Source organism: Hemiscyllium ocellatum, chromosome 1 (assembly GCF_020745735.1).
Source record: "Hemiscyllium ocellatum isolate sHemOce1 chromosome 1, sHemOce1.pat.X.cur, whole genome shotgun sequence".
NCBI lineage: Eukaryota > Metazoa > Chordata > Chondrichthyes > Orectolobiformes > Hemiscylliidae > Hemiscyllium > Hemiscyllium ocellatum.
Genome location: NC_083401.1, coordinates 135,001,525 through 135,073,613, shown reverse-complemented (window position 1 = coordinate 135,073,613; position 72,089 = coordinate 135,001,525). Strand labels below are relative to the sequence as shown.

Below are 72,089 nucleotides of genomic sequence, written 5' to 3'. Positions count from 1 at the left end.
GTTCTTGCATGCAGTTTATTTGTGGTTCTGCCACAATGTACAGATGCACTGGGGTTAAACTGACAGGATTTAGGAGCCTAAACTCAGCCTATCAGTTCTAACCTGACTCCTTTAGTATGTTGTAATTCATACAGTGTTTGGATTGCCTGTCAGCGATCCCTTCAGAATATCAAGGGCTGTAAAGAGGTGGATTCACATTTTGTTCTACATTTTGTCTCCTCATTCTCAGGTTGCTTGGAACATCACTCCAAAGTTTCAGAACTTTCAATGTTACGAGTAAATCAAGAAAAGTTGGTTGTTTGTCTCCCTGGTTTGCCTGACTGTAATTGGGACACTTTGGTGCATTTGCACACATTACTAGTTGCATGTCTACTGTTCTACTTCCCTTTGAGAAGAGGAGCAAATACAATTGGCGGTGGTTTTAACCTAACACTAGGCAGGAAACCCAGCGGAACAGATGAAACACTGGTTTAAGACAGCGCTGGATCTATTGCCCATTGGCTTCAATGGAGAGTTAAATCCTGAGGAAGGCGAAAACAGGATTGCATCTGATCTGGTGAGTTATCTGACAGCTGGGTTAAGTTAAAATCGTCTCTTAAAATCGAAGATGTTGTTTTGTTTGCCTAGATACATGAGGCGTAATACACAGCTCAAAGCAACTCATAAACTTGACTTCTTTCCATCCTCCTGCAGTTCAAACATCTGATTTGCACTGAGAAACCCATCGAAACCAGTGTTGGGTTTTGGGCAAAGTTATTTCTTTTTGGCACAAAGACTAATGACTAAGTGATGTATGTTTACAATACAACAAAAAATATGGTCAAAAATGACTGAAATGCCAGTTTAATATATCAATACCCTTTCATTCAGTTAATGCCTCATCTGCTGCTGTTTAAATACCAGTGGGATGGGGTGAGCAATTAAATGGGCACTTAGAAACCTCAATTGGCCCCCAGGCAGGAAGGTCATTTGTGAACCCTCCTGTGCTAGACTAGGGAGGCAGGAAGGCAGCAAGACCTCTACCCTGTAATTTCTCACCTAAGTGTATAGCTCCTGTTGGCTTCAAAACTGCTCCAGGATGAGCATGTAATTCCAACCATTGTCATGGATTCAGGATGTTATCTGGCAGGATGGAATACCAGCCTTTTTTCCTTGCTCTTAATTGCTTACTTTCGTATCAGTGTGGTGCTGGAAAAGCACAGCCAGTCAGGCAGCATCCAAAGAGCAGGAGAATTGATGTTTTGGGCATAAGCCCTGATGAAGGCTGTGCTTTTCCAGCACCACACTCCTCGATTGATCTCCAGCATCTACAGTCCTCACTTTCTCCTTACTTTTGTATCAGTGCAATACACAACTGGAAGTGCCAGGTCCTGGTTTTGGGGTTTGCTATTAAGATAATAGTAAAGTCGAATTTGATTGCAAGTTGGCCACAGTAACTTCAACATCTCTGTCTATATCTGAAAAGAAAGAGTGCAAGAATCAATTCCTTAGTTTTAAAGTCATTCGAAAATGAGGAAGCAATTTCGTTGGCATCAGAGAACACTGAGTGAGCTCATCTCCATTCTGCAAGTGACTGGTGCGTCGTTCTGGAAGTCTATTTGGTTTAGCGATTTTGCCAGGAATACTGAGAAACAGCTGGGCAGTTCTCAAAAAATGTTTCAGAGGTAAAGACAGGAAATGTTGGGAATACTCCCCACGTCTGGCAGCATCGGTGAAGAGAAAAACAGTTAACTTTTTTAATCTTTTCATCAGAAATGAAGGCCAGAATTTTGTCAACAGCACACAGCTAATCTGAGCTGTGCATTACTTCCATTATTCATCTTCTTGCCTTTTCCCATGCATTTATAATTAAAGCCTAAATGTGAGCAGCCCGTTTGCAAAACACATTCAATTTAATACTAGAGAGGTTTTACATTGATGACAGTACTGTTGGTCTCTCCAGGCAGCCTATTTAAGAGATCAAACAGCAAGGTTCTCTGCATCTTGGCCATAACTTTTCTACCCAATTATATTGCCATTAGCATAAGACTTGAGATCACAAAAATGGTATGGGTGTATTTCAGTATTAAATTTCACTTGTAAATATTTCACATAGCATTTATTTCACTTTGATCCTTGTTATTTGTTGAGACAATTTTAGTCAGAGAGCTCAATGGACAGGTATTGTTCCTGGTTGACATTGTTGATTTTAGTGACATCTCCTTTATTGTGGAAGAAACAATGGTGCTTTTTTTTGTTTTGCCTCTTTATTGAATGTTCTTGTTAGTATCCAGTTTTATACACAACTTTCTGTGGGAATTTCTGCTGAAAGTGCATGCTTACCTGGCTCTCCCGCCTATGCATTGTAAAGAGCATTGTCACGGAGCAATCTCAGCAGGTGTATTTGGGATGTCAAGGGTGAACTTGAAACTTGAGAAGGAAATCATGAGGGGTATAGATAGGGTTAATGGTAGGTGTCTTTTCCATAGGATGGATGACTTCAAGACTAGGGGACAGATTTTAAAGGTGAAAAGAGAGAGATTTAAAAAGGACTTGATGGGCAAGTCTTTTACACAGAGGATGATTTGCATGTGGAGTGAACTTCCTGAGGATAGGCACGGTCACAATATTTAAAAGGCACTTAGATAAGGACATGAATAGGAAGGGTTTGGAAGGATATGTGCCCAGACCAGGCAAGGGGGATTAGTTTAGTTTGGGATTATGGTCAGCCTGGACTGGCTAGACCAATTTGTTTCCATGCTGTATCACAATGACTCAATAACCAACATTTGGACAATTCTGACACAGCCCTATTGGCTCTTCCTCTACTGGCTGTCACTGCTCACCACCTCAACTCCAACCTCTACAGTCCCTGGATTCATCTTGCAATCCTATGTGTCCCCAAACCTACTTCCCCCCACGCCCCCATCCCCCGACTCACTCTTGTTGTTCCCAGGCTTCCATGCAACCTTCCATCCGCCTGCTCCATTCCCTTCTGCCTCAGAGTTAAACAAGGAAAGCCGCTGACCTCATATGCAACTGCTCAAAGCTAACATGATTATGAGCTCACATTTTCATATGCCAATTACTTTGTCTCGAAGGACGGACTTTATTGAAAACTGTTGCACATTAATGGGTACTCATAGCACGCAAACGTATTTCAAAAATAAATCCATCACTGACTGGCTTAACTTTTGACATACTACAATCATGGCACAGAATTTATTGCTGCATCTCAACCCACCATTAGGAAATCAAAATTTTGCAGCCCTGATACTTAAGTAAGTTCAAGGTTTCCTGATCTTGTGCACCATAGAACTCCCTCTGAGATTTTTGATTACCTTAAGATCTTTGGAGAGATAGATATAGGACAAAATGTGTGAAATTAGTCAATTTTTTCAGCCACGATCTCATTGAATGATGGAGCAAGGCTTGGGGGAAGGAGGGGGTGCAGATGACCTACTCTTGCTTCTATTTCATATGGTCTTATGGTTATAACTTAATGGATTGAAATTATGCCTGCACCTCAATCTGCTGAAGGGATTGAGTTTAAATGCAGGGAGGTTATGTTGCAGCTGTATTGGGTGCTGGTGAGGCCACATCTGGAGTACTGCGTGCAATATTGGTCTCCTTACTTGAGAAAGGAGGTACTGGCATGAGAGGGGATGCAGAGGAGGGTCACCAGGTTGATTCTGGAGTTGAGGAGGTTGGCTTATGAGGAGAAACTGAGTAGACTGAGATTATATTCAATGGAATTTAGAAGAATGAGGGGGATCTTGTTGAAACATATAAAATTAAGAAGGGAATAGATAGGATAGAGGTGGAGAGGATGTTTCCACTGGCAGGTGAAAATAGGACAAAGGACATAGCCCCAAAATTAGATGGAGCAGAGATAGGATTGAATTGAGAAAGAACTTCTTCACCCAGAGGGTTGTGAATCTGTGGAATTCCCTGCCCAAGGAAGTATTTGAGGCTCCCTCAGTAAATGTTTTAAAAGCTAAGATAGATAATGTTTTTGAACAGTAAAGGACTTAAGGGTTATGGAGAAAGCATGGGTAAGTGGAGCTGAGGCCAGGATCATATTGAATGGTGGAGCAGGATGTTCTTTAGCTAGATTCCCAAGTGAGGTGTCCTGGGGATTACCACATTCTTGGCTAACAATATGAAATGGGCTTGACTTTGCAGACCGAATAGCAGCGAACACCGGGAAATTCTCCATTGTTAAAGGTTGCATTCTCACTGCAACTTTTGACCTGCATATTTGTATTTATGCTGAAAACTGGGTCTGTAGGTCTTGTACGCAAGACTGTGCTCTGGCAAAACCTCCACTGATGACTGCACAATTCTCTCTTTCAAAATAGCATGAACCAGCAGATCTTCAGTTTGGGTGAATTACCTACAATGAATACAAGCTTTTATTTCGGCTTTGTTTAGAGCTGCTAGTAATAAGTACAGAGCCTCCATGGGAAGGTTAATTCTGTTGAAGGAGGCAGTACATGGGAACTTTCAGACATAAGTGCAGACATTCTAAATGTTGAATTTTATTTGTTAATATAACTTTATAGCAACGCTTAACTGACTCTTAAATGGATTTTAGCTGCCTGACATTTTTAGCAAGATGAAGTGACTTTTGAAAGATCTCTAAATGTATAAAACCTCTTATCAATATTTATCTAACTTCTTGGTGTTTCATTGTAAGAAGCTCCTCAGTGAGACAAAAAGTGAAATCAAAAAATTATCTTTGCAATCCTGGGTATGACATTTATTGTAAGATGAGATCAAGTTATTGGAGACAACGGGCTGCATTCTTTTCCGGAGCCTTCCCCAACAGTTGGGAGAACCGACAGGAATTCTGCATCACTTCAGAGAGGGGGCCTTGACACAGTGATGGCTCATGGGTCAGCATCAGGCCTCCTTTGTGCTTAATACTCCCTGGAAGGGAGGAAATCCTGCCCCAGAAAGCTGCTTCCCAATTCAAGGCAGAGTGCCAGGACACAGATGAGTGAGGCTGTGATGGGAGTCATGGGGAGAAGCTGTGTTCTGTCTCATGGTTGGTGTACTTTAAGAGATGTATTATCACGTCATCATAACATGTGACCTGAGTGTATAAAGATCTCAGACTCCATTTCACTCTGGAGATCAATTGAAGGATAGCATTTTACTTAAAGAATGCTGTCCTGTCATAGTCTACCAACTTAAGACTAGCCCAGTTTTGCATATTGTGGGGGATAACCTAAGAATTTCTACTTCAGGTAAAGAAACATTCTTGGGGGAAAGTGTCACATCCTGGTTAGCAAGACTGGCCATCTGTAAAGGACTCTGTGGCAGGTTAGAGAAAAAAGCAGTGTGATGGCTATCGACAACCACACTTTTCTGATGCTAGGTCCCTTGATCAGGCACCAAGTACCAGCACTGCCACCCCACAGCAAGGCCACAGGGAAACCCCGCAGGAATGGCTGGGTAGCAGACAAATGTTGCTTGAATCCTGATTAATCTTCGAGCCACCACTAAATTCTGGTGATCTCACATATAATTGACTTTAAATTGTCTAATTGTCTTCCCATGGCGGTCCGCAGAATTTCTGCAACATGCCAAACCCATCTCCAAGTTACTTGGGGATAGCTTTTCTAAAGTGTGGAATCTGATGTGATACCCCTGTCAGATTCTTTACTGCTTATCACTCTCACCCTCCCAACCCCTTCACCAGAAATCCACTTCTGGCATCTCTAGTAAATCCAGCCTCATCTTTCTCTAGCAGCTGCAGTATTTTAAAGATTAAGGCCAAGAGTGAGAAACAGGCCTCTTTCACTCTGTGCACCAGTTTGAGATCATTTATCTTACATGACAGCACAATACAAAGATCAACATGTACAATGCCCATCTGTTGTTCAGAAAACACTACTGCCTACTCTGCCTGTGAAAGAGGTCATGTTAATGATAATTGTCTAATAATGAATCTATCATTAGGATTAGTTTATTTATTACCTGCATGGATTATTTTATTTAAAACAACAAAACATATTAAAAGGTGTGAAGCAGATATTACAGCAACCAGTTGATTTCTGTACCAAAGTATGCAAATCCATAGCCGATTGATGGGCAGTTAGAGTCACAACATTGCATACCTTCATGTAGTAACCTACATTTGCTGGGTCAGCTGAAATGAGGAAAAAAAATGAAGTTTGCCCTGTTGAAAGGTGTGGGATGTGAATTAAGTGTTTTTTGTGTTTTCTAAAGGATATATGTGTTCAGAATAAGTGTTCTAACCCCAGAGAGTGACACAATATATTTGGTCACCTCCTGGTAAGCCCGGAAGCAAGGTACCAGACATGATAATTAATTATTTGTCAGTAAACCCAAGTGTGGTTGACCACTGGGTCATGCTGTGTAAATATTATATGGTTGATTCGATGACACAAAAGCTGCAACAAATTAACTTCTACGAGCAACCTGAGCAAGCTGGTCTGGGAGCAAGATTTAATAAAATCAAAAGATAAGCCTCCTTTCATAAATAACAAGCAGATATTCTAATGAATGAAAAGTGAACAGACTGGGGTGAATATGACACATTAGTGATGTTTGTCAATGGTCAACTAATCAATTGGCAAAGACTAGACAGTGTCAAGGATTGATCACGCAGGCTGCCTAAGTGGAAATGGGTATAAGAGAATGTGCCTCAGAGTGATAGCTTGCTAGCTAAGGAACAGGAGTTATTTGATCAATGTCCAGAGGTTGGGACAGAGCAGGCTGACCATCTATTTCCGTCTTATCTTTGGACACGTCCAAACAAATGAGTCACTTGCAATTGTAAGCATTGTGGGTAAGCTTGTGATGTGTTAGTATTATTGCAGTATTTTGGAGTATATCTCATTGTTGGGACTGCCTTCGGTTATTGATATCCAGAATAATCCTGACAGATCAGTGAAGGTAGCAATAAAAGCCTACACAACCAAGTGAGCCTATGAGTGTCAATATCTTATGGGTCATTTGCTGACACATCCAGATCTTATGTTGGTGACTGATTGCCACTGTCATTGATCTTATAATTTCTGTTGAGTTGTCAGCATTTTCTTTCCTGCACTACAGTTGCTGTTTTGAACTTTCCCATCTTGATACGCATCAGCTAGGGTTTTCTCCGGAATAGCCATTGACCTACTTTGTTTAAAGCTATTTCAAGTGGTTCAAATCTCATGGCATTTTTTTTTAGTTTGTAAGAGCTTTGAGCTCATTTTGGAGTTTCTGGTTTTGCATTCTGTTTTGTTCTAATCCAATCAGAATTTCAACGTTCTGTTACTCCACTATATTTCCTGCATCATAACCTGTTCTAACTGTCCAAGCTCATTAACTTTACTTCTGTTTTTCCTTTTTGTTTTCTTTGAAATGTGAATCTCTTTCATATGTTGCTTCCAATGTTGATTGGTTTCCTCTTTGTCCAGCTTGTATGCTTTCACTAGAATATCATTGCTAGCATTTATTTCTGTCATGAGTCACTTGCACCTCAAAACTGTGTGAGTTACACTTCTATACCTATTATGCAGAGCTGTTTTTTTTCCAACATTGCTTTGAATGCAGACCAATATTTCTGTGGCTTATCCTGCTCACCCTAATCTGTATTTAATATGTACATAAAATACAGATCTTCCTGTAAACTCTCTCTCTTTTCACTGGATTGATGATTGAGAGCTTTCAGTTCATCCTGCTTCTGCTCATTCCCTTCCAGCTCTTTCATTCATCTTCATGAGCTGAATAGAGTATCCCCTAAAGACTTAACCATCACAATGGTGTTATTCTCAAACCTGGGTTTATTATGAGCTAGTTATCAATGCTTTTCCTCTATGAGTCTTACAGTTATACAGCACGGAAACAGACCCCTTAGTCCAGCTTGTCCATACTGACCAAGTTTCCCAAACCAAAGTCATCCCACTAAGCTGTGTTTGGCCCAAACCCTTCTAAACCTTTCCTATTCATGCAACTGTCTTTTAAATGTTACCACCCTCTTTGTCCAAAGGTTGCCAGTCTTGCCGTTTTTGAATCTTTCTCCCCTCACCTTAAAAAATGGTTTTGAACTCCCCCACTCTATGGAAAATACCTTTTGCTATTCACCTTATCTGTACCCCTCCTGATTTTATAAACCTACATAACGTCACCCCTCAACTTCTCACACTCAGTGTAAAGAGTCCCAATCTATCCACCTTTTCTTTATGACTCAAACCCTCCAGCTCCAGCAACATCCCTGACCATCTTTTCTGAACCCTCTCCAATTTAATAGTATCCTTCTGTAGCAGGGCGACCAGACCTGTACACAGTACTCCAGAAGTGGCCTCACCAATGTCCTGTACAACCTCAACATGACCTCCCAACTCCTATGTTGAAAATGTGTTGCTGGAAAAGCGCAGCAGGTCAGGCAACATCCAAGGAGCAGGAGAATCGACGTTTTGGGCATGAGCCCTTCTTCAGGAATGAGGAAGATGTGCCAAGCAGGCTAAGATAAAAGGTAGGGAGGAGGGACTTGGGGGAGGGGCATTGGGAATGAGGAAGAGTGCCTCATCTTCCACCTAGGAACCCTCCAACCACAAGGGATGAATGCAGATTTCTTGGTCAGTATGGACAAGCTGGACCAAGGGGTCTGTTTCCATGCTGTATAACTGTAAGACTCATAGAGGAAAAGCGTTGATAACTAGCTCATAATAAACCCAGGATTGAGAATAACACCATTGCAATGGTTAAGTCTTTAGGGGATACTCTATTCAGCTCATGAAGATGAATGAAAGAGCTGGAAGGGAATGAGCAGAAGCGGGATGAACTGAAAGCTCTCAATCATCAATCCAGTGAAAAGAGAGAGAGTTTACAGGAAGATCTGTATTTTATGTACATATTAAATGTTGCCATGGTCTGGCGATGGAGGAGGCCAAGGACCTTAACCTTCTTCCACCTATCGCATTCCCAACGGCCATGCAGATTTCTCCAGCTTCCTCATTTCCCCTCCTCCCACCTTATCTCAGTCCCAACCCTTGGACTCAGCACCGCCTTCTTGACCTGCAATCTTCTTCCCGATCTCTCCGCCCCCACCCCCTCTCCAGCCTATCACCCTCACCTTAACCTCCTTCCACCTATCGCATTCCCAACGGCCCTCCCCTAAGTCCCTCCTCCCTACCTTTTATCTTAGCCTGCTTGGCACACCTTCCTCATTCCTGAAGAAGGGCTCATGCCTGAAATGTCGATTCTCCTGGTCCTTGGATGCTGCCTGACTTGCTGCGCTTTTCCAGCAACGCATTTTCAGCTCTGATCTCCAGCATCTGCAGTCTTCACTTTCTCCCAACACCTATACCTTCCACAGTACACAGCTGAGTCATGAGATGTGCCAGCTCAGAAGATAGGGAAATGTTGGTTCTTCTTCTATATTCAGTTATGTAAGCATATCTTGAATATTTTCCTGCAGTTTCCGTTGTATGTGTGATATCATGGAATGCCTGTGCACCTGCTATTGCTGGTCTAGCAGTGTCTACGATATAGAACATCAGCAATATCTGAGAGGAATTATTGATCCTATTAACCTTATATGTTGCATTACTGAAATGTGATAATTTTACATTTGTATATTTTGGCATTACATCCCATATCGGTGGGTACTTGTTCTTCATATCTGTAGCTGGAGATCAAATGTTCTTTATTGTAACTTGGAAGTGTTTCTTTGGTGCAGTGTGTTTGGTTGAGTGCACGGCCCTTTTTACCTGCATAGGCCTCTGCTGGGGTCTGCCAGTAGCATTTTCTGTCACAAGCCTTGCAAATTTGACGGATAATTGGGCATTTCCTTTGAGCATACCTTTCACATGTCTTGCTATGTTTGGCTGTTCCGATGGTTGTGTGAAATGTCAACTCTGAACAGGACATGTAAACTTCATGACTTGTGAGGATTACATCAAACTGAAATTGAGCTATGAAGATTGCTTCATAATATGTCCATCCTTCATTAACTCTCCAACACAATAAGCCTTTGTTTTGATATGAGATGAATACTAGTCAATGAACATGAGTTTTATCTGACTGTGAATTGATTTTTTTATTCTATTTTCTGTATTTTCTTTGGCTATTAATCCTGATAGGTTAAGTTTGAGTACATCTTCATTCTTAATTGCTAAACAAATCTTAATTGGTTCCTTTTCTGCATCAGATACACCTGAATCTACAAAACACAGCTCGCAATGCTGTTAGACAAGCTAATTTCTGTTTCGAGGTTTGCACTGTCCTAATTTACAAATATTCTGACAATGTGGCTTTGAACTTTCCTTGCTGGTTATTGATTCAATTCGCTTGCTGACTTGCCCTTCGCAAGTGAACCAAATCAATAAAGATTTGCTTGCTTTACCAAAATGCTGTGTTTTCAATGCACTCTAATGAGTAACAAAGAAAGGCACGAGAGTTGTCTCGCTCATTTTAGCACAATTTATGTCTATCAGCCATTATTTCACCTACTGATTAACTTTCTTGCTGACTGTTCAAACACAAGAGCTCTCATCAGTGTGATGTTTTCAACAACTGTTTACCATGTCATGTAATGATCATGGTTTAGTAATCCATTTATTTTGGGGACTAACTAACTCCATGGGTTAGTTTTGTTTTAAAACAGTGAAAATTATTATCAGTAATAGAGCAGGCATTACAGCAACTATCTGCTTTCTGTCTGTGCAGCTTGCAAACCCTCTGCAGATTGACTAGAATGCAGAATCACAACATTGATTTAAGGCCACAGTATATGATGGCCTTGAAGGTGAACTTTCGTGAAGGCAAGGTACACATACAGCAGAAAGGGATTGATCTTCCAATCTGCAGCCTCTATTGTGCCAGCAATGTCTGAAACAAAGGATTCCAATATGGATTTTGTTGGAGCCATGCCTCATGGACCACCTAAGGAATGTCCAGCTGCAGTCAACAGAGCGGCGAGATCACAGCTGGTGGCTGATGCATTTGAGCATTAAGGTTCCTCTCCACTCACAGGAATTCAGATAACACTAGGTAGAAAATAAAATGATTCACATTTCATTTTATCAGCAAAGATTCATTGAAAGTCTTATGTGGTAGCTATTGACAAACAAAATATAAACTTCAGCTATTAGTGCAAGATTTTTAATAGTGCTAAATATTACTTTTTAACAGTTATAATGTTAAAATGAGTAATTTTAACTAACATACTTTGTTTTAGAATAACTACAAGCTAATGTGTAAGTACAACAAGACAGAGTCATGGAGAAGTTAAAGTAACTTATAAGTTGTTTATGTTAACAGCTTTCAACGATTGACACAAAACTGGCTCTCTGTTCATATCAATTCAGATTATTCAAAAAAGATGTATCACTCCTGGGAGCATATTGAACATTTAACAGACAGGCAAATAAATATCACTTTAAATTTCTTTATTCATTTGTTGGATGGCTTGAAGACAATTTTACTTAATGGGGTGCCAATAGGAAGAGCACTTTGTGAATCCTTTCTCCAAAGGCATCTGAATTTGATGAACTCTTGTTGTCATCTAATGCTGAATTATCCATTTCTAGACAAGACCTCTGTTTCATAATCTTTTAAATTCTAAGTACAAATTTATAGTTTTAAAACATCAAAAATCCTGGCAGATCATGTTTAATCATTCCAATTGTCGCAACATTCCTCATGGGGCTTTGGAAAACTTCTTCTAACCTTTCTGGCCTCCTTCCACAGCAAGATATTAACCATTATTGGGACCCCATATTGTCATTACCATGAAACTAATGATGCTTGGCTTTGGCCTTATTGAAGTCTTCTGCATATAAACCTCCTGTTCTTTCCATTTGTCTTTTGCATAGTCATTTTGATTCCTGTAGGCAAATAAATAATTGGTTTTCAGAAACTGTTTTACCTAATTTGACTTTTTAAAGACTCCCCATAATGTTATGTCTTATGGTCAGTATGTCAGTATACCTTTAAGATGGTCCAGTCATCTTCAGATCATCATCATAAATGTGACTTGAGAGTATAAAGATCCCACACTCCATCTTACGTTGAATCACTTGAAGCATGACTCTCTACCATAAGACCATAAGACATAGGAGTGAAGTAAGGCCATTTGGCCCATCGAGTCCACTCCGCCATTCAATCATGGCTGATGGACATTTCAACTCCACTTACCCACATTCTCCCCCTAGCCCTTAATTCCTCGAGACATCAAAAATCTATCAATCTCTGAGTTGAAAACATTTAGCATCCCAGCCTCCACTGCACTCTGCGGCAATGAAGTCCACAGGCCCACCACTCTCTGGCTGAAGAAATGTCTCCACATTTCTGTTCTGAATTGACCTCCTCTAATTTTAAGGCTGTGTCCACGGGTCCTAGTCTCCTCGCCTAACAGAAACAATTTCCTAGCATCCACCCTTTCCAAGCCATGTATTATCTTGTAAGTTTCTATTAAGTCTCCCCTTAATCTTCTAAACTCCAATGAATATAATCCCAGGATCCTCAGCCGTTCCTCGTATGTTATATCAACCATTCCAGGGATCATCCGTGTGAATCTCCGCTGGACACGTTCCAGTGCCAGTATGTCCTTCCTGAGGTGTGGGGACCAAAACTGGACATAGTACGTAAATGGGGCCTAACCAGAGCTTTATAAAGTCTCAGTAGCACAACAGTGACAACATTGTCACAAGTGACAACATTGCATTAGCTTTCTTAATCACGGGACTCAATCTGCATGTTTACCTTTAGAGAATCCTTGACTAGCACTCCCAGATCCCTTTGTACTTTGGCTTTACGAATTTTCTCACTGTTTAGAAGGTAGTCTATGCTTTTATTCTTTTTGCCAAAGTGCAAGATCTCGCATTTGCTCATGTTGAATTATATCAGCCATTTCCTGGACCTCTCTCCCAAACTTTCTAGATCCTTCTGCAGCCTCCCCACTTCCTCAGTACCACCTGCCTGTCCACCTAACTTCATATCACCGGCAAACTTCGCTAAAATGCCCCCTTCATCCAGATCATTAATATATAATGTGAACAGCTGTGGCCCCCAACACTGAACCCTGTGGGACACCTCTTGTCACCGGCTGCCATTCCAAAAAAGAACCTTTTATCCCAACTCTCTGCCTTCTGTCAGGCAGCCAATCCTCAAGCTATACCAGTAGCTCACCTCGAACACCATGGGCCCTCACCTTGCTCAGCAGCCTCCTGTGTGGCACCTTATCAAAGGCCTTTTTGAAGTCTAGATAGACCGCATCCACTGGGGTTCCCTGGTCTAACCAGAAGCATGTTCTTCTGTCGTAATTTCATAACACGATATTAGCCCAGTCGTTTATGTGCTGGGGAATGCAATATTTGTGCATAATAATTATTTATAATAAATGTCTGTTGGATTCTTCAATGCCATGGCACCCCCATTGTTTTCAATATTATGGGAAACAGTGTACATGTTACCATGTCAGGTGAAATACCCTGTTGGAAGTGAACTCACAACACTATCAATGCACTTCCTGATTTATTTTACCATTTTCAAAAGCTTTCAAAGAACCAACAAATTACGTCAAAAGTTTTTCTCCAGAAGAACTTTTAAGTATTTATAAAATAATTTAAATGTTTAGAAAAACTTTGGAAATGGTTGAATGGTTTCAAAATCACCATACAACTGCCACTCATTGCAAAATCCCAGCTGACACCTTTTCCCCTGAAAGGCTGTTTCTCCTTGCATTTTAGCTGGAAGACTGACTGCTGCAAGGCTCGATATTCTAGAACAGTATTGTTTATTGAGGCTTTAAATAATCCCACACTACAACGAAATGTACACTGGTACAACAAGTAAAGGAGATATATGCAGTGCATGATTAAGACAATTTTGGTTTCTAAAACAAATATCCATTGTCCACAATATGTGGAGACTGTATAGTATGAACTATAGAATGTGATGAGATTTGTTACGATGTAGCATTTTAGTTTAGAATACTTGAGATAGGGAAAATTACCACATTCAATGTCTGGATTAAATTGGGAGATCAACAGTTGTAGACTTTGCCTGATTTGCATTATTTTGAGCTATTAGAAATCTAACTTGTATCTCTATTTCACAGCCAAGATTAAAATTGTGCTGGAAAATCCCTTCATCAGGAAAGGCTTTTGCCCAAAACGTCAATTTTCCTGCTCCTTAGATGCTGCCTGACCTGCTGTGCTTTTGCAGCACCACTCCAATCTTGACACTAATCTCCAGCATCTGCAGTACCCACTTCTGCCTTTCTCTATTTCACAATCTATTCCCACGTGTATCAACCTGTTGTTCCTTTCTGCATAACTTATCCCAGATTTTAAATTATTCACATGTACCATCACTACTAAACAACTCAAAGTTATTGTGATACTGAAGATAGATTTTTGATCATTTTAACTTATTTCTTGACTGAAAAAGTTCTGGCAATGCAAATCCAAATTTGCCATCTACTTTATTAACAAGTGAGGCTCCATATTGGTAACACGCAGTTGACAAATGACCCTTTTAAGGCTGACTTCGGTTACATTAGTGGCAACATGATCTCTGAACCAGAGTTGGAATATAGGGCTCAAAACTTTCTTAGATATTCTGCTGTCGTGTGGGTGGAATTTCTTTGGAAATGCAGAGGTGGGTAGTATTCCTGCCACACTTCAGAGCAGAAAGAAAATATGATGGATGAATATCTGTAAAACCAAGGAACATCAGAGCCAAAATCTGGGCCAAGTCTCCCAGCAGTATTAAAGCTGAACAGTAATGAAGATACTGGAAACAAACATACACAGCAAATCTTTTATTAACAAGCACCTATGGGATGGTTGATCAAATATATTGGATAATCAAGATATCCACGTAATCAATGTAAAAACACAAACTAAGTAATAGAAATGTAATGCAGGGGGTACATACATCACTGTTATATTTTGTTTACAGCATAAATCACTTAAATAATAATGCAGCTTTGCCTTAAATAAAACTTAGTGGCAGACAGCCTTCTCACTCACACTCTCAACTGATTATTCGGATACTGCAGAGATTGTGATATTTGAGGTGAAATTGACTCAAAATTGAATTCAGCTGTTGATATTTTCTGTGGCCATTCAATCGAACAACAAGTATATTTACATTGATGTGAAAATAAATTAAAAGCTATAATAAATGGACAGAATAATACAATAAACTTTGTGATATTTGAGGTAATAAATGTTTGCTGGTGTATCGAGAGTTATAGTTCATAAGGTGCTAGTTAAAACAAAGTGTGCTGCATATGAAGTTAGGACATTGATTAATCATGATACCAATGCATGCTGGAACAGGCCTGAAGGGCTGACTATCCTACTCTGTTCCTAAGTTCTGAAAGTGACTGTGTGCTGTTCTTTAGAGGAAGTACAATTGGTTCTGCTCTAACGTAGTAATCCTGTTCTCATGTGTTATAAGAAAATTGCATAATCACAGCCATATTTAAACTAATAGAACTGGAATTGCATTATAACCAATACATGTTTTAAAAGTTCACTTTTTAGAAATAGTGTCCCAGATTTGTCGGTTGTGTTTTAGGGAATTTGCATAAACGAAACGTGTGTTATAGCAGAACGATCTGTATAACTGGGTGTCCCGGATAGACTTGAATTTAACTGTGTGAGCGTGCACGTCATTTTGGTGGCATGCAGAGAGGAAAATTAGCTGGAAAGGATTCTACAGAGACCGCACTAATATTACAGAAGAGAGCAATGATGTCAGTGGAGCTCTGAGAAATGTTGTGTGTGATCCTCCTCCTTGTCCGATTTTGCTCGGTCTGCTATGCCCTGGTGATGCTTCATGTGCAGGGAGTGAGGAGGGAAATTCTATTCTGGCTAATGTTCCCATCTCAAATACCACCAGAAACAGAATGTTTACTGTGCAACAAAATGGCCACAGTGCTTCCCTGCATAAAATTTATCAGTGTGAAGAGCTTTGTGGAGGTTTTTGAGATGTAATGCAAGCTTAATTTAAATGTCGCAAAGTAGTGGACTCTATGTGAATTAATTTGAAATGATTCTAAGGAAAATGGTGAGAAATTTTCCCATTACACTCTGGGGGGTAACTAAATACCATAAAGCAAAAAGAATGACTTCTCTAATCCAGATTGGGATCAGACAGATTAATAGCTTTCTAGAGAATGGTTGCTCACACTATCTTCCTTTCAATTAGATGTTACCAAAGATTGCTGACAGAACCAGCAAAGTCACTGGTAATTGGACTCAACTCTTCCCCCTCATGACTAATCATGCTGTTTGTAGCACATTCTGTTCAATCCACTTGGAAGTTCCTCAATTTGCACTTGAAACAGTGAGGGGTTAATTCATAGAATAGGATCATAGAAGTCCTACAATGTGGAAGCAGGCCATTCAGCCCATAAAGTCCATACCAACCCTCTGAAGACCATCCCACCCAGACCTCCTCCCTCCACCACCATCCCCCCACCCCCCCACCCCACCCACTCCCCCCCCGATCCCTGTAACCCTGCATTTTTCACGGGTTACCCACCTGGCCTGCTCATCCCTGGACACTGTGGACAATTCAGCATGGCCCATCTACTTAACCTGCACACCTTTGGTCTTTGAGAGGAAACTAGAGCGCTCAACGGAAACCCACACAGACACGGAGAATACGCAAACTCCACTCAGACAGACGACCGAGGGTAGGATTGAACCACTGAGCCACCCACTGGTTGAACCTGTACAGTTGGAACATGCTCTTTACATCAACAAAAATGTTGTTTGACTAGGCCTGCCTCTGAAGGTACTTCAAGGCTGTAACATACCATATTCCATCTTCATTGGGCAAGTCTTGAATGAAATAGGGATTATTGCTGAGAGTTCATCCTGAATCCGCTTAGGGAGAGAGTAGAGAAACGTTAGCACAATGAGCACATATGGTCCTGCCTGACTTCTGGTGAAGACTGTGCCACAAGGAGGAAAATCAGACAGGTACTTTCATCTAAGTTTGGCAGGTCGTTATCCACTGCCTGAAGCAGTGGTGCGGCTATGCATTGGGAAGCTGGCGTCCTGTATCTTGGGCACACCAGACTCTGAAGGTGATGTGGTGGGTCTTCCACTTGACTCCGGATCCTGGGATATTATATCCCGTCCTTCTAGAGCTGCAATCAGAGTCCAGCAGCTCGAACACCCAGCAGTGCCATGGAGGGGCCTGTGCAGATTGGGTTCATGGGGAGAGACAAGTCCTGGCATTCAGAAGCGATGGGCAATCTCAGTGACCACTCCTTGTCACTGGCCTCAATCATGCAGAAATTAGTATGGATCAAGAAAACCCTGCCCGTTCAGCTGGCATACACCAAGATATTTATTTAGGTTGGGTTGGCAGGCTCACCTGAGACTGCTAGGATCGTGAGATGACGCCCTTTGGTGGTTGGTAATTGACCACTTAAGGATCTCGAGAGGAGGAAGGTAGGAAGGTCACCTACATAGACCTTGCCACCCAGAACCTACTAGCAGCAGAGGCAGGCAGGTTTCTGATATTGGTGCAATTGGAACCCACTTGATTTTGAAACCCTCCCTCTCTATCCTCAACTCCTAGAAGGTTCAGCCCAATTCAAATTGTGTCAATGTTAGAACATTCACTAATTAACTTCAGTCAGTTCCGTGTGAATTACATTGGGTTCAGAATTTGTGTGGATACTTATTTATTTCATTGTTTCATTTATTTAACACTATATCTTCATTGTGAAAGATTAGCCTCCCTTTTCATTTCGCGAGTGTGCAGCCGTGTTAAATTGCACACTTGTGTTCTCAAGATGCATCTGTTATCTGAAGGAATTTGAAGGAAGAAATATATTGTCTGTTGTATTATGTTAATACTAAGACTTAGCAAAATGTGCTGGGGGGATGAAGTGCCTCATGCTGTGCTGTTTACAATACACTCCATAATTAATGTAGTGAATGTAATTAGTTATTTAAATAACACTCAGCAGTACTGTTTACAGGCACTGGTTACACTGAGGAAAATCTGCTGCAGTGCGAAGTGTCACACAGCTCGAATTTGCTCAACATTCTTCTGCTTATTAATCTTAGTGTAAAGTCTTTAATAAAGAACCGTGAGCAGAAATTTGTCACAGGCACAAAAACGATGGCATCAAATCAGTCGCCCATTCTCTGCAGCTTCTGATGTTTAATCCTGTTGGCTGCAGTGGACCTGACCCTCAGGTGCTGTGTATAATAGGTGGCCAGTTCAATTCCATCCATTTTGCACCACAGTTGGAGACAAAACGTCTATCCTTATGTGTTTTGAATCATCTCTCCGCAAGCAATGTGTTTAAAAATTGAGTAATACGTGAGGAAATGTGATTTTTACTTTTGGTCAGGTGGATACTCATTTACCTTCAGATTCAGTCTCGGCTGTTTGCAATGAGGAAATGATGACCATTTGGACAGGATGTTGCTTTCAGGGGCTTCACTTACTGTTTCTTGTACAGGTCTGATTTTGCAGAAGTGTTGCTGAAACTGGCTGTTTTGTTTTACTTCACACAGCACTCAAGATGGCAGTGGAGCAAGCTCACCCACTCATCAACTCTGCTTCTTCCTTTTCCTTTCTCTTCTGTTCTTGTTTATATATTTTTTTCTTTTTAAAGTTTAGGTGTTCAGTGCGAGGCAGTGGCTGGAATCCTGACCTGGGACCCTTTGGTGAGTTTCCGATGCCCAGCACGCAGGATGAAGACTACACTGTGGACTGAAGGTGAGGCCAAGGCCCAGGGCATAGACAAGAGGTGAGACTTAGGCCCAGCATATACAGTGCTTGGAGGGGGGGCTTTGGTGACCCGGTGCATGGCAGCGGTTGACGGCCTGGATTGGGACTTTGGCGATCTGAGATCCCAGGACCAAGCCCAGTGCAGTGAAAGAGATTCCTCAGACATCTGCAGCAATGACAAGAGCAGGGGAGATCGAGCCAGCATGGGATAAGTGTGCTAAAGCAGAGGAGATCAAGCCCTTGTAGGAAGTGTGGTCCCAGCATAACTAAACACTTAAGAAAAACTGCAATGTTTGAACTTTTAGCTTTACTTCTTCATTATTTTGACCTAATACTAAAAGTGACTGTAATATTTAATTTTTAACTTGATTTTTTCGTTTTGCACTTTAGTAAGAGTGACTGTAATGTTAAACTTCTAAGTTTGCTCCTTATTTCTTTCTACCTTGTTCTTAAGTTTTTGTTCTGAGGTACGTGTACCTAAATGGTGCCGTGTGTGATGGCATTGAGCTTTTCACTGTAATCCAGCACTTTCGTACTTGAGTACACATGACAATAAAGTATAAATCTAAATCTAAAACTTGACATTTCTGGGATATCATTTCACTGTGATCAGTTTTGTTTTATTATCAGTTTTATTTCTATTGAAATGAATAAAACGAACAGGAGAGATGAAAAGTTGGTGCCAGTTTGGCTATCAGCTGCATTTCCAATGTCATACAAAACACATATCTATCCCTCTGGGATTTTACTCTTTCTAGAGAGATGGCAATGGAGCTGGATTTGGGATGTGCAGAGACTGTAAAATCACATGGGTGGAATCCGAATGGACCATTGTCATTTCACAACAGGACTGTATTTTTTCAGTGTTGTTTGGAACCTGTGAGGGGAATGTTGCTCTTTTTTTAAATAGGCAATGTCCATCTAGTTAAGAGAAAACCATGCAATAGGAGCAGGAGTAGATCATTCGGTCTCCATTCAACTCATCGTAGCTGATTTTCTACCTTAAGGCTACTTTCCCCCATTAACCCAATATTCCTGATACCTCTATCTCAAAATCCATTAATCTCTGTCTTAAGTAGATGAGCTTCCACAATCAGGAAATTCCATGGGTTCACCACCTTCTGATTGAAGAGACCCCTCTCATCTCAGTCTCACAATAGCCTGCCCGTTAACCTGCATCTTAATCAATGTCCCTTGATTATAGTACCCACTGCCAGGCGAAATATCATTTCCTACATTTTCCCTGTCAATCTCAGTGAAGATTTTGGATACATTGATGAAATCAGATCTTGTTTCTCTAAACTTGAGTGAAAATAATCTTCTATTTTTGATCTGTCCTCACAGGACAAAACCGCCAGTCTAGGAATCAGTATCATGAACCCTTGTTGCGATCCCTCCCTGGCATGTATACCTTTCCTTAGGTAAAAAGATCAAAACTGTGTACAATATTCCGGGTGCAGTCTGACTGTGGATCAGTATAATTGCAGCAAGGCCTCTTGTGAGAGAGTCTAGGACCAGAGAGCACTATCTCAGAATAATGGATCACACACTAAAACAGAGATGATGAGGGATTTCTTCTCACCGAGGCTAGCGAATCTGTGGAATTCTGTACGGCAGAAGGCTACCAAGGCTTGGTTGCTAAATATATTCAGAACAGGGATAACAGATTTTTATTCAGTCAAGGAATTAAGGGTTATGGGGAAAAGACAGGAAAATGGAGTTGAGGATTATCAAATCGACCATGATCTCATTGCATGGTGGAGTAGGCTTGATGGTCTGAGTGGCCTATTTCTGTTCCTATGTATGGTCTTATGGTCCTTGAATCCTGTTCTTGAGTCCTCATCATTAAGGATCCAATAAAAAACTATGCCTACCTGGACTGGTCTAGAATTAATGATGAGTCCATCAAGCATGGGGACTTGGTAGTTAGTAAAGGACAGCAGTTGAAATTTCATGTAGAGTCAGTACTTTTTCTCCTTTGGTCAAAGTGTCCAGTGCAGGCACTATGTTTATCCTGCAGATGAGATGGCCTTGAGCACTTTTATCTGGCTTGAGCACTTCTTGATGCTGTTGTGGTCCTAACAGGGATTTACTGGTGAGGAAGCTGAGAAGGAGGTTCAGTGGCAGCTTTGTAATAGGTACTGGCAGAGCTGTCCTTTAGCGCAGCATGTTCCATGGACCTTGTCCACCCAGGAGGCAGATACCTTCAGTAAGGAGGGAGCATTGGCAAGTTCAGGTACATGGGTCAGTGCAGTAGCAACCTCGTGGTCACTGGCAGGGGCAGCCTCAGGATGTTCTCTGGAATGAACTTGCTGCTGTGCCCAGGTAGTCTGGAAGAGAATACACAGGGTGTCATCCCTGAGCTGTGTAATCACTAACAACCTTCTGCCATATCAGCAAATGCGTCTTTGCTCAGGATTTCTTCTCAAACTGATGGGCTAGATGCTCACAGTCTGATGGAGGGATAAACATTCACGATCTGGTACAGACATCAATGGTCAGATGGAGGAATGATACTCACAATATAGTATTCTTGTCCTTGCAGTTCCAACTTTTATTTCTAAAACATATTTGAACTTAGTAATTAAGAGTTAAAAAGTCATAGAGTTAAAAAGGATAGATCCTTCGATCCAACTCGTCCATGCCAACCAGATATCCTAAATCCTTTGGAGGAAAGGTCACTGTACCCGAAACATTAACTCTGATTTCTGGTCACAGATGTGCCAGACCTATTGACCTTTTCCAGCAACTTCTGTTTTTGATCCTAAATTGATGTAGTTTGCCAGTACTTCGTCCATGTCCCTCCAAACCCTTCCTATTCATGTGCCCTATCCAGGTACCTTTTAAAAATTGTAGTTGTATCCACCTCCACCACTTCCTCTGGCAGCTGGTTGCATACACGCACCACTCTTTGCATGAAAACATTACCCCTCAGGTCCCTTTTAAATCTTTCCCTTCTCACAATAAACCTGTGCCTCTAGTTTTGGATTCATCTACCCTGGGAAAAAGATCTTGGCTATTCACCCTATCCATGCCCCTCATAATTTTATAAATCTCAATAAGGCTAACCCTCAGTCTCTGATGTTACAGGGAAAAAATTCCCAGCATATTCAATCACTCCCTGTAGCCCAAACTCTCCAATCCTGGCAACATCAGGCGACTGTCTGTGTGGAGTTTGCACATCCTACCTGTGTCTGCGTGGGTTTCTTCCGGGTGCTCCAGTTTCCTCCCACAATCCAAAGATGTGCAGGTTAGGTGAATTGGCCATGCTAAATTGCCCTTACTTTAGGTGCATTAGTCAGGGGTGAATGTAGGAAAATGGGTCTGGATGGGTTGCTCTTCGGAGGGTTGGTGTGGACTTATTGGGCCAAAAGGCCTGTTTCCACACTGTAGGGAATCTAATCTAATCTTATCTAATCGAATTGTTCTGAACCCTTTCAAGTTTAAAAATGTCTTTTCTACAGCAGGGAGACCAGAATTAAATGCAGTATTCCAAAAGTGGCTGACCCAATGTCCTTTACAGCTGCAACACAACCTCCCAATGCCTATACTCAATGTTCTGACCAAAGAAGGCAAGCATACCAAACGCTTTCTTCATTACCCTGTCTACCTGCGACTCCACTTTCAAGGAACTATGCATGTGCACTCCAAGGTCTCTTTGTTGGGCAACACTCCGCAGGGCCCTACCTTTAACTATAAGTCCTGCCCTGATTTGGCTTGCCAAAATGCAACACCTCACATTTATCTAAAGCTCTATGTACCACTCCTCAGCCCATTGGTCCATCTGATCAAGGTCCCCTTGTATTCTGAGGGAACCTTCACTGCCCACTACACCAACAATTTTGGTGTCATCTGCAAACTTACTAATCATGCCTCCTAAATTTGTCATGAAGTCACATAAGGATCTATTGGGGCAGATGGCTAAACTTCTTCAAAGAGATAGTCCTGCGGAAAATCCTGAGGGGGAAAAGATGTGGAGAGGTTTAGTGGGGTGATTCTTGAGCTCCAAATCAACGTAGCTGAAGACATGGTCATCAAAGGTGGAGCAATAAAATTCAACCTGAGCAAGAGAGTAGAATTGGAGGAGCTCAGAGTTCAGCAGGTTATAGAGCTGGCTGAGGTTACAGAAATGGGAAAGAGCAAGGTCATGAATGTACTTCAACACAAAGCAGTACATTGTCTGAGCTATCTATAGTTATGTACTGTATTGAAACTGAATTTAAAAGGATTCCAATCCAAGGGTTAGATGAGAACATGTAGTTTCTTGGAAGTGAGTTTAATCATTCAATGTGGACTATTATCCACTTGCTGATTACAGAAACTCAAATAAATTTGAAAAATAGCCTAGCAAAGCTTTTAAGGAGATAAGAGATGGGGTTTATTACCCATAATCACTGAAAAGCCTAACTTTGAAAGAGACCTGCAGGCTTCTGTTCGGATGGTTGCTAGCAAACCTTTCTGGACTTGGGTTTTGTTTTCACGAACCTGGGAATGTCTAGGAAGAAGGAAAATCCTCCACTATCTCTCTCTCTCTCTTTCTTTTGATCAATGTATTTGGGAATCTGCTAAACATTCCACATTTTACTATGTTGATTACATGTACAAACCCATGTACAAACTGTGACCATTCTCCAAAGATCTGGCTCCAGTTTAATTTCCATCTGTATTGAAGCAGTGTTTGGCTGATTTTCCATTGGCCTATGGCTGTCAACAATTTAACGTTGAAAATGTGTTGCTGGAAAAGCACAGCAGTTGATGCCTCGGACGCTGCAGCGGCCGCATGGTTAATGGCGCTAGAGTGATTTCGGAGGCCGATGGAAGATTCTGGAACAGTTGAGGAACCCACAGTGTGAGGGTAAGTACATGAAAGTTTTTGGTACTTATTGTCTTTAATTTCCAATATGTACTTACTGTCTTTAATTTCTGACATTTATCCCTCAGCCTCTTTGGCTCACGAGCATCCATTAATTATTGAAGTCTGCTGCGCTTTTCCAGCAACACATTTTCAGCTCTGATCTCCAGCATCTGCAGTCCTCACTTTCTCCTCAACAATTTAACGTTATCAACAAGAAACACAGTGGACTATGATCATTCATCAAATTCTATCCTTTGTTTTTAGACCATTGTCGAATAAAATTGATTTATTTTCTTCAGCCTTTCTTTTTTCTTAAAATAAATCTCTTTTGTTTTATGTGAAAATAGGATCTCATTCTAGATTATAATTCGGATGCTGACGAAGGGCTTATGCCCGAAACGTCGAATTTCCTGTTCCTTGAATGCTGCCTGACCTGCTGCGCTTTTCCAGCAACACATTTTCAGCTATAATTCGGATGCTATCCAGTTTTGCCGCATGTTTTTAAGAGTACGTTTTGTTTTATAATAAATAGACTAACTAATTAATGAAGGAGAAAGTGAGGACTGCAGATGCTGGAGATTAGAGTCAAGAGTGTGGTGCAGGAAAAGCGCAGTCGGTCAGGCAGCACCCAAGCAGCAGGAGAATCGATGTTTCAAGCATCAGGAATGAAGCCTGTGGGCCAAGGGTCCTGAAAAATAAATGGTGGTGGGAGGGGTGGGGGTTGGGGGGGGGGAGGGGGGAGATTGGAGCTGGTGGGAAGGTAGCTGAGACTGTAATAGATAAATGAAGGTGGGGGCTGAAGGTGATAGGTCGGAGAGGATGGTGAAGCGGATAGGTCGGAAGGAAGATGGACTGGTAGGACAGGTCAAGAGGGTGGTGCTGAGTTGGAAGTTTGGATCTGGGATAAGGTTGGGGGTGGGGGTGTGTGGGGGGCAGGGATTGAGGAAACTTGTGAAATCCACCTTGATCCTGTGTGGTTGGAGGGTCCCAAGGTTCATCTGAAAATGTGTTGCTGGTTAAAGCACAGCAGGTTAGGCAGCATCCAAGGAATAGGAAATTCGACGTTTCGGGCATAAGCCCTTCATCAGGAAACGTCGAATTTCCTATTCCTTGGATGCTGCCTAACCTGCTGTGCTTTAACCAGCAACACATTTTCAGCTGTGATCTCCAGCATCTGCAGACCTCATTTTTTACCCCAAGGTTCATCTACCCATCGCACTCTCACTTACCTTCCCCCTATCCCCAACCCCCTTCCATTTATCCCTCAGCCTCTTTGGCCCACAAGCCTCCATTAATTATAGAAGTCTGGTGCAGGATTCTTTTATTCTGGATTGTAGTTAAAAAGAGAAAAATAGGTCATTGGAGTGATTGAATCAAAATGTTTATACTATTTGTATGACCCATGGAATGATTACCAGCATAGTCCTCCTGTACCAGTTGCAACAGCTGCCATGAGCAGTGCCATGAGACATGGAATAACATGGATATGTATTGAAAGCATTTCAGCATGATAATGTTTTATACATACACTTAGATCAATGCATTCTATAATGTATTTGATGCTAAGCACACATGATAACTCCTATCAAGTTGTTTTTAAATGTTGGTATACATTCACTTTAGTTGGCATAAAGGACTCATCCAATACAACATTATACAGAGTGTTGTTGTGTTTGTGGTTTATATACACAGATGTACTCTGTCAAAACTAATCATTCCTGTATTGTATGCATAAATCAAGAGATTACAAAGCATGCTGAAGCAATAACAAATGGCATTGTTCCAGACAATCTGCTGGAAAAGCAGAGTGGCTGAATTGGTATGCTGTTGAGTTCTTGTATGGTTGAATGAGTTCTAGTGCCTAGATTTTAACGTTCCTGTAGCCAATATTTATTTACGAACTAATCTCTTGAAAGGAAAAAGTGAAATAAATATTTTACAACTTGGATTTCCGAAAGCTTTCTGAGAAATTTATGTCCAACCTGAGTGCTCTGTTTGATACAATATTTGAATATGTGCAAGATGTGCCATATAGGATTTTATGTAAAGTTGTACGTTGTGCGCTGTACACTGTCATACTTGACTGAGTCAGTTTTCAGTTGTTGGTTTGTACTATATCATGACAACCTGAGTAAAAGATTCAATCCCACCAAAAAACTCCACATCATTCGTTGTATGCCTGTCAATTGTTTTTTTTTCTGGACAGCACATCCACTACTGTTTGCAACTTCTTTTGAACAAATTTTATAGTCTGGAGAGGGAATCTTTGTATATTTTGAGGCATTCTTGTCAATTCTCTCTCATGTAATAGGAAAACCAGCAGGTCCATCTCTATGAGCATTTTCAGACCACAAATATAGTTTGAAAATCTCTTGTTCTCTCATGTGACCAAGAAAGCCTATTACTCTATATCTGTATAACATGTCTCCCTATTTGACAATGCTCTGGAAGCATCATACTCTATTTTCAGACAATAATCTAATTGTTCCTGGAAGAGTACTGTGTCCATAGCAGAAAAATCTGCAACTGTGATAGTTAGAAAGGATAGATTATAGTGGGACAGGATATTTGTGGACATTAGTGTGTTCTTGATCTTTTGCAAAACATCCTCATGATGTGTCTGCTTGAGTCATCATAGAATCATAGAGTACAGAAGAGGCACTTTGGCCCATTGAGTCTATATCACTAAAGGTTTACAACTGCCTACACGAGTCTCACTTTCCAGCACTAGGCCCTGACATTTCAAGTGCTTATCCAAGTTATTTTTAAAGGTAGTGCATTTTCCCACTTCAACAACCCCCCCCCCCAGGCAGTGCATTCCAGAATCCCACCATGCCCTGGATATAAGTATCTTCCCCTAAATCCCCTCTGAACCTCCACCTTTTCACTTTAAAGTTATGCCCCCTTGTTATTGATCCTACAATTATGAGGAACACTTGCTTTCTATTCACCCGGTCCATGCCCCGCATAATCTTAAACACCTTGATCAGGTCTCCCCTCAACCTTCTCTGCTCCAAAGAAAAGAACCTGGGGTTATCCAACCTCCTTTCAGAGCTAAAATACTCCATCCTAGGCCTAATAAGGCAAAGATTTCAACAACTTGTTCACCATGCCTAGACATCTCTGTAGGTTGATTTTGGAGTGGGAAACTGCATACCAGTGTTTACTGTCAGACTGACTTTATCCCATCTTTGTCAACAATATGTCACATGAAGTGAACATATTTCCTTGAAAAATTCACACTTTCTGCTGAGGGTTAGCCCTTTTGTTTATCAGCTTTTTAAAACTGTGTGAACTGCCTGGTGGTGTTCATCGACCATCACTGTATCAATAAGGCATTCATACAGAAGTTGGCCTGTTACAAACCTTCTAGGAGAAAGTGAGGACTGCAGATGCTGGAGATCAGAGCTGAAAATGTGTTGCTGGAAAAGCGCAGCAGGTCAGGCAGCATCCAAGGAGCGGGAGGATCGACGTTTCGGGCATGAGCCCTTCTTCAAGAATGAGGAGAGTGTGCCAAGCAGGCTAAGATAAAAGGTAGGGAGGAGGGACTTGGGGGAGGGGTGTTGGAAATGTGATAGGTGGAAGGAGGTTAAGGTGAGGGTGATAGGCTGGAGTGGGGGTGGGGGAGTTGAAGTGTTAAGCCACGGGGTAGTTGGGTTGGTTGGTCGGGTGTCCCAGAGGTGTTCTCTGAAACGTTCCGCAAGTAGGAACACTTCAACTCTTCAACTCCCCCTCCCACTCCACCAAGGACATGCAGGTCCTTGGACTCCTCCATCGCCAGACCATAGCAACACGATGGCTGGAGGAAGAGTGCCTCATCTTCCACCTAGGAACCCTCTAACCACAAGGGATGAACTCAGATTTTTCTAGTTTCCTCATTTCCCCTCCCCCCCACCTTGTCTCAGTCCCAACTCTCAAACTCAGCACCACCTTCCTAACCTGCAATCTTCTTCCTGACCTCTCCGCCCCCACCCCCACTCCGGCCTATCACCCTCACCTTGACCTCCTTCCACCTATCGCATTTCCAACACCCCTCCCCCCAGTCCCTCCTCCCTACCTTTTATCTTAGCCTGCCTGGCACACTCTCCTCATTCCTGAAGAAGGGCTCATGCCTGAAATGTCGATTCTCCTGCTCCTTGGATGCTGCCTGACCTGCTGCGCTTTTCCAGCAACACATTTTCAGCTCTGTTACAAACCTTGTAATATATTGAACATTGGATGATTTCTGGACCTGAGGGACTCCTGAACAACAGTGCATTGAAACAAAATCCCTCAATTGCAGTGATAAAGGTAGTAAGCAGGTTTGATTGTTCATCTAATGGCACCCACCAGAACCTACTGTTGGCATTGTTTGGTTAAAAAAAGTCCACTTTTGTACAATTTGGCTAAAAGCGTGTTGACTGTAGACAAAGGCTGGGTTTTATAGCTACAATATAGTTGGGCTGTGTTAGGTCAGCACATAATCTGATGTTTGGGCCTGTTATGTTTGGGTACACACCAGCAGGTAGAGTTGAAAGGCTGCTGCATGGTCACATTGTGCTTGGGGATGGGCACCCAGCTCATGAATTGGACCAAGCTGCATTTCAGGGCTGCTCATTTCATGCCCATATCATTCCTTACTGTGCCATGCTAATTAGAACAATTATAAAACCAAGCAGCTTGCCTTTTGGATCAGCAATCCTCAGTCAAGGGTACAAATATCTTGCTGTATGGCAGTGAGCTACATCAATCTCACACCTACCCCACATGCCAGCAGCCTACATGGTAAATATACTGCGTGTGTGAAAAACAGACAGCTACTTTTCAACACCTTAAGAAAATAGTCTTCCCCAAAACCCAGGGAGGCACTCGACACTCAGGGGGGGCCTAGCAGTGTGTTAAGGACAGCCTCTGATACCAGCCCAAGGGGTGGGCCAAGGTCAGGCAAGCAGTTGGGATATTCTTGGTTAGGGATCTGTGCATCTCCAAGCCAGAGAATGGGTCTAGGTCAGTATTGTGGGTCCATAGCAGCCAGACCAAGGGGATAGGGCCAATACCATTGGGAAGATGTACAGGCATCAGTCATAGGTCAGGGCACTTGTCGTGTTTGACTGTCTGGTTAACATTCAGGAATGTGGGCCAAAGTTAGTCTATTTGGTCTATCCAGAGAAACAAGGGGGAGGGGGATGCTGGGGAGTGGGGGAGGGGGGTCAGGTATAAGGGTTGCTGTGAGAAGGAGATTTGGGATTGGTGGAAGCAGGCTGTGGGAAGAGAGAATGATGATTATGAAGTGATGGGAGGGGCAAGATACCTGTAAGAAGGGTTATGGTAAAGCAAGAATGGAAATGGGATAATGGAAAGGAGGTTTCATCCATATCAGGGAACACGCTGGCTTCAAGGGGTGGACAGAGAATGACCCAACTTGGCATAATCAACTCGTGCCATGGGCTGGGTCAGGAGAGGGTGGGCAGGCTGCTAAATGGGATATTAATGGGTTGGGTAGATCCTGGGGTGTTGTGATAGTTTAGGGGACATCTAACACCTAACCAGGATTCGGATGAAGATCTCACTGTCATGTTGTTGTTCAAGCTGGAAGCCATTGGTCAAAGGACATTGTGCTGGAAATGAAAAGTAAGCAATGGGGAAGGAAATGACTGTGACCACATCGGAATGGGTAGGGTAAATGATTTGAACTGTGTGGGAGGGGGCTGCAAGACCTTTGGAGAAGGACATTTAAAGGGAAATAACATTACACACAGACTGAGCCACTATACAGGACACACTGTGGGGCCCATAATTTGCAATGGTCCCCAGTTTGCTGTGTACCTCCCTCATTAGACATGACTGACCACATCATTGGCAACACCACTTCTGGACACAGATTCCAGAGAAACACAAACATAGAAAATAGGAGCATGGCTAGATGAATAATCTATTCAAGCCCATTCTGCCATTCAATATGATCATAGCTCATCATCCAACTCAGTAGCCTGTTGCCATTTTCTCCCCACACACTTTGATCCCTTTAACTCTAAGCATTATATCTAATCCCCTCCTGAAATCATGCAATGTTTTGGCCTCAACCACTTTCTGTAGCAGAGAATTCCACAGACTTGCCACTCACTGAGTGAGGAAACTTCACCTCATCTCAGTCCTAAATAGCCTACCCCAAATATGTGACTTCCAGGTTCTGGACCCCACCTCCACCACCCTCCCATCATTAGGAACATCTTCTTACATTTACTTTGACTAGTCCTGTTAGAATTTTATGGGATACTATAATTCCTCCTAACTTTTCTGAACCTTAGTCAATATAGTTCTCTTTTCATTTGCCAGTCCTGCCATTTCCAAGAATCAGCCTTGGAAACCTTCATTGCACTCCCTTCATGGTCAGAACATCCATCCTCAGATACTGAGACCAAAACTGCACACATTACTCCAGGTTTGATCTCACCAAGGCCTTGTATATTTGCAGCAAGACATCCCTGCTCATGTACTTGGATTCTCTTGCTATGAAGGCCAACATACCATTTACCAGCTTCACTTTCTATTGCGGCTACATGCTTACTCTCAGTGATTAGTGTACATGGAATCCTAGAGCTCATTGTAACTCCCCCTTTCCCAATCTATCACCATTCAGGTAATAAACTTTCTCACTGTTTTTGTTCTACCAAAGTGGGTCACATTTAGCCACATTATTCCTCATCTGCCATGCATTTGCCCATTCACTCAACCTGCGCAAATGAAGCACCTCTGCATTCTCCTCACTGTTCACTCTTCCACCCAGCTTTGTGCTGTCTGAAAACTTGGAGATATTACGTTTAGTTCCCTAATCTAAATCATCAATAAATACTGTGAATAACTGAGGTCCAAGCACTGACCTCTGCGGTACCTCGCATCTCATTGCCTGCCATTCAGAAAAAGACCTATTTATTCCTTCTCTTGATTGCCTGTCTGCCACCCAGTTGTTTATAGGGATGTTGTAGGATGAAGGGGCATTGGCCTCAGTAGGCTGTATTGACGGTATACATCTTGCTTCTACATACAGCAGCAGGTTCACAAAACAGACACTGATCCATGCTACATCCTGTGTGGCCATGATGTTAGGCATCATGCTGGCACAGTTACATTCAGGGCTACACACACAGGCAAGCAACCAGACATCTGCTTGAAACTGTGCCATTTCTAGACAAGTACCTAATAATGTACAGTTGTCACCCGTGCCACCAAAGTGCCCTCAGTATGTTTCTTCCTTTTTCTCCCATTACGTCTGAAGTGCACTTCCTCTGCACAAATTTTTAAATAAAATTCTTTACCTCTGGGCCCTTTTAAATGTTCCCACCAAAATAGTGGTTTAATTCCTGGATTGTAATCCTTTCAAATGTTCTATTTCTCCTGATTTTTATTCTCCTGCTGCTCTCCTTCTCGAGACTTTCTAAAGTTGCTGTTTCCAGCCGAAATAAACTCAAACTCTGCAGCTTAAATTTTAGTTCTGGCCATTTCAATATCTGTTGCAATGTTCATGGAGCCTAATCTTGATGCTGATCGTGCTTGTTGTGGGAGATAAGAACTCTCCTTTATCAGTAAGTTCTGTCTCCTGATGTTTGTGTTGTAGTTGTAGAGTTATTACCTTTTTCCTTAGAAATATTTAACTTTATTCCTGGCTTGAGAAAGTCCCATCCTTCTCTTGCTCCCTTCACTTAGGCCTCTGTCTTTTTCTGAATGTGGGTGTTATTTCTCTCTTTTCCGAGCCCACCCGATTCTTCCCCCTGTGCCTCATACCACCTTCTTGGTGAAGCTTTGCTTTTGGAGTGCTGATCTTGCCCTGCTGCTACTTCCATGGTTGCTATCGTTTCTCCCTGGCAATAACTTTATTCCAGGTGCTGACTGATTGTGTATTCTTAAAGCAGTGATGTTTTTTAAGTGGTAGATTCACTCATCTTCAATTTTTTTTCTGTTCTTCTATTCACATTGGGAGCCACTGCAAGGAATTCAAATCTGCGCCACTATCCACGATGTTGTTGTTACCCTGATTGTTACTATTGGCCTCCTGGTGATGTCTTCCACCTCTGGCATTGTATGGCTCAGAGTAAAAGGCTGTTTGAGGTCATTTGCTGCTACCAATCATCCTTTATCCATACTTTATCCAAGTGCTGTCTATTATCAGTGATAAAGGATACACCACCACACAGTCTTTATGGAAGAAGCACTATATCTAGTTAACAAGATGGTTTATTGCATGATAGCAATAATAAAACTACGTTACTTGTCAGGCATAATTGTTGGGACTCTTGGGAGCTATACAGAATACATTTCTCCCTGCAAAGGCTTGTGCAGAACTCACTGTCTCTACCCAGAGACTGTGTCTGATTTCAGCACATTAGGTGAAACTGATTGTAAAGGACATGAACTCCCTCTACCTTATACAATAGGCATCACTGGAAAGCTAGGATTTGCTGCCTATCGCTAAACATGCCTGAAGCTGATTGGTTATCAGAAGCCAGTTGAAAGCATTGTTTTGGGTCTGGAATCACATGAAAGGCTAGCAGGTTTTCTTCTTGGAAGGATATTATTGAACCAAATAACCAGGAAGGTTTTAAATGACAAAAAGTACTGGTTTCAGGGTCACCATTACTGAGACCTCTTACAGTTCCCAGATTTAGTTACTGAATTTGAATCCCAGTTAGCTGCTGTGGTGAGAATTGAACCTAAGCCCCTGAACCTTGGCCTGTACCTCTGGATTACTGATCCCCAGTGACTTTAGAGTGAGATCTGTATTCTGTTCAAGCATTGTCAGTTGTATAAGGTTAAGTGAGGTGTTTATTTGAATTATTAGTGTTGAAAATGACCACATTATTGTTAAAATCATTGACCTTTCCAATCTGCATATTTCCGTCCCCAAAGCGGTATCTAATGTAGGCTATTTTGCATCCAAAACAGCAACTATAACACCAAAATTTACAAGCATTGTGGAGATTAAAATTAGGTCAATTATCAGCCATGCAGGCTTCAAGACAGCAAATGAAACTAAAAGAGACAAAATTAAAATGGGGATTTAAATTGAAACTAATCTGAATTGTATTAATTTAACTGTAAACAAATAAATATGTAAATATATTTCAAGGAAGAGCTTGTCAAAGAGCTACAAAGTAATATCATGGGATATAAATATCTGAATATATACCAACTCATCTGAAATTCCACTCTCTACTATCCTAGCATGGAAAATAATCAATTTAAATTAAATGAGTTAATGCCCCTGCTAAAATACGGCAAAGGGAAATGTCAGCCGAATATATTAAATGATCTTACGTCAGCACCTCACAGGGTAATTTCAAAACTATCATGGTTTATTGCAGAGCCAAAGACATTTTTTGGTTTGTTGCATTAAAGAACATTTTGACAAATAAACCGTGCTTCCTTCAGAGACTATGATGGTAAGTCTATCATCATCCATTAAACCCAGTGATTTACTGACTTGACATGACCTGTGCTCTTGTCTTCTGTGTACACTCATTGAAGCTGCAGTGACATACATTCCTCAAATACCTTGAATTACCATAAGACCATTATTCACACTGTGCTGGGATAATTTGTTGATGTTTCTATTGACATCTGCCTTCAAACTGTCGTTAGCAAAATATATTGAAATCTTAGAAAGTAACATAGATACAAATGTTTAAACACTAGGTTAGATTTTCTCCCCACTCTTCCCCCTGACTCAGAGCAGAGTGTGGAGATTACATAGAACATGGGAAGAAATGCAAAGTTGCACACTGCTGTATTGCAGGAGACCTCGGAGGAGTAGAATAGAATAACCTTTATTGTCACATGCTCTCGAATGTGTGCAATGAAAAGTTTGTAACGTCGCCTCTTGGTGCCATCTTAGGTACAGGATACCTAGTTATAGATGCAGTGGTGTTTTTGACAGTGCACAGGTCATATCATTTTTGAAGAAGCTGGATTTGATATCTTTGTGATACAAATTGTTACTTGGTACATTGCGGATGGAAAGTTGTACGACAAAAGCCTTTGGATTTGATTTCATCCACTGTTGGTTACAGAACAGAGAGGGAAGTTTCACCCAGATCTTTAGAAGGCTGCCAAGCAAACACAGATCTCCTTCTTTCCCATCTTCTGCATTCATTGACTCTTAAACATAAATAACTTCTAACTCTAGCATAGACCTACGTCAAACTGAGTGGCTACTGAATTGAGGATGTTCCATTTCTCCACAGTCAACACCATGATATCATTGCCAAAAGAACTATCAGAATACAAATTCATTCCATCTTTGCAGTTTTGAACTCTAAGAGCAAGAATTTGTTTCTTTCTATCAATCCTTTCCCTCTATGTATTTTCTGCCTGTCTATTTTGCCTGCCTTCATTTTGAATAAATGCATGCATTTTGGGTTAAAGGAAGACAGGAATATTCAGCTTATCCAGCCTATCCTGCATTCAGTATGATCATAGCTGTTCGAACACTTCAATATATTTTTTACCTATCTCATCCCTGTGGGAATCAGAAGTCTGTCAATCTCTTACATATTCAGAACCCGAGATTCCACAGCCCTCCGTGGCAAATAATTCTAATGGGTTACAGCCCTCGGAGTAAAACAAAATTCTTATCATCTAGGGCCCAAGTGACATCCCTATATTTTTAATTTCTGCCGCCTGGTTCTAGACTCAGCAACCAGAAGAAACACCTTATCTGTAAGTTACCCTGACAATCCCTTAATGTATTGCATAAGTTTCAATGAAATCACCTCTCATTCTATAAGATCTAACGTATCCAGGCCCAGTTTGCCTAATCTCTTTTGACAGGACTGTTCCTTCTGGGAACAGGTCTGGTGAGCCTTCATTGCATTTCTTCTATTGCAATATTATCTTCACTGAGATCAGGAGAGCAAAACTGCACCAGTACTCCAGGTGCAGTCTGACCAAGCTTCTATACAATTGAAGCAAGACTTCACCACTCCTATCTACAAACCCTCTTGCAATCATTCCATTAACCTTCCTAATATCCTGCACTTCCTGCAAGGTTGCCTTCAGAGACATATTGACAAGGACACCTAGGGCCCACTGTGCATTTGCACTTTCCAACCTCTCACCACTTACAACATAGACACATCATAACATGGCCCTGTGGAGTTTGTAGAAGAGCCTATAGGACTTCCATCTACTTTTATGGAGGCTTAAAGTGCCAGACTGGAGAAGCCAGACCTCGGGAAGATTAGTGCCGAAATTCAGATAATCATATCAAAAAAATAATTTATTGGAATGAGATAATTGTGTTTAACTAGATATTAGTGCAGATATCAGGAATGGATGCTGTGTCTCCTCTAACAATGTAAATTCATGGGTCCTTCTAAAGCTGGGCATGAGATGAAAAGTTACAAATACTCAGATAACCAGCATGGAAATACATTTTGATGGGATCATTTGATCCTATGTCTTCTTCCTTGCTTTAGTTTTCCACTTTTCTCTTTTCTTCTGAAGATCATGAGTTATTTTGTTTACAATTACCCAAGTGCTGACAATGATCTGGGATCTCCCCTTTGTGACCAAGATAAGGACAGAATGCTAGTTGCACACACTGCATCGTCAAATCTGTGAACATTTTCTTCAGAAGCAACAATCATACATGAAACATGTTTAGCTTCATCCAAAATTGTCTCCATTAACTATCATATTGTGCAATACTTGTTTTTTTAATGATTGAGCAGTGTCACCTTAAGACTTTCTTATTGCAAAAATCATTAATGCTAACTTCAGCATAGTACCACACTGAGCTGTCTGATACCAGGCTGAGGCCTATCAATATTTCAGACTCTTTATGAGAAGGATAATTCATTCCAGAAATGCTGTAAGTAATTGTCCAGCTCATAACTGCTGGACCAGGATTACAGAATTCATTAAAGTTTTCAATGATTGAACTTTATATAATTATCATAAGTCACACTAAGAGGTGAAATCATTTCCACAACATGGAATACTATAAATACTTTGAAGTGACATTGCTTCTGTAAGTCTTCATTTTATAACTGGAAGGAGTCTTTCCTTCATTTCTATCTGAAAGTTCTTTTAAAAAATAACAAAATATCTAACTCTTGCAGGGTTAATCCTCGCACTTAATGGGGAGGTGAAAAGTGCATTCGGTGACTGGAGCAGTCGCAATGTCTGCAAATTGATGTCAGTGAGAAAGTCAACAACATTTGGCTTATTGCCTTGGTGGACCTCAAGAAGCAGATGCTGTGGAAAATGGGATCCCTTCATGTGTATCTGTGAAGAGTGAGGTAATAGCTGTCTAAGCTGGAGCTGAAGGCTGAGTAAATGGAAAGCCCAGGTCTGTTGAATGTCGGAGAAAATGCTCGAATTGTAATAATAACCACTGCTCACCCCTCCACCAGGAAAGCATGGGGCAATGTTTTTATTTTGCACTGTCAGTGAAACAGCAGGCAGGGGCCCTTTCCACCTTATTGCTGCGTTACAAAGAGACCAGTAGTAGAGATGTACGCTAACTGGAGGACATACGTTTAAGATGAGAGGTGAAGAATTTAAAAGGGATGTAAGGGTCACCTTCTTTGCACAGAGGGTGGAGTGTGTATGGAACAAGATGCCAGAAGAAGTGGGAGAGGCGGGTACAATTTGACTATTTGACAGGCACATGCTGAGGGATATGAGTCAAATGCGGCAAATAGGACTAGTTCAATTTAAGAAACCTGGTTGGCAAGGATGAGTTGGACTGAAGGGGCTATTTCCATGCAGTATGACTCTTTGACATAGCAGGTTGCATGTTCAGCTCATAAATACTGCCAAGTTAACTCACTTACCAAGTATAACACTCTGTTGGGCATGATTAGACATTGGGAAAAAAAACTCACCTGTTATGAAAAGGTGGATCATATGATCTGTTGTAAGGATTGAGACATTGTAGAGAAATAGTTTAGAATCAATTTGAATGCTGGAACCAAAGCAAGGATTGTCTGTTGATTAAGATCCTTTAATTTGGTTCCTTGCTATGATCCAGTCACACACATTCCAAACTGTTAAATACCTATCTCTGTTCCTTCATTGTTGCTGGGTCAGTGCCCCACAACTCCCTGCCATACTGGATGTGGGGAAGCAGCTCAACACCTACTTAAATCCAATTAGGAAGGGGAAACCACTGAGAGCCTTGCCAGGGATTCCCACACCAATTGGATGAATTATTTAAAAGGAAGTAACTTGTATATCATTACTATCATTCCTGTAGATACTTCCCATGATTAAGAAGGAGTAGGTGACATTATCCTGGCCTACATAACATAATGTATCACATACTCTTCAAAATGCAAGCACCAATACAAAAACCCACACTGTGATAAAAGGTTTTCAAACAGAGGCATATGGGTGTTGGTTATTTCTTAGCAATCTTCTTTAAAACAAGTCAGACAGTCCTTCTAGAACAGTGGCCAAATCCAGCATTTGTCAGAAAGCAGGTATCTGTCAGTCCCTGTCATATCAATGACAATATGTTTATATTGCCCTGTTTATGACAGGTAGGGTAAAAATTGAGGTCAGGCTTGCTTTAGAAGAATCTAAGATTGAGCAATTCTTTAAAAAAAACATAGATTCACAAGAGACCAGGGTTGAGTTTGGGATCAAGGTTAGTTCTGCATCTCAGCAGAAGGGTTTCATTTGTGAATCTTCCAAACCAGAAAAGTTTAGAAATCTGTAGGTTTTTAGAATTGAGGAATTTAGACTCTTAAAATTTATGAGAAGTTTATCCTGTCAAACTTGAAAATGTTTCATCAAATTACCTCCACAGTCCATGGCAATGAAATTATAAGTAGCCAGTTAAGTAGAAACTTAAGGAGTTGGGATAGGGGTACAAACTCTCTATAACAGAGAGTGCCACATAATAAGTTGAAACTTTATCTTGCTATGTGTCTTCAGATCTTTCTAATGTCTTCTATATTTAGGTAGCTTGGATTTTGTTTGCAGTTTCTTCTTCTGTATAATAAACATGTGACTTGCTGTAGAAGTAAATATGTAGCCTCATTTAAATATCACTCAGCAACTAACTGCCACATTAAATAACGAATGAAAAAGGAACAAATAAACATTTAGTCTATCAAGCCAAGTTTCATTCTGGGATCTGGGTTGTTTAGTTGTAACATCAGCTGGATCATAACAATACCCCCAGCCTACTAGATCAAGGAATCGACACAATGTTCATTTTATGAGGAATGGGATATATTCAATACAGGCAAGCAATTAACATTACATACACGTACTGCCAGGTGGGAGTTGTTGTTGAATCAAATCCATGTAAAAGTTCAATTTGAGTCACTTAGAGCATTTGTCAGCAAATAAAACAGGAAAATGCTCATCAATGTTCCACTGACACTACTGCACTCCTGCAGGAGAAATTCATTGATGCACCATGAGCCATGGAGCAAGAGGCAACCTTATGGTAACCTTAAAACAACATTTTCACCTAACTGTGACTGATACCACTGTGGACCTGGGAATTCAAGTATTGCAGAGATGAGTGACTCACAGGTAGATTTGATAAAGTGAGTGATCATTTAAAAAGAATACTGAAAAGATTTTGGATGCACGTCTTTGGCAGACCCTGCAGAAAGTACAAGACTACTCTCATCCAAACTGTGCAGCATCTGGCAAGGAAGGCCAGCACTGTGCACTTGGCAGGTGGAGAGCCAGATGATGTGGTCTGTTCTGAAGTTGCTGATGGAGGTTCCTACTTGAACCAGGCATTAGAAAGGACAGCAGAAACACTGGGTGTGGAGCAAATTCCAGCACCAACTGTAAATGGTTTCAGCTCTTGCTGGGACATTGCAGGATTCTGCAATCCTAATATATCTTCACCACCTAACATGTCATCTGGACATCAATTATATTTTTGCTGCAGCTTTGTATTGAACCTTCTTAATTGCTGTTGCCAGGGCTGCAGCATAAAACTTCAGCTTTCCAAAACCCCATCCTTTTTTTCTGTATCATTGCTCCCTTAGTTGCTGAATGATATGCTGCTGTTGAATAATAAAACAAGTAGAAGGTCATAGGTTAAAGTTGGGTGGTGACTGGTTGCCTGAACAGTTGCCCTTTCTGTTCATGTAAATGTGAAGTTCTGATGTGAGCAGGAGTTCACACCACGGGTTTTATCTACTGTGCTCTTTGAAAACTTGCCCACTGCTCTCCCCACATGCAAAGATTCTTCCATGGGGTGTTTTATATTGGCAAATATTGTGTATTGCCATTTCTTTTTTTCATTAGCAGACAGCAGACTGACAGGTAGCTGATGGAGTAAGCTCAGAGTGAGCATGTCAAATTGAATTGCAATGAACCTGGTCTTCAGCATTTGTGAAAACAACTAGAGGTGGTCATGAATTGATATTCTATCTTACCCTTGCCCTATTAGCCTTTCCAATTGCCTTCAACAACCAGTGAAGCATGGAGTCAGAGAAAATGGGTGCGATTTTTAACGAGTACTTTGATTCGGTATTTACCGAGGAAAGGGACATGATGGATGTTGAGGTTAGGGATAGATCTTTGAATACACTAGGTCAAGTCGGCATAAGGAGGGAGGAAGTTTTAGGTATTCTAAAAGGCATTAAGGTTGACAAGTCCCCAGGTCCGGATGGGATCTACACCAGGATACTGAGGGAAGCGAGAGAGGAAATAGTTGGGGCATTAACAGATATCTTTGCAGCATCCTTGAACATAGGTGAGGTTCCAGAGGACTAGAGAATTGCTAATGTTGTCCCCTTGTTTAAGAAGGGTAGCAGGAATATTCCAGTTAATTATAGACCGGTGAGCCTGATGTCAGTGGTAGGGAAGCTGCTGGAGAAGATGCTGAGGGATAGGATCTATTCCCATTTGGAAGAAAATGGGCTTATCAGTAATGGGCAGCATGGTTTTGTACAGGGAAGGTCATATCTTACAATCCTAATAGAATTCTTTGAGGAGGTGACAAAGTTGATTGATGGGGGAAGGACTGTAGATGTCATGTACATAGACTTTAGTAAGGTGTTTAGTAAGGTTCCCCATGGTAGGCTGATGGAAAAGATGAAGTAGCATGGTGTCCAGGGTGTTCTAGCTAGATGGGGATAGAGAACTGGCTGGGCAACAGAAGACAGAGAGTAATGGTGGAAGGGAGTTTCTCAAAATGGAGACCTGTGATCAGTGTTGTTCCGTAGGGATTTGTGCTGGGGCACTGTTGTTTGTGACATATAAAAATGATTTGGAGGAAGATATCGGTTGCCTGATTAGCAAGTTTACAGATGACACTAAGGTTGGTGGAGTAGCAGATAGTGAAGGGGACTGTCAGAGAATACAGCATCATATAGGTAGATTGGAGAGACGGACAGAGAAATGGCAGATAGAGTTCAATCCAAGTAAATGTGATGTGATGCAGTTTGGAAGATCCAATTAAAGAGTGAACTGTACAGTAAATGGAAAAAGCCTGGGGAAAATCGATGTACAGAGAGATTTGGGTGTTAAGGTCCATTGTTCGCGGAAGGTGGCAATGCAGATCAGTAAAGTGGTCAAGAAGGCATATAACATGCTTTCCTTCATTGACTGGGGTATTGAGTATAAGAGTTGGCAGGTCATGTTACAGTAGTACAGGAATTTAGTTCAGCCTTATTTGGAATACTACATATAGCTCTGGTTGTCACATTACCAAAAGGATATGGATGCTTTGGAGAGGGTGCAGACGAGGTTCACCAGGATGTTGCCTGCTATGGAGGGTGCTAGCTATGAAGAGAAGTTGAATAGATTAAGATTATTTTCATAAGAAAGATGGAGGCTGAGGGGGGACCTACAAAATCATGAGAAGTATAGACAGGGTGGATAGCGAGAAGCTTTTTCCCAGAGTGCAGAACTCAATTACTAGGGATTCAAAGTGAGAGGGGAAAGGTTTAGGGGAGATATGTGTGGAAAGTTCTTTACATAGAGGGTAGGAGGGGTCTGGAATACATTGCCAGCGGAGTTGGTAAAGGCCAGAATGATAGCATTACTTAAGGTGTATCTAGATAGATCCATGACTGGGCAGGGAGCAAAGGGATACAGATCCTTAGAAAATAGGTGGCAGGTTTAGATAGAGGATCTGGATCAGTGGAAACTTGGAAGGGCCTATTCCTGTGCCCAAATTTTCTTCGTTCTTTGTTCTTTGTTGGTCAATTTCAGTCATAGTAATGTGTTTACCTTTGTAGAAGAGAATATGTTGCATGCATTAATGTTACAATCTCAAGAACAGCCTGCATGAGGTGGAACAATGTGGTTACTGCAGCTCTGTGGGAGTAAGGGCAGTGGAGATAAATCACCTCAGCTGACCCTGGGTATGACTGGCATTGTTTTATATGCCTAAAACCTGGTACGTATTTAATGATAGCCAAGAACACATGATTCCTGAGGATGTGGTGATAGAGTGATAATGTCGCTGGAATAGAATCCAGAATCTCAGACTATTTCACCAGGAACATTGTTTCAAGTTCCACCACAGCAGATGGTGAAAATTGAATTCAATTCAAAACAAAAATCCAGTAATTAAAAAACTTGTCTAATGGTAGCCATGTGATCATTGTTATAAAAACCCCATCTGGTTCACTTATGTCCTTTAGGGAAAGAAATCTGCAATCCTTCCTGGGCCTGGGAACATGCGTCTCCGGACCCGCAACAATGCGGTTAACTTATAACCCCTTTCGAAAGCCGTTCAGTTCAAGGAGTATCAATGGGCATTTGCCCAAAGCCATGCTAAATTGTCCATAGTGTTCAAGTATGGATAGGTTAGGTGCATTAGTCATGGGAAATGTAAGGTTGTAGGGTAGGGGAATGGGTTGGTATGGGCCTGTTGAGCCTAATGGCCTGTCTCTACACTGTAAGGATTCTATGGTTTCTTGGTAAATCCTGGAGGAGCTTTTGAAGTCCACATCACATTAACAAATAAACAGAAGTAACCAGAGGAGGGCCTATTTGCAGTCCATGCAATACAATTGGAACACCCAGAAAGATATAAGGATAAAAAAGACAGAAATTAAGACTGTCGGAGGCATATGGCATGTACTATGTGAGTATCTGTGAGCTTCTACCATGGTGTGAACTTTTGCCTTCAGTAATATTTGTATTTATACCTGATGAGCTTGCTTTCATTGACATGGGATGCTTCAAGTGGCTTTGGTTAAAATATCTCTGAAAGCTCTATCTCCCTGGTTTACATGCTCTCCTATGGTGATGATATCATGAGCATGTATCTTAAAGGTATACTGCATACTAATTGTGCAACGTAACACAACAAGCTACACTGACATCATAAACACAAAGATACATCTTTAAAACATTATGAGTGTAAAGTATCACCATTTTAATGAAATCTAAAAAACATAGAGTCACAGACTGTTACAGCATGGAAACAGACCCTTTGTTCCAAACAGTCCATACCCAACGTGATCACAAATAAAACTAGTCTTACTTGCCAGCTCCTGGCTCATATTCCTCCAAACATTTCCTATTTGTGTACTTATCCAAATGTCTTTTAAACATTATAATTGTACCCACATCCACCACTTCTTCAGGAAGTTCATTCCACAGATGAGCCACCCTTTATTCAAAAGATATGCCCCTCATGTCTTCTTTAAATCTCTCTCATTTCACTTTAAAAAATGTGTCCCCTAATCTTGAAATCTCCCATTCTATGAAAAGACAGTTATCATTGACTCTATCACTACTCCTCATGATTTTATAAAGTTTGATAAGATTGCCTCTCAACCTCCTATGCTCCAGTGAAAAATGTCCCAGTCAATCCAGACTTTCTTCTTATTAGTGGGCGACCAGAACTGGACACAATATTCCAGAAGAGGTCTCACCAATGTCCTGTACAACCTCAACATGACATTCCAACTCCAATACTCAAAGGACTGAGCAATGAAGGCAAGCATGCCAAATGTCTTTTTAACCATCCTGTCTATATTGTGACGTAAACTTCAAAGTATTATGTACCTGAGCCAGTAGGTCCCTCTATTCTACAACTCTGCCCAAGGCCTTATCATTAATTGTATAATCCTTGTTTGTTGTACCAATATGCAATACCTTGTATTTATCTACACTGAACTCCATCTATCATTTTTTTCAGCCCATTGACCCATTTGATCAAGATCCCGTTGTAATTTTGGTGTCAACTGCAAACTTACTAGGAGAAAGTGAGGTCTGCAGATGCTGGAGATCAAAGCCGAAAATGTGTTGCTGGAAAAACGCAGCAGGTCAGGCAGCATCCAAGGAACAGGAAATTCGACGTTTCAGGCATAAAGCTCTTCATCAGGATTCCTGATGAAGGGCTTATGCCCGAAACGTCGAATTTCCTGTTCCTTGGATGCTGCCTGACCTGCTGCGCTTTTCCAGCAACACATTTTCGGCTGCAAACTTACTAACCATGCCTTGTATATTCTCATCTAAATCATTCATATAAATGAAAAACAGAAGGGGATCCAAAACCAATCCCTGTGGATCACTGCTGGTGACAGGCCTCCAGTTCAAAAAACAACTCTCCACCACCACTCTCTGTCTTCTGCTGTCAAATCTAATTATAATCAAATCTGTTATATCTAATTGGCAAGCTCACCCTGAAACCCATGTAGCCTAATTTTATTAATTAGTCTACCATGTGGAACCTTGTTGAAGGCTTTACTGAAGTCCAAATAAACAACGTCAACTATTCAGCCCTCATCAGTCTTTAGTAACTTCCTCAACAAACTCAATGAAGTTTATGAGACATGATTTTCCATGCTGACTATGAGCCTTTGCTTCTCTAAATCCTATCTTTTAAAATCACCTCCAATAATTTACCCCCAACAGAAGTCAGTATAGTAGATATTTCCAAACAGATGAGCAAATATATGTGGACAATGAAGTCATGTAGGAAGAATCTTAGAATGTCTGCATGGAACCAAACTAGAATTGTGTCTGTCAATTTACAGAGATTTCACTGTGAAATCTGCTGGTACTTGACTTTTGCAAGAGCTGTGGGTTAAACATAGGGGTGGGCAGGGTGGATTCCGAGGTTAAAGGCCTGACTTTGGAAGCTGTGAGTCTGCAAAAATTAGTCCTTCTTGGATTTTCAGTGTAACCCTTTGACCCTCAGAAAAATTCAGTAGACACATAAAAGGTTTAGAAAGCAGTTTGCATTATCAATGTTTAAGCTCTAGCCATCAAAATTTGGACAACAAATCATCTAGCTGTATTTCTGTACCAATTATTATGGAGCAAAATATCACCATTTGCCAAGTGGAAGGTTTTCTATGCCTAATTATTAGGAGCAGAAAGGTCAGAGAGATTAGGAGAAATGATTATGTTATCACTGTCTCATTTACGTTGACGCTAACTTTTAACAAACCTTATTTTCTGTGCTTGTCAAATGCTACACTATGATGTAAAATCATGTCATGCTGAAAATGTTCCATTATTATTTCTCCTCAATGAACAAAGTAATTAAAAAGAATAAATACATACACACACACACCAAAACACTAATGGGCTCATTACAGGTCTCACCGAGCAGTTTGATGCAATTCTGGCATATAATGAAATGCAGCTCAAAGAAAATGCACAAAACCTGGAAGTACACGATGGTTCTTCGGTATCAGCAAGGAAAGAGAAGAGGTTGATATTTGCTAATACAATAAGGAAGCTTTAACTTTTGCTAATTGTATAAAGGAGGAATTATCAGCTTAAACCCCTTATTATTCACCTCATATAATCATCCTTTGTATAGATGGGGGAACCGAGAGACCATCTGATATCCCCTGCTCTATACGATCACGAAACGTTAAAAGTAGCCACGTGGAATATAATTTAAAAATCTGCCAGGGACCCTTATTTTAATATTCAGTACATGGCCTGAGATTGCGGAATCATGTAATTACCCTTTTACATCTTTGATTGCAGCAACCATTGTCAGAAATAATGAGGGAGGCTACATTTTTTCACATTGTGTATTTGGAACAATTGCAAAATAAACTTGTGAATGGATGTGGAAAATGCACTGTATGAGCCATTCTTTATGTTTTCTAAATGATAGCAAATGTTAAAGATTTTGAAGTTGTATCAGTAATCAGCTCTAGTCTTCAATTGTTACTCCTGTATAATGAAGGAGATGGCACTAGGTAGCAGGATAATGAAGAATTGTTCATAAAATTGGATACCATTAAAACCTGACCTTTCCATCTCACTAACAATAGGTCCTGAAATTAATCCAAACACAGTGGGGTCAAGAAAGAGGGGCAATGTAAGAAGGAAATTCGTGACTTCACCAAGAAGCTGAAGGAACACTGGACTCAGCACTTATATGCAATTTAGGGAAATTATTTAATGACATACCCAATCAGGAACAGCCCACACATTTTGCATTCAACCACATCCTGTGTTTTACGTGCTCCTTCATTCACTCTGTCTTGTCAAGTGTACGCCTCAGTTTCTCTCAGTTTTCAGCAGTGTGTAACTTCTACCCTTTTATGTAGTTCATTACTCTTCCATTTATCCATCCATTATTGAAATGAACTCCAATCCCATGTGCCCTGTGACACAGATATCTCATAGTCACCCTGATTGAATGCACTGCATTCGTTGCATAAATACCTCACTCTCATTCATCTATTCACATGTCTGCTTTTTATACTTCTTGCTAATGGAGAATGTAAAATTCAAGGCAAAGGCAGTGACCTGATGGTCTACCATGAATAGTCCAGCTTGCAGTTGCAGAGCAGGTGGTCTATGAAAGTTTTAGCACTTTTGACCCCCTGCTTGTCAGTTTTTGGTCACTCGGAAGGAAGCGTTCTTGCCTTAGTGAGAGAGCATTATGGGTACAAGCCCTCTGCCAGAGATGTGAGCACAGTAATATTGACTATTTGTTTTGTACTGAGAGAACTCTGCACTGTTGGCAGTGCTGTCTATTGGGTAAAATGTTAAACTGAGGACCTAGCTGCGGTCCCGGGTGAAAAAAAAATCACATTACATCTTTTAGAAGACATCAAGGGAAATATCTCTGGTTTTGTCATAAATATTTATCTCAAAATCAGCAACAATAAAAATAGATAACCTGGTCATAATTTCATTGCTGGATGCAGGAATCTGCTGTACAGAGTTTGTCTTCTCCATTTCGTCCAACAATGGTGACGCTTCACCTCGAAGATTATTTGATTGGTTATAAAGAGCTTTGCAACGTCATGATGTTGACGAGATGCCTTACGAATGCAAGACTTAGAGTCATAGAGTCATAGAGATGTACAGCATGGAAATAGACCGTTCAGTCCAACCCGTCCATGCCGACCAGATATCCCAACCTAATCTAGTTCCACCTGCCAGCACCCGGCCCATATCCATCCAAACCCTTCCTATTCATATACCCATCCAAATGCCTCTTAAATGTTGCAATTGTACCAGGCTCCACCACTTCCTCTGGCAGCTCAATCCATATACATACCACCCTCTGTGTGAAAACATTGCCCCTTAGGTCTCTTTTATATCTTTCCCCTCTCACCCTAAACCTATGCCCTCTCGTTCTGGACTCCCTGACCCCAGGGAAAAGACTTTGTCTATTTATCCTATCCATGCTCCTCATAATTTTGTAAACCTCAATAAGGTCACCCCTCAGTCTCCAACGCTCCTGGGAAAACAGCCTGTTCAGCCTGTTCAGCCTCTCCCTACAGCTCAAATCCTCCAAGCCTGGCAACATCCTTGTGAATCTTTTCAGAAGCCTTTCAAGTTTCACAACATCTTTCCAATAGGAAGGAGACCAGAATTGCACGCAATATTCCAACAGTGGCCTAACCAATGTCCTGTACAGCCGCAACATGACCTCCCAACTCCTGTACTCAATACTCTGAGCAATAAAGGAAAGCATACCAAACGCCTTCTTCACTATCCTATCTACCTGCGAATCCACTTTCAAGGAGCTATGAACCTGCACTCCAAGGTCTCTTTGTTCAGCAACGCTCCCTGGGACCTTACCATTAAGTGTATAAGTCCTGCTAAGATTTGCTTTCCCAAAATGCAGCACCTCACATTTATCTGAATTAAACTCCATCTGCCATTCTCAGCCCATTGGTCCATCTGGTCCAGACCCTGTTGTAATCTGAGGTAACCCTCTTTGCTGTCTACTACACCTCCAATTTTGGTGTCATCTGCAAACTTACTAACTGTACCTCTTATGCTCGTATCCAAATCATTTATGTAAATGACAAAAAGTAGAGGACCCAGCACCGATCCTTGTGGCCCTCCACTGGTCACAGGCCTCCAGTCTCCACCACCACCCTCTGTTTTCTACCTTTGAGCCAGTTCTGTATTCAAATGGTTAGTTCTCCCTGTATTCCATGAGATCTAACCTTGCTAATCAGTTTCCCATGGGGAACCTTGTCGAACGCCTTACTGAAATCCATATATATCACATCTACTGCTCTGCCCTCATCAATCTTCTTTGTTACTTCTGCAAAAAACTCAATCAAGTTTGCAAGACATGATTTCCCATGCACAAAGCCATGTTGACTATCCCAAATCAGTCCTTGCCTTTCCAAATACATGTATATCCTGTCCCTCAGGATTCCCTCCAACAACTTGCCCACCACCAAGTTCTTTTGACTTTTTCCTTCTTTCTCAATCAAAGGTGGAAAGGCTGGTAAATTCATAAGGCAGCTAATGACAGAATTACAAATATTCTCCAACACACATTTATTTTAATTGCTGACTGATTTCATCAGTGACTGACGATGAATATGGTGATTGTCAAGACTGTGACCTTGTCATAACCAAATTACGTACTTTTCTTTTGTCTTTCAGGATTTTTACAGCGGTCTCAGTGGAAGCATAAGGATGATTCCTCCAAAGCCGTCACTCCTTCTAGATATTTTAATCAATCCCAGATGTTTAAACCAGTCTATGCATTAAAAATTCTTTACCCAAGTGATCTTGTCAGCATGGCAGACATAGACACATAGAATTCACAACATGGTTCAAAACAATTTTATTATCAAAATATTCCTCACTGAAACACCATATGAGCATTTCCCAAATTCCCACAATATTTTCCACCTTTATCCATCTGAAAAAGAATATTACCCCCAATAATCCATTTATTTAAACAGAGCCAATGAAATCTCGTTCCTCTCTGATGTAGGGCTGGCTTTCTTCCATTAAGATGGGTCTCACAGGTCAGGTTGGATCTCCTTCTGGGTCTTCTTGGGTTACCACATTGTCTTCTCCAGGAGACTTGCTGCAATTCTTCCCTGTGAGTCTTCACTGAGAGTCTTCACTGATGAGGTGGCATCCAGGTAAGTGCATTTTTACCCCATCACACCCGAACTTATGGAATGTTCTGTGGCCTTTGGTGAATGTATCATGAGCTGGGTTCAAATAATCCTAGTGGGCCGTGCCAATACCCTTCACTGTTGCCATGTCGGGAAGTGTGAGGTGTATAGGCAAGATGCCAGAATGTCAGATTGTTACTTCTTCAATTCACAGCTCTAGGGCTAGTTGTAACTAGCTCCCTTTCAAGCTTTGTAATTTTGTTGATCTGGTTTCCACTTTTCTCTGCAGCCGCGAGCTGCTGGCTGATATCTAATCTGCTTGGGTCAATTTTCTGTCAGGCTTGATGTCTTCAGCTGTGGGTCAAGTTAGAAGGTCCAATTTTGAGCCCATGCTCACTTAGCCACCGTCCCTCCTGTGGATCACTTAAAACATCTAGTGAAAACGGGACGACAGCTCAGACCACGCTCTCATGCAGGCACACATCAAGTCTCAGAGAGATGGACTAGCTCCCTGCAGATCTGGGTTCCCCATTGTCCCATACACTATCTGCCTTGCACATATCAATAAGCTTAACAGTACAAATATATACAATACTATACACTTAATAAATAAATTGGGAATTAACTGCAATTTTCGTACCATGGCTCAGCATCCTGTTGTGAGAGGAGATATGCAACGCAATCTGATGTAATAGGAGATGTACAACACCGCCTGGTGTGGAAGGTGATGGACAACACAGAGTGGTGTGGGAGGAGATGTACAACATAGCCTGGTCTGGTAGGAGATGTCAACACAGCTTGGTTTGATAGGAGATGTACAACACAACCTGGTGTGATAGGAGATGTACAACATAGCCTGATGTGGAAGGAGATGTACAGCACAGCCTGGTGTGGAAGGAGATATACAACACAACCTGGTGTGATAGGAGATGTACAACATAGCCTGATGTGGAATGAGATGTCAACACAGCCTGGTGTGGAAGGAGATATACAACACAACATGGTGTGATAGGAGATGAACAACATAGCCTGGTGTGGAAGGAGATATACAACAAAACCTGGTGTGACATGAGATGTACAACACAGCCTGTTATGGAAGGAGATGTACAATACAGCCTGATGTAGAAGGAGATGTACAACACAACATGGTGTGATAGGAGATGTACAACACAGCATGTTGTAGAAGGTGATGTACAACACAGCCTGGTGTGGTTGGAGATAGAACATATAGAACATAGAAGGATACAGCGCAGTACAGGCCCTTCGGCCCTCGATGTTGCGCCGACCGAATCCTACCTAACCTATACTAGCCCAATAACTTCCAAATGCCTATCCAATGCCCGCTTAAATGACCATAAAGAAGGAGAGTTCACCACTGATATGGGCAGGGCATTCCATGAACTCACAACCCGCTGTGTGAAGAATCTACCCCTAACATCTGTCCTATACCTACCACCCCTTAATTTAAAGCTATGTCCCCTAGTAACACCTGACTCCATTAGCGGTAAAAGGTTCTTAGTATCTACCCTATCTAAACCCCTAATCATCTTATACACTTCTATCAGATCTCCCCTAAACCTTCTCTTCTCCAATGAGAACAGCCCCAAGTGCCTCAGCCTTTCCTCATAAGATTTTCCTACCATTCCAGGCAACATCCTGGTAAACCTCCTCTGCACTCGTTCTAAAGCTTCCACATCCTTCCTATAGTATGGCGACCAAAACTGCACACAATACTCCAGATGAGGCCTCACCAGAGTCTTATACAACTGCAACATGACCTCAGGACTCCGGAACTCAATTCCTCTGCCAATAAAGCCCAGTACACCATATGCCTTCCTCACAGCACTATTTACCTGGGTGGCAACTTTCAGAGATCTGTGTACATAGACACCAAGATCCCTCTGCTCATCCACACTACCAAGTAGCCTACCATTAGCCCAGTAATCCATCATCTTGTTATTCCTACCAAAGTGAACGACTTCGCACTTAGCTACATTGAATTCCATTTGCCACATTTCCGCCCAGCTCTGCAACTTATCTATATCCCGCTGTAACCTACCACTTCCTTCCTCACTATCCACAACTCCACCGACTTTTGTGTCATCCGCAAACTTGCTTACCCAGCTTTCAAGTCCTTCCTCTAGATCATTTATAAATATAACAAAAAGCAATGGTCCCAAAACAGATCCTTGTGGTACACCGCTAGTAACTGCGCTCCAAGATGAACATAATCCATCAACTACTACCCTCTGTCTCCTTCCAGCCAGCCAATTCCTAATCCAAACCTCTAATGTATCCTCAATGCCATACCTCCGAAGTTTTAGCATTAGCCTACCATGGGGAACCTTATCGAACGCCTTACTAAAATCCATATACACAACATCTACTGCTTTACCCTCATCCACTTCCTTAGTCACCTTCTCAAAGAACTCAATAAGGTTTGTGAGGCACGACCTGCCCTTCACAAAACCATGCTGGCTATCCCTGATCACGTTATTCCTACCCAGATGTTCATAAATCTTATCCCTTACCATTCTCTCTAAGACTTTGCCCACCACTGAAGTCAGACTCACTGGCCTATAGTTACTAGGGCTATCCCTACTCCCTTTCTTGAACAATGGGACCACATTCGCTATCCTCCAGTCCTCTGGTACTATTCCCGTTGACAATGACGACATAAAAATCCAGGCCAATGGCTCTGCTATCTCCTCCCTAGCTTCCCATAGGATCCTGGGGTAAATGCCATCAGGCCCAGGAGACTTATCTATATTCATCCTTTCCAATATTCCCAAAACCTCTTCCCTGCATATTTCCTGCATACGAGATGTACAACACAGGCTGTTGTGGTAGGAGATGTACAACACAGCCTGGTGTGGAGGTAGATGTACAACACAACCTGGTGTGGCAGGAGATGTACAACACAGCTAGGTGGAGAAGGAGATGTAAAACACAACCTGTTTTAGCAGGAGATGTACAACACATACTGGTCTAGTAGGAGATGTACAACACAAAATTGTGAAGTAGGAGATGTACAACATAGCCTGGTGTGGAAGGAGATGTACAACACAGCCTGGTGTGATTGGAGATGTACGACACAACCTGGGGTGATCGGAGATGTACAACACAGCCTGGTGTGTAAGGAGATGTACAACACAACCTGGTGTGATAGTAGATATTCAACACAACCTGGTGAAATAGGTGATGAACAACACAGCCTTTTGTAGGAGATGTACAACAAAACCTGGTGTGATAGGAGATGTTCAACACAACCCGGTGTGGAAGGAGATGTACAACACAACCTGGTGTGGTAGGTGATGTACAACACAGCCTGGTGTGGAAGGAGATGTACAATACAGCCTGCTGTAGCAGGAGATGTACAATGCAGCCTGGTGTGGAAGGAGATGTGCAACGCAATCTGGTGTGATAGGAGATGTACAACACAGCCTGGTATGGAAGGCGATGCACAACATAGCCTGGTATGGAAGGAGATGTACAACACAACGTGGTGTGATAGGATATGTGCAACATATCCTGATGTGTGAGGAAATGAACAACACAACCTGGTGTGGTTAGCAGATGTACAAGACACATGTTGTAGCAGGAGATGTACAAAACAGCCTGGTGCGGATGGTGATGTACAACGCAGCCTGATGTGGAAGGAGATGCACAACACAGTTTGGTGTGATAGGAGAGGTACAACGCAGCCTGGTGTGGAAGGAGATATATAAAACAGCTAGTTGTGAAAGGAAATATACAACACAACTTGATGTGGAAGGAGATGTACAAACAAAGGCTGGTGGGGTAGGAGATGCACAACACAACCTGGTGTGGTTAGGAGATGTACAACACACCCTGTTGTGATAGGAGATGTGCAACACATCCTGGTGTGGACGGAGATGTACAATACAACTTGTTGTAGCAGGAGATGTACAACACAGCCTGGTGTGGAAAGTGATGTACAACACAACCTGGTGTGGTAGGAGATGCACAACACAGTCTGGTGTGATAGGAGATGTACAACATAACCAGTTGTGGGAGGAGATGCACAACACAACCTGGTGTGGAAGGAGATGTACAAACAAAGGCTGGTGGGGTAGGAGATGCACAACACAACCTGGTATGGTTAGGAGATGTACAACACACCCTGTTGTGATAGGAGATGTGCAACACATCCTGGTATGGTAGGAGATGTACAACACAGTCTGATCTAGTAGGAGGTGTACAACACAAAATGATGTTGTAGGAGATGTACAACACAGCCTAATGTCGAAGAAGATGTACAACACAGCCTGGTATGGAAGGCGATGTACAACACAGCCTGGTGTGGAAGGAGATATACAACACAACCTGGAGTGGCACGAGATGTACAACACAGCCTGGTGTGGACGGAGATATACACACAACCTGGTATGATAGGAGATGTACAACAAAACCTGGTGTGGACGGAGATGTACAACACAGTCTGGTGTGGAAGGAGATGTACAACACAGAGCAGTGGAGGAGGATATGTACAACACAGCCTGGTCTGGTAGGAGATGTATAACGCAGCCAGGTATGGTAAGAGATGTAAAACACAGCCTGGTGTGGTAGGAGATGTACAACACAACCTGGTGTGGTAGGAGATGTATAACACAGACTGTTGTGGTATGAGCTGTACAACACAGCCTGGTTGTAAGGAAATGTACAACACAGCCCGGTGTATAAGGAGAAAGTGAGGTCTGCAGATGCTGGAGCATCAGAGCTGAAAATGTGTTGCTGGAAAAGCGCAGCAGGTCAGGCAGCATCCAAGGAGCAGGAAATTCGATGTTTCGGGCATCAGCCCCTCATCAAGAAAGACCACGTTTTTTTAAAATATGGAGCATTTCTGATGAAGCGCTCGGCTTTCCCAAGTCAAACCAAATTGCCAGGCTGGTTTGCTAAACTTTGAGTGCACGTTGTTGCGTCAGGCAAGCATTCTTAACGTAGTCAGTAGGATTTAAACCTACGTGGGGAAATCCCAAAGGACTTCTAGTCCATCGCCTTAACCACTTGGCCATGACTACAGATGGAATGAGATCCCTGATGAAGGGCTTATGTCCGAAGCATCGAATTTCCTGTCCCTTGGATGCTGCCTGACCTGCTGGCGTGGTAGGAGATGTACAACACAGCCTGGTGTGGTAGGAGATGTATAACAGAACCTGGTGTGGACTGAGATGTACAACACAGTTGGTTTGATAGGAGATGTACAACACGACCTGGTGTGATAAGAGATGTGCAACACAGCCTGCTATGGAAGGCAATGCACAACATAGCCTGGTATGGAAGGAGATGTACAACACAATGTGGTGTGATAGGATATGTGCAACATATCCTGGTGTGTGAGGAAATGAACAACACAACCTGGTGTGATAGGAGATGTACAACACAGCCTGGTGTGATTGAATATGTATAATACAGCCTGGTGTGGAAGGTAATGTATGGCACAGCCTGGTGTTGGAGGAGATGTATAACGCAGCCAGGTGTGGTAGGAGATGTACAACACAGCCTGGTGTGGTAGGAGATGTACAACACAGCCTGGTGTGATTGAATATGTATAATACAGCCTGGTGTGGAAGGTAATGTATGGCACAGCCTGGTGTTGGAGGAGATGTATAACGCAGCCAGGTGTGATAGGAGATGTACAACACAGCCTGGTGTGGAAGGGGATGTACAACACAACCTGGTGTGCATGGAGATGAACAACAAAGGCTGGTGTGGAAGGAGATGTACAACACAGCCTAATGTCGAAGGAGATGTAGAACACAGCCTGGTGTGCTTGGAGATGTTCCACGCAGCCTGGTGTGGAAGGAGATGTACAACAGAAAATGGTGTGTTAGGAGATGTGCAACACAGCCTCGAGTGGTCGGAGATATACAACGCAACCTAGTGTGTAAGGAAGTGTACAGCATTTTCTGGTGTAGAAGGAGATATACAACACAGCCTGGTGTTGTAGGAGATGTACAACACAGCCAGTTGTGGAAGGTGATGTACAACACAGAGTAGTGTGGGAGGAGATGTACAACAAAGCCTGGTCTGATAGGAGATGTATAACGCAGCCAGGTGTGGTAGGAGATGTAAAACACAGCCTGGTGTGATTGGAGATGTGCAACACAGCCAGATGTTGTAGGAGGTGAACAACACAGCCTGGTATGGAAGGAGATATACAGCACAAGCTGGTGTGGTAGGAGATGTGCAAAACAGCCTCATGTGGTCGGAGATGTACAACGCAGCCTGGTGTCGCAGGAGTTGTAAAACACAGCCTGGTGTGGAAGGAGAAGTACAACACAGTCTGTTGTGGAAGGAGATGCACAACACAACCGAGTGTGATAGGAGATGTACAACACAGCCTCGTGTGGAAGGGGATGTACAACACAGCCTGGTGTGGTAGGAGATGTGCAACACAGCCTGGTGTGGAAGGAGATATACAACACAACCTGGAGTGGCACGAGATGTACAACATAGCCTGGTGTGATAGGAGATGCATAACACAACCGGGTATGGAAGGAGATGTACAACACAGCCTGGTGTGGACGGAGATGTACAACACAACGTGGTGTGCATGGAGATGAACAACAAAGGCTGGTGTGGAAGGAGATGTACAACACAGTCTAACGTCGAAGGAGATGTAGAACACAGCCTGGTGTGCTTGGAGATGTTCCACACAGCCAGGTGTGGAAGGAGATGTACAACAGAAAAGAGTGTGTTAGGAGATGTTCAACACAGCCTGGTGTGGTAGGAGATGTGCAACACAGCCTCAAGTGGTCGGAGATATACAACGCAACCTAGTGTGTAAGGAGGTGTACAGCATTTTCTGGTGTAGAAGGAGATATACAACACAGCCTGGTGTTGTAGGAGATGTACAACACAGCCAGTTGTGGAAGGTGATGTACAACACAGAGTAGTGTGGGAGGAGATGTACAACATAGCCTGGTCTGATAGGAGATGTATAACGCAGCCAGGTGTGGTACGAGCTGTACAACACAGCCTGGTTGTAAGGAGATGTACAACACAGCCTGGTGTAGAAGGAGAAAGTGAGGTCTGCAGATGCTGGAGTATCAGAGCTGAAAATGTGTTGCTGGAAAAGCACAGCAGGTCAGACAGCATCCAAGGACCAGGAAATTCGACTTTTTGCACATAAGCCCTTCATCAGGAATCGACGCATGGCTGCAAGGGTGGAGCGGAGGATCCGGAGGGAGGTCTGTTGCTGGAGGCTTCGGATTTGTTGTAGATACAGGTTGTCATGGTTGGGTCCAAAGTTTGTTGGTCGGAACGTAGTCCGGAGTCCGTGCGGGATGAGTCGGTTCCGTAGGCAGGTGCTGAGGACGGAGGTGTAGCTGTGGTAGCGAGTCTGCTTGAGAACGTGGCTGAAGAGCTTCTGGGCAGAGGAGATGACCTGAGGTGTGCAGTGAGAGAGGGACTCACTGAAATCCTTGTGGAAGGAGGAAGAGAGTTTCTTCAAGGAAGGCACCCCTGCAAGAGGATTCGCAGTAGGTTAAAATCTTCGAGGAGAAGGTGAGGTCTGCAGATGCTGGAGTATCAGAGCTGAAAATGTGTTGCTGGAAAAGTGCAGCAGGTCAGGCAGCATCCAAGGAACAGAACATTCAACGTTTCGGGCATAAGCCCCTCATCAAGAAAGAGACCACGTTTTTTTTTAAATATGGAGCATTTCTGATGAAGTGCTTGGCTTTCCCAAGTCGAATCTAATAGCCAGGCTGGTTTGCTAAAGCTTGAGCACAAATTATTGCAGCAGGCAAGCATTCTTAACATAGTCAGTAGGATTCAAACCTACGTGGGGAAATCCCAATGGATTTCTAATCCATCGCCTTAACCATTCGGCCATGACTACAGAGGAGAGCGTTCCCTGATGAGGGGCTTATGCCCGAAGCATCGAATTTCCTGTTCCTTGGATGCTGCCTGACCTGCTGGTGTGGTAGGAGATGTGCAACACAGCTTGGTTTGATAGGAGGTGTACAACACGACCTGGTGTGATACCAGATGTGCAACGCAGCCTGGTGTGACAGGAGATGTACAACGCAGCCAGATGTGGTAGAAGGTGAACAACACACCTGGTGTGGAAGGAGATGTACAAGACAACCTGGTGTGATAGGAGATGTACAACACAGCCTGGTGTGGAAGGGGATGTACAACACAACCTGTTGTAGAAGGAGATGTACAACACAACGTGGTGTGCATGGAGATGAACAACAAAGGCTGGTGTGGAAGGAGATGTACAACACAGTCTAATGTCGAAGGAGATGTAGAACACAGCCTGGTGTGCTTGGAGATGTTCCACACAGCTTGGTGTGGAAGGAGATGTACAACTGCAAATGGTGTGTTAGGAGATGTTCAACACAGCCTGGTGTGGTAGGAGATGTACAACACAGCCTTGAGTGGTCGGAGATATACAACGCAGCCTAGTGTGTAAGGAGATGTACAACACTTTCTGGTGTAGACGGAGATATACAACACAGCCTGGTGTGGAAGGTGATGTACAACACAGAGTAATGTGGGAGGAGATGTACAACATAGCCTGGTCTGGTAGGAGATGTATAACGCAACCTGGTGTGGTAGGAGATGTAAAACACAGACTGTTGTGGTACGAGCTGTACAACACAACCATTTGTAGCAGGAGATTTGCAACACAACCAGGTGTGGAAGGTAATGTACGACACAGACTGGTGTGGCTGGAGATGTACAACACAGCCTGGTGTGGAAGGAGATGCACGACACAACCTGGTGTGATAGGAGATGTACAACACAGCCTGGTCTAGTAGGAGATGTATAACACAAAATGATGTGGCAGGTGATATACAACACAGCCTAATGTCGAAGGAGACGTACAACACAGCCTGGTGTGAGTGGAGATGTGCAACACAGCCTGGTGTGAAAGGCGATGTACAACACAACCGGATATGAAAGGAGTTGTACAACACAATCTGGTGTGGTAGGAGATGTACAACACAGCCTGGTGTGGTAGGAGATGTACAACACAGCCTGGTGTGATTGAATATGTATAACACAACCTGGTGTGGTATGAGATGTACAACACAACCAGTTGTAGCAGGAGATGTACAACACAACCAGGTGTGGAAGGTAATGTACCACACAGCCTGGTGTGGTAGGAAGTGTACAACACAGCCTGGTGTAGAAGGAGATGCACAACACAACCTGGTGTGATAGGAGATGTACAAGACAACCTGGTGTGGAAGGGGATGTACAACACAACCTGTTGTAGAAGGAGATGTACAACACAACGTGGTGTGCTTGGAGATGAGCAACAAAGGCTGGTGTGGAAGGAGATGTACAACACAGTCTAATGTCGAAGGAGATGTAGAACACAGCCTGGTGTGCTTCGAGATGTTCCACGCAGCCTGGTGTGGTAGGAGATGTGCAACACAGCCTCGAGTGGTCGGAGATATACAACGCAGCCTAGCGTGAAAGGAGATGGACAACACTTTCTGGTGTAGAAGGAGATGTACAACACAACCTGGTGTGGTAGGAGATGTACAACACAGCCTAGTGTGGAAGGAGATGTACAACACAGCCTGGTGTGGAAGGAGATGTACAACACAGTCAGGTGTGGAAGGCGATGTACAACACAGAGTAGTGTGGGAGGAGATGTACAACATAGCTTGGTCTGGTAGGAGATGTATAACGCAGCCAGGTGTGGTAGGAGATGTATAACACAGACTGTTGTGGTACGAGCTGTACAACACAGCCTGGTGTGTTAGGTGATGTACAACACAACCTGGTGTGGTACGAGATGTACAACACAGCCTGGTTGTAAGGAGATGTACAACACAGCCTGGGGTAGAAGGAGAAAGTGAGGTCTGCAGATGCTGGAGTATCAGAGCTGAAAATGTGTTGCTGGAAAAGCGCAGCAGGTCAGGCAGCATCCAAGGAACAGGAAATTCGACGTTTCGGGCATAAGCCCTTCATCAGGAATCGACACATGGCTGCAAGGGTGGAGCGGAGGATCCAGACGGAGGTCTGTTGCTGGAGGCTTCGGATTTGTTGTAGGTACAGGTTGTCATGGTTGGTTCCAAAGTTTGTTGGTCGGAACGTAGTCCGGAGTCGGTGCGGGATCAGTCGGTTCCGTAGGCAGGTGCTGAGGAAGGAGATGTAGCTGTGGTAGCGAGTCTGTTTGAGAATGTGGCTGAAGAGCTTCTGTGCACAGGAGGTGACCTGGGATGTGCATTGACAGAGGGACTCACTGTAATCCTTGTAGAAGGAGGAAGAGAGCTTCTTCAAGGAAGGCATCCATGCAAGAGGATTCGCAGTAGGTTAAAATCTTCGAGGAGAAAGTGAGGACTGCAGATGCTGGAGTATCAGAGCTGAAAATGTATTGCTGGAAAAGCGCAGCAGGTCAGGCAGCATCCAAGGAACAGGAAATTCAACGTTTCGGGCATAAGCCCTTCATCAGGAATTGACGCATGGCTGCAAGGGTGGAGCGGAGGATCCGGAGGGAGGTCTGTTGCTGGAGGCTTCGGATTTGTTGTAGGTATAGGTTGTCATGGTTGTGTCCAAATTTTGTTGGTCGGAACGTAGTCCGGAGTCCGTGCGGGATCAGTCGGTTCCGTAGGCAGGTGCTGAGGAAGGAGATGTAGCTGTGGTAGCGGGTCTGTTTGAGAATGTGGCTGAAGAATTTTCTGGGCAGAGGAGATGACCTGAGGTGTGCAGTGAGAGAGGGACTCACTGAAATCCTTGTAGAAGGAGGAAGAGAGCTTCTTCAAGGAAGGCACCCTTGGAAGAGGATTCGCAGTAGGTTAAAATCTTCGAGGAGAAAGTGAGGACTGCAGATGCTGGAGTATCAGAGCTGCAAATGTGTTGCTGGAAAAGCGCAGTAGGTCAGGCAGCATCCAAGGAGCAGGAAATTCGACGTTTCGGGCATACGCCCCTCATCCGGAAAGAGACCACTTTTTTTTTTAAATATGGAGCATTTCTGATGAAGTGCTTGGCTTTCCCAAGGCGAATCAAATAGCCAGGCTGGATTGCTAAACTTTGAGCGCGAATTATTGCAGCAGGCATACATTCTTAACGTAGTCAGTAGGATTCGAACCTACGTGGGGAAATCCCAATGGATTTCTAATCCATCACCTTAACCACTCGGCCATGACTACAGACAGTAAGAGGTCCCTGATGAAGGGCTTATGCCCAAAATGTCGAATTTCCTGACCCTTGGATGCTGCCTGTCCTGCTGGTGTGGTAGGAGATGTACAACACAGCCTGGTGTGGAAGGAGATATTTCACACAACCTGGTGTGATAGGAGATGTACAACTCAGCCTGGTGTGATTGGAGATGTACAACACAGCCTGGTGTGATTGGAGATGTACAACACAGCCAGATGTGGTAGGAAGTGAACAACACAGCCTGATGTGTTAGGAGATGTACAACACAGCTTGGTTTGATAGGAGATGTACAACACAACCTGGTGTGGAAGGAGATATACAACATAGCCTGGTGTGGTAGGAGATGTATAACACAACCTGGTGTGATAGGAGATGCACAACATAGCCTGGTGTGGAAGGAGATGTACAACACAGCCTGGTGTGACATGAGATGTACAACACAGCCTGGTGTGGAAGGGGATATATAAAACAGCTAGTTGTGGAAGGAAATATACAACACAACTTGATGTGGAAGGAGATGTACAAACAAAGGCTGGTGGGGTAGGAGATGTACAACACAGCTTGGTTTGGAAGGAGATGTACAACACAACATGATGTGATAGGAGATGTGCAGCACAGCCTGTTTTAGAAGGTGATGTACAACACAACCTGTTGAACAAAGAGATGCACAACACAACCTGGTGTGGTTAGGAGATGTACAACACACCCTGTTGTAATAGGAGATGTGCAACACATCCTGGTGTGGACGGAGATGTACAACACAACTTGTTGTAGCAGGAGATGTACAACACAACTTGTTGTAGCAGGAGATGTACAACACAGCCTGGTATGGTAGGAGATGCACAACACAGCCTGATCTAGTAGGAGGTGTACAACACAAAATGATGTGGTAGGAGATGTACAACACAGCCTAATGTCGAAGGAGATGTACAACACAGTCTGGTGTGGACCGAGATAAACAACACAACCTGGTGTGATAGGAGATGGACAACATAGCCTGGTGTGGAAGGAGATATGCAACAAAACCTGGTGTGGCATGAGATGTACAACACAGCCTGGTGTGGTAGGAGATGTACAGCACAGCCAGTTGTGGAAGGCGATATACAACACAGAGCAGTGTAGGAGGAGATGTACAACATAGCCTGGTCTGGTAGGAGGTGTGGTAGGAGATGTATAACACAGACTGTTGTGGTACGAGCTGTACAACACAGCCTGGTTGTAAGGAAATGTACAACCAGGTGCTGATGCTGGAGCATCAGAGCTGCAAATGCGTTGCTGAAAATGCACAGCAGGTCAGGCAGCATCCAAGGAGCAGGAAATTCGACGCTTTGGGCGTAAGCCCCTCATCAGGAAAGAGACCACTTTTTTTTAAATATGGAGCATTTCTGATGAAGCGTTCGGCTTTCCCAAGTCGAATCAAATTGCCAGGCTGGTTTGCTAAACTTTGAGCGCGAATTGTTGCAGCAGGCAAGCATTCTTAACGTAGTCAGTAGGATTCAAACCTACGTGGGGAAATCCCAATGGATTTCTAGTCCATCGCCTTAACCACTCGGCCATGACTACAGATGGAACGAGATTCCTGATGAAGGGCTTATGCCCGAAGCATCGAATTTCCTGTTCCTTGGATGCTGCCTGACCGGCTGGTGTGGTAGGAGATGTACAACACAGCCTGGCGTGGAAGGAGATATTTCAAACAACCTGGTGTGATAGGCGATGTATAACACAGCCTGCTGTGGGAGGAGATGTACAACACAGCCTGGTGTGGTAGGAGATGTACACACAGCCTGGTGTGATAGGAGATGTATAACACAGCCTGGTGTGGTGGGAGATGGACAACAGAACCTGGTGTGGAATGAAATGTACAACACAGCTTGGTTTGATAGGAGGTGTACAACACGACCTGGTGTGATAGGAGATGTGCAACGCAGCCTGGTGAGACAGGAGATGTACAACACAGCCTGTTGTGGAAGGAGATGTACAAAACAGCCTGGTGTGATTGGAGATGTACAACACAGCCAGATGTGGTAGGAGGTGAACAACACAGCCTGGTCTGGAAGGAGATATTCAACAAAACCTGGTGCGGAACGAGATGTACAACATAGCCTGGTGTGGTAGGAGATGTACAACACAACCAGGTGTGGAAGGAGATATACAACACAGCCTGTTGTGGAAGGAGATGTACAACACAGCCTGGTGTGGAAGGCGATGTACAACACAGCCTGGTGTGGTAGGAGATGTGCAACACAGCCTGGTGTGGAAGGAGATATACAACACATCCTGGTGTGATTGAATATGTATAACACAACCTGGTGTGGTAGGAGATGTACAACACAGCCTGGATTGATAGGAGATTTGTAACACAGCCTGTTGTGTGAGGAGATGTACAACACAACCTGGTATATTAGGAGATGTACAACACAGCCTGGTGTGGGTTGAGATGTACAACACAACCTGGTTTGGTAGGAGATGTACAACACAGCCTGGTGTGATATGAGATGTATAACACAGCCTGGTGTGGGAGGAGATGTACAACACAACCTGATGTGGGAGGAGATGTACAAGACAACCTGGTTTGGTAGGAGATGTACAACACAGCCTGGTGTGATAGGAGATGTATAACACAACCTGGTGTGGAATGAGATGTACAACACAGCTTGGTTTGATTGGAGAAGTCCAACACAGCCAGATGTGGTAGGAGATGTGCAACACAGCTTGGTTTGATAGGAGATGTTCCACACAGCCAGATGTTGTAGGAGGTGAACAACACAGCCTGGTATGGAAGGAGATGTACAGCACAATCTGGTGTGGTAGGAGATGTGCAAAACAGCCTCATGTGGTCGGAGATGTACAACGCAGCCTGGTGTGGAAGGAGAAGTACAACACAGTCTGTTGTGGAAGGAGATGCACAACACAACCAAGTGTGATAGGAGATGTACAACACAGCCTCGTGTGGAAGGGGATGTACAACACAGCCTGGTGTGGATGGAGATATACAACACAACCTGATGTGATAGGAGATGTACAACACAGCCTGGTGTGATTGAATATGTATAATACAGCCTGGTGTGGAAGGTAATGTACAACACAACCTGGTGTGGTAGGAGATGTACAACACAACCTGTTGTAGCAGGAGATGTACAACACAGCCTGGTGTGATAGGAGATGTACAACACAGCAGGTGTGGTAGGAAATCTACAACACAGCCTGGTGTGCATGGAGATGAAAAACTAAGGCTGGTGTGGAAGGAGATGTACAACACAGTCTAATGTCAAAGGAGATGTAGGACACAGCCTGGTGTGCTTGGAGATGTTCCACACAGGCTGGTGTGGAAGGAGATGTACAACAGAAAATGGTGTGTTAGGAGATGTTCAACACGGCCTGGTGTGGTAGGAGATGTGCAACACAGCCTCGAGTGGTCGGAGATATACAATGCAACCTAGTGTGTAAGGAGGTGTACAACACATTCTGGTGTAGAAAGAGATATACAACACAGCCTGGTGTGGTAGGAGATGTATAACACAGCCAGTTGTGGAAGGTGATGCACAATACAAAGTAGTGTGGGAGGAGATGTACAACATAGCCTGGTCTGGTAGGTGATGTATAACGCAGCCTGGTGTGGTAGGAGATGTAAAACACAGACTGTTGTGGTACGAGCAGTACAACGCAGCCTGGTTGTAAGGAGATGTACAACACAGCCCGGTGTAGAAGGAGAAAGTGAGGTTCGCAGATGCTGGAGTATCAGAGCTGAAAATGTATTGCTAGAAAAGCGCAGCAGGTCAGGCAGCATCCAAGGAACAGGAAATTCAACGTTTCGGGCATAAGCCCTTCATCAGGAATCGATGCATGGGTGCAAGGGTGGAGTGGAGGATCCGGAGGGAGGTCTGTTGCTGGAGGCTTCGGATTTGTTGTAGGTACAGGTTGTCATGGTTGGGTCCAAATTTTGTTGGTCGGAACATAGTCCGGAGTCCATGCAGTATCAGTCGGTTGCATAGGCAGGTGCTGAGGAAGGAGATGTAGCTGTGGTAGCGAGTCTGCTTGAGAATGTGGCTGAAGAGCTTCTGGGCAGAGGAGATGACCTGAGGTGTGCAGTGAGAGAGGGACTCACTGAAATCCTTGTAGAAGGAGGAAGAGAGCTTCTTCAAGGAAGGCATCCTTGCAAGAGGATTCGCAGTAGGTTAAAATCTTCGAGGAGACAGTGAGGTCTGCAGATGCTGGAGTATCAGAGCTGAAAATGTATTGCTGGAAAAGCGCAGCAGGTCAGGCAGCATCCAAGGAACAGGAAATTCGACATTTCGGGCATAAGCCCCTCATCAGGAAAGAGACCACTGTTTCTGATGAAGCGCTCGGCTTTTCCAAGTCGAATCAAATAGCCAGGCTGGATTGCTAAAGCTTGCGCGCAAGTTGTTGTGGCAGGCAAGCATTCTTAACGCAGTCAGTAGGACTCGAACCTACGTGGGGAAATCCCAACAGACTTCGAATCCATTGCCTTAACCACACGCCCATGACTGCAGACGGTGTGAAGTCCCTGATGAAGGGCATATGCCCGAAACGTCGAATTTCCTGTTCCTTGGATGCTGCCTGACCTGCTGGTATGGTAGGAGATGTACAACACAGCCTGGTGTGGAAGGAGATATTTCACACAACCTGGTGTGATAGGAAATGTATAACACAGCCTGGTGTGGAATGAGATGTACAACACAGCCTAATGTTGATGGAGATATACAACACAGCCTGGTATTGTATGATGTGTACAGCACAGCTTGGTCTAGAAGGAGATGTACAACACAAAATGGTGTGGTAGGAAATGTACAACACAGCCTAATGTCGAAGGAGATGTACAACACAGTCTGGTGTGATTGGAGATGTGCAACACAGCCTGGTGTGGTAGGAGATGTAAAACACAGTCTGGTGTGATAGGTGGTGTACAACACAACCTGGTGTGGAAGGAGAAGGACAACGCAGCCAGATGTGGTAGGAGGTGAACAACACAGCCTGATATGTTGGAGATGTACAACACAGGCTGGTGTGATTGGAGATGTACAACACAGGCTGGTGTGGAAAGGCGATGTGCAACACAGACTGGTGTGGGACGAGATGTCGAACACAGCATGGTGTGGTAGGAGATGTACAACATAGTCTGGTGTGGTAGGAGATGTTCAACACAGCCTCGAGTGGTCGGCGATATACAACGCAGTCTAGTGTGTAAGGAGGTGTACAACACTTTCTGGTGTAGAAGGAGATATACAACACAGCCTGGTGTTGTAGGAGATGTACAACACAGCCAGTTGTTGAAGGCGATGTACAATACAGAGTGGTGTGGGAGGAAATGTACAACATAGCCTGGTCTGGTAGGAGATGTAAAACACAGCCTGGTGTGGGAGGTGGTGTACAATGCAGCCTGGTGTGGTAGGAGATGTACAACACAGTCTGGTGTAGTAGGAGATGTACAACACAGCCTGGTGTAGAAGGAGATGTACAACACAGCCTGGTGTAGAAGGAGAAAGTGAGGCCTGCAGATGCTGGAGTATTAGAGCAGAAAATGTGTTGCTGGAAAAGCGCAGCAGGTCCAGCAGCATCCAAGGAACAGGAAATTCAACCTTTCGGGCATAAGCCTCTCATCAGGGAAGAGACCACGTTTTTCTTTTAAACATGGAGCATTTCTGATGAAGCGCTCGGCTTTCCCAAGTCGAATCAAATAGCCAGGCTGGCTAGCTAAAGCTTGAGCGCAAGTTGTTGCGGCAGGCAAGCATTCTTAACGCAGTCAGTAGGATTCGAACCTATGTGGGGAAATCCCAATGGATTTCTAATCCATCGCCTTAACCACTCGGCCATGACTACAGGCAGCCACTGGTTCCTGATGAAGGGCTTATGCCCGAAACGTCGAATTTCCTGTCCCTTGGATGCTGCCTGTCCTGCTGGTGTGGTAGGTGATGTACAACACAGCCTGGTGTGACAGGAGATGTACAACGCAGCCAGATATGGTAGGAGGTGAACAACACAGCCTGGTGTGGTAGGAGATGTACAACACAACCTGTTGTAGCAGGAGATGTACAACACAGCCTGGTGTGATAGGAGATGTACAACACAGCCCCGTGTGGAAGGTGATGTACAACACAACGTGGTGTGCATGGAGATGAACAACAAAGGCTGGTGTGGAAGGAGATGTACAACACAGTCTAATGTCCAAGGAGATGTAGAACACAGCCTGGTGTGCTTGGAGATGTTCCACACAGCTTGGTGTGGAAGGAGATGTACAACTGAAAATGGAGTGGTAGGAGATGTTCAACACAGCCTGGTGTGGTAGGAGATGTGCAACACAGCCTCGAGTGGTCGGAGATATACAACGCAGCCTAGTGTGTAAGGAGATGTACAACACTTTCTGGTGTAGAAGGAGATGTACAACACAGCCTGGTCACTCTCTTGGCGGACCAAGTAACGGCTGTCTGGTGGTGTTTTTGAAGTCGCGGGGTAAGTCTAGTTCGTGTTTTTTTTTCAAACAGCCAAAGGTTTTAAAGTTTTTTTTAAACGCCTAGCGGACCCGGAAGCTGGTGCCGCGCTAGGTTACCTGGGTAGGGTTTTTTTCTTATATAAGCACGCAGGCGAGGAACCCGGGGCACTACAGGGGTAGAGCCTCCCATCCGCCCTCCTCCTCTAACCTAATAATAAGACCCGTTGTGGTAAGCAGGTAAGTGCTGCATTTTGCTTGTTTGTTTCTTTAGATTTAGTTTTAAAGCTTACTTTTTAGAGGGATGGCAGTGCAGGCAGTGCAATGTTCCTCTTGCAACATGTATGAGGTGAGGGAAGCCATTAGCATCCCTGCTGATTACACTTGCAAGAAGTGCATCCATCTCCAGCTCCTCCAAGACCGTGTTAGGGAACTGGAGCTGGAGTTGGATGAACTGCGGATCATTCGGGAGGCAGAGGTGGTCATAGATCAGAGCTTTAGGGAAGTAGTTACACCGAAAGTTATAGACAGATGGGTGACAGTGAGGAGGAGTGGGAGGAACCAGCCAGTGCAGGGACCCCCTGCGGTCATTCCCCTCAAGAACAAGTATACCGTTTTGGATACTTGTGGGGGGGATGGCTTATCAGGGGTAAGCAACGAGGTTCAGGCCTCTGGCACGGAGCCTGGCCCCGTTGCTCAGAAGGGAAGGGTAGAGAAAGTTAGAGCGATAGTTCTTGGGGACTCAATAGTGAGGGGCACAGATAGGCGGTTTTGTGGGGGCGACAGAGACTCACGATTGGTATGTTGCCTCCCAGGTGCAAGGGTACGTGATGTCTCTGATCGTGTTTTCCAGGTCCTTAAGGGGGAGGGGGAGCAGCCCCAGATCGTGGTCCACGTTGGCACCAACGACATAGGTAGGAAGAGGGGTGAGGATGTCAGGCAGGCTTTCAGGGAGCTAGGTTGGAAGCTCAGAGCTAGAACAAACAGAGTTGTTGTCTCTGGTTTGTTACCCGTGCCACGTGATAAAGAGTCGAGGAATAGGGAGAGAGAGCAGTTAAATGCGTGGCTACAGGCATGGTGCAGGAGGGAGGGATTCCGGTTTCTGGACAACTGGGGTTCTTTCTGGGGAAGGTGGGACCTCTATAAACAGGATGGTCTACACCTGAACCTGAGGGGCACCAGTATCCTTGGGGGGAGGTTTGCTAGTGCTCTTTGGGAGGGTTTAAACTAACTCTGCAGGGGCATGGGAACCTGGACTGTAGCTTCAGGGTACAGGACCTTGAGTGTAGGGAGGTTAGGAACAAGGCATCGATTTCGAAGGAGGGTGCCTGTAAACAGAAAGGTGGCTTGAAGTGTGTACACTTCAATGCCAGAAGTATAAGAAATAAGGTAGGTGAACTTGCAGCGTGGGTTTGTACCTGGGACTTCGATGTTGTGGCCATTACAGAGACGTGGGTAGAACAGGGGCAGGAATGGCTGTTGCAGGTTCCAGGGTTTAAATGTTTTAGTAGGGTCAGACATGGGGGTAAAAGAGGGGGAGGTGTGGCATTGCTTGTCAAGGATAGCATTACAGCGGTGGAAAGGACGATGGAGGAAGACTTGCCATATGAGGTAGTTTGGGCTGAGGTTAGAAATAGGAAAGGTGAGGTCACCCTGTTAGGTGTTTTCTACAGGCCTCCCAATAGTCCAAGAGAAGTAGAGGATAGTATTGCGAGGATGATTCAGGAGAAGAGTGAAAGTAGCAGGGTGGTTGTTATGGGGGACTTTAACTTCCCAGATATTGACTGGGAAATCTATAGCTCGAGGTCGTTAGATGGGTTGGTGTTTGTCCAATGTGTGCAGGAGGGTTTCCTGACACAATATGTAGACAGGCCAACAAGAGGTGAGGCTATACTGGATTTGGTTCTAGGTAATGAACCAGGCCAGGTGTTAGACTTGGAGGTAGGTGAGCACTTCGGGGACAGTGACCACAACTCGGTGACTTTTACTTTAGTGATGGAGAGGGATAAGTGTGCACTGCAGGGCAAGAGTTATAGCTGGGGGCAGGGAAATTATGATGCGGTGAGGCATGACTTAGGATGCGTGGATTGGAAAAACAGGCTTCAGGAGAAGAACACTAATGATATGTGGAGATTGTTCAAGGAACACCTATTGAGTGTCCTTGATAAGTATGTACCAGTCAGGCAGGGAGTAAAGGGTCTTGTGAGGGAGCCGTGGTTTAATAGGGAATTGGAATCCCTTGTGAAAGGGAAGAGGGCGGCCTATGTAAGGATGAGGCGTGAAGGTTCAGTTGGGGCGATTGAGAGTTATAAGGTAGCCAGGAAGGATCTGAAGAGAGAGCTAAGAGCAGCGAGAAGGGGACATGAAAAGTCCTTAGTTGGTAGGATTAGGGAAAACCCAAAGGCTTTCTATAGGTATGTCAGGAATAAAAGGATGACTAGGGTAGGTATCGGTCCAGTCAAGGATAGTAGTGGGAAGTTGTGCGTGGAGGCGGAGGAGATTGGTGAGACACTAAATCAATATTTTTCGTCAGTATTCACTCAGGAACGGGACTCTGTTGCTGGTGTGAATATTGAGTCACAAGTGATTAGAATGGATGGCATTGAAGTATGTAGGGAGGAGGTTTTGGGAATACTGGAAAGGATGAAAATAGATAAGTCTCCTGGGCCTGATGGCATTTACCCTAGGATCCTCTGGGAAGCTAGGGAGGAGATAGCAGAGCCATGGGCCTTGATTTTTATGTCGTCATTGTCAACGGGAATAGTACCAGAAGACTGGAGGATAGCGAATGTGGTCCCCTTGTTCAAGAAGGGGAGTAGGGACAGCCCGAGTAACTATAGGCCAGTGTTGTGGGCAAAGTCTTAGAGAGAATTGTAAGGGATAAGATTTATGAACATCTGGATAGGAATAATGTGATCAAGGATAGTCAGCATGGTTTTGTGAAGGACAGGTCGTGCCTCACAAACCTTATTGAGTTCTTTGAGAAGGTGACTAAGGAGGTGGATGAGGGTAAAGCAGTAGATGTGGTGTATATGGATTTTAGCAAGGCGTTCGATAAGGTACCCCATGGTAGGCTAATGCAAAAACTACGGAGGTATGGCATTGAGGGTGCATTAGAGGTTTGGATTAGGAATTGGCTGGCTGGAAGGAGACAGAGGGTAGTAGTTGATGGATTAGGTTCATCTTGGAGTGCAGTTACTAGCGGTGTACCACAGGGATCTGTTTTGGGACCATTGCTGTTTGTCATCTTTATAAATGATCTAGAGGGGGGGCTTGAAAGCTGGGTGAGCAAGTTTGCGGATGACACAAAGGTCGGTGGAGTTGTGGACAGTGAAGAAGGATGTGGCAGGTTACAGCGGTATATAGATAGGTTGCAGAGCTGGGCAGAAAGGTGGCAGATGGAATTCAATGTAGCTAAGTGTGAAGTGATTCACTTTGGTAGGAGTAACAAGAAGATGGATTACTGGGCTAATGGTAGGCTACTTGGTAGTGTGGATGAGCAGAGGGATCTTGGTGTCCATGTACACAGATCTCTGAAAGTTGCCACCCAGGTAAATAGTGCTGTGAGGAAGGCATATGGTGTACTGGGCTTTATTGGTAGAGGAATTGAGTTCCGGAGTCCTGAGGTCATGTTGCAGTTGTATAAGACTCTGGTGCGGCCTCATCTGGAGTATTGTGTGCAGTTTTGGTCGCCATACTATAGGAAGGATGTGGAGGCATTGGAACGAGTGCAGAGAAGGTTTAGCAGGATGTTGCCTGGCATGGTAGGAAGATCGTATGAGGAAAGGCTGAGGCACTTGGGCCTGTTCTCATTGGAGAAAAGAAGGTTTAGGGGAGATTTGATACAGGTGTATAAGATGATTAGGGGTTTAGATAGGGTTGACACTGAGAACCTTTTACCGCTAATGGAGTCAGCTGTTACTAGGGGACACAGCTTTAAATTAAGGGGTGGTAGGTATAGGACAGATGTTAGGGTAGATTCTTTACGCAGCGGGTTGTGAGTTCATGGAATGCCATGCCAGGAGCAGTGGTGAACTCTCCCTCTTTATGGTCATTTAAGCAGGCATTGGATAGGCATATGGAAGTTATTGGGTTAGTGCAGGTTAGGTAGGATTTGGTCGGCGCAACATCGAGGGCCGAAGGGCCTGTACTGCGCTGTATTTTTCTATGTTTTTCTATGAGATGTACAACACAGCCTGGTGTGGAAGGAGATATACAGCACAGCCAGTTGTGGAACGTGATGTACAACACAGAGTAGTGTGGGAGGAGATGTACAACATAGCCTGGTCTGGTAGGAGATGTATAACGCAGCCAGGTGTGGTAGGAGATGTACAACACAACCTGGTGTAGTAGGAGATGTATAATACAGACTGTTGTGGTACGAGCTGTACAACACAGCCTGGTTGTAAGGAGATGTACAACACAGCCTGGTGTGTTAGGTGATGTACAACGCGGCCTGGTGTGGTAGGAGGTATATAATACAGACTGTTGTGGTACGAGATGTACAACACAGCATGGTTGTAAGGAGATGTACAACAAAGTCTGGTGTAGAAGGAGAGAGTGAGGTCTGCAGATGCTGGAGTATCAGAGCTGAAAATGTGTTGCTGGAAAAGCGCAGCAGGTCAGGCAGCATCCAAGGAACAGGAAATTCAACGTTTCGGGCATAAGCCCTTCATCAGGAATTGACGTATGGCTGCATGGGTGGAGCGGAGGATCCGGAGGGAGGTCTGTTGCTGGAGGCTTCAGATTTGTTGTAGGTACAGGTTGTCATGGTTGGGTCCAAATTTTGTTGGTCGGAACGTAGTCCGGAGTCCGTGCGGGATGAGTCGGTTCCGTAGGCAGGTGCTGAGGAAAGAGATGTAGCTGTGGTAGCAAGTCTGTTTGAGAATGTGGCTGAAGAGCTTCTGGGCAGAGGAGATGACCTGAGGTGTGCAGTGAGAGAGGGACTCACTGAAATCCTTGTAGAAGGAGGAAGAGAGCTTCTTCAAGGAAGGCACCCTTGCAAGAGGATTCGCAGTAGGTTAAAAACTTCGAGGAGAAAGTGAGGTCTGCAGATGCTGGAGTATCAGAGCTGAAAATGCACAGCAGGTCAGGCAGCATGCAAGGAACAGGACATTCGACGTTTCGGGCATAAGCCCCTCATCAAGAAAGAGACCACTTTTTTTAAAAATATCGAGCATTTCTGATGAAGCGCTCGGCTTTTCCAAGTCGAATCCAGCGGCCAGGCTGATTTACTAAACTTTGAGCACAAATCGTTGTGTCAGGCAAGCATTCTTAACGCAGTCAGTAGGACTCAAACCTACGTCCGGAATTACCCGATGGATTTACTAATCCATCACCTTAACCACGCACCACCTTAATGACTACAGACAGCGTGAAGCCCCTGATGAAGGGCTTATGCCTGAAACATCGGATTTCCTGTTCCTTGGATGCTGCCTGACCTGCTGGTATGGTAGGAGATGTATAACACAGCCTGGTTGGGGAAGGAGATATTTCACACAACCTGGTGTGATAGGAAATGTACAACACAGCCTGGTGTGGAAGGAGATATTTCACACAACCTGGTGTGATAGGAGATGTATAACACAGCCTGGTATGGTATGATGTGTACAACACAGCTTGGTCTAGAAGGAGATGTACAACGCAAAATGGTGTGGTAGGAGATGTACAACACAGCCTAATGTCGAAGGAGATGTACAACACAGTCTGGTGTGATTGGAGATGTGCAACACAGCCTGGTGCGGTAGGAGATGTAAAACACAGTCTGGTGTGATAGGTGGTGTACAACACAGCCTGGTGTGGAAGGAGATGTACAACACAACCTGGTGTGGAAGGAGATGAACAACACAGCCTGGTGGGGAAGGAGAAGGACCACACAGCCTGGTGTTGTAGGAGATGTACAAAATAGCCTGGTGTGATTGGAGATGTGCAACACAGCTTGGCTTGATAGGAGGTGTGAAACACGACCTGGTGTGGAAGGAGATGTACAACGCAGCCTGGTGTGATAGGAGATGTACAACGCAGCCAGATGTGGTAGGAGGTGAACAACACAGCCTGGTGTGGTCGGAGATGTACAACACAACCTGGTGTGATTGGAGATGCACGACACAGCCTGGTGTGTTGGAGATGTACAACACAGCCTGGTGTGATTGGAGATGTACAACACAGGCTGGTGTGGAAAGGCGATGTGCAACACAGACTGGTGTGCGACGAGATGTCGAACACAACCTGGTGTGGTAGGAGATGTACAACATAGTCTGGTGTGGTAGGAGATGTGCAACACAGCCTCGAGTGGTCGGAGATATACAACGCAGCCTACTGTGTAAGGAGGTGTACAACACTTTCTGGTGTAGTAGGAGATGTACAACACAGCCAGTTGTTGAAGGCGATGTACAATACAGAGTGGTGTGGGAGGAAATGTACAACATAGCCTGGTCTGGTAGGAGATGTATAACGAAGCCAGGTGTGGTAGGAGATCTAAAACACAGCCTGGTGTGGGAGGTGGTGTACAACGCAGCCTGGTGTGGTAGGAGATGTACAACACAGTCTGGTGTAGAAGGAGATGTACAACACAGCCTGGTGTGGAAGGAGATGTATAATACAGACTGTTGTGGTACGAGATGTACAACACAGCCTGGTTGTAAGGAGA

The 72,089-nt window shown here is 43.5% G+C and overlaps 4 non-coding genes across 4 annotated transcripts; all 4 read right to left on the bottom strand.

Annotated features, from left to right (window-relative positions):
* Nucleotides 1–55,629: 55,629 nt before the first annotated feature.
* trnas-aga (transfer RNA serine (anticodon AGA)) lies at nt 55,630–55,711 on the bottom strand. Its single transcript has one exon. It is a non-coding gene; the product is annotated as a tRNA-Ser (tRNA).
* A 3,192-nt stretch (nt 55,712–58,903) lies between these two features.
* trnas-aga (transfer RNA serine (anticodon AGA)) lies at nt 58,904–58,985 on the bottom strand. Its single transcript has one exon. It is a non-coding gene; the product is annotated as a tRNA-Ser (tRNA).
* A 1,491-nt stretch (nt 58,986–60,476) lies between these two features.
* On the bottom strand, nt 60,477–60,558 carry trnas-aga (transfer RNA serine (anticodon AGA)). The gene has a single exon. It is a non-coding gene; the product is annotated as a tRNA-Ser (tRNA).
* Nucleotides 60,559–64,751: 4,193 nt separating this feature from the next.
* On the bottom strand, nt 64,752–64,833 carry trnas-aga (transfer RNA serine (anticodon AGA)). Its single transcript has one exon. It is a non-coding gene; the product is annotated as a tRNA-Ser (tRNA).
* Between the last annotated feature and the right edge of the window lie 7,256 nt (nt 64,834–72,089).